Consider the following 72,089-nt stretch of genomic DNA (forward strand, 5'->3'; position numbering starts at 1 on the left):
CAGTTAAAGCCTCTCCTTCCTTCATTTCACATCTGAAATATATTTTCTTCAGAAACAGTTTATTAGCCAAAGTATCCCTCTCAAAATGGGCTTTCAGCGTGGTCCACGCCTCTTTGGGAGTTTGACAATTTGTTATCAGGTACAACTGGGGTGTACTTACATTTAGCACTAACATAGAGAACGCTTTCTCTCTCCGTCTTGTGAATTCCACCTGTGCTGCTGCGTTAGCATCTGCGGCTAGCGTCTCCGTTAGCATGCCCCATAGTCCTTTAGCCTTTAGCAAGTGTTCCATCTGAAACTTACATGTTGCCCAATTCTCTGGCCTGCTCAGTCTGTCAATAAACATCTTATCCTCCATTGTGAGTTCCCACAATACCGTTTATCTTCACACAAAGTCCGTGCACAACAGCTTTTTAGCGACGATCTGGGCCCATAACCTGTTCTTCGGCAGAGTTTTTATTAACTGGCAAACACACAGAGAGCAAGTGCATACAAAATGGAATGAAAATGATAAACAGTACAACAGTGCCATCTATTGGAAAAACTACTGCATTACAACACTCATGGGCTGGGTCATAGAGGGTGTAGTGTGAGCTGGGCGGCAGCCGAAGGCAGGGCACTTGGTGGTCCGATTATCGGCTACATAAGCTCGCTCTTGGGACGTGGAACGTAACCTCGCTGGGAGGGAAGTAGCCTGAGCGGGTGCATGAGGTGGAGAAGTTCCCGGCTAGATATAGTTGGACTCACAACAAGGGCTCTGGAACCTGTTCCATCAAGAGGGGCAGGACTGAGCTGAACTCTCATTACTTGCAACGCCAGAGTGGAATCTCTTCCACTCTGGCGTTGCAAGTAATGAGAGGCTGAGGTGGCAATTCTTGTTGCCCTCCGGCTCAAAGCCTGCACGTTGGACTTTAACCCAGTAGACGAGATGGTAGCTTCCCTCCGCCTTTGAGTTGGGTGTTGGGTCCTGACTGTTGTTTGTGTTTACGCACAAAACAGCAGCTCAGAGTACCCACTCTTTTTGGATTCCCCAGAGGGAGTACTGGAGAGTGCTCCCTCGGGTGATTCCCTTGTTCTGCTGGGGGACTTCAACGCTCATGCTGGCAACGACAGTGAAACCTGGAGAGTCGTGATTGGGAAAATTGGCCACCCGGGTCTGAACCCAAGTGGTGCTTTGTTATTGGACTTTTGTGCTTGTCACGAATTGGCCATAACAAACACAATGTTCAAACATAAGGGTGTCCATATGTGCACTTGGCACCAGGACACCCTCGGCCGCAGTTCCATGATTGACTTTGTAGTTGTGTCATGGGATTTGCGGCCTCATGTTTTGGACAAATGGGTGAAGAGAGGGGCAGAGCTTTCTACCAATCACAACCTGGTGGTGATCTGGCTCCGATGGCAGGGGAGGATGTCGGACAGACCTGGCAGGCCCAAACGTATTGTGAGGGTCTGCTGGGAACGCCTAGCAGAGTCTCCTGTCAGAGAGAGTTTCAATTTCCACCTCCGGAAGAACTTTGAACATGTCTCGAGGGAGGTGCTGGACATTGAGTCTGAATGGACAATGTTGCTTTCCTCTCTTGTCGAGCCGGCTGATTGGAGCTGTGGCCGCAAGGTGTTTGGTGCCTGTCGTGGCGGTAATCCACCAGCAGTGAGGGATGCCGTCAAGCTGAAGGAAGAGCCATCGGGTCCTTTTGGCTCATGGGACTCCAGAGGCAGCGGGCATACCGACAGGCCAAGCGAGACCTCCTCAATCCCACCAACACGTCTTCCTATGAGGAAGCAGTGCCTGGGGAATCTGTGGTGGGCTCTCCTATTTCTGGGGCTGAGGTTGCCAAGGTAGTTAAAAAGCTCCTCGGTGGCAAGGCCCCGGGGGTTGATGAGCTCCGTCCGGAGTTCCTTAAGGCTCTGGATGCTGTGGGGCTGTCTTGGTTGACAAGACTCTGCAACATTGCGTGGACATCGGGGGCGGTACCTCTGGATTGGCAGACCGGGGTGGTGGTTCCTCTCTTTAAGAAGGGGAACCGGAGGGTGTGTTCCAACTATCGTGGATCACACTCTTCAGCCTTCCCGGTATGGTCTATTCATGTGTACTGGAGAGGAGGAACCTCGGATCCAGGACGAACAGTGTGGTTTTTCGTCCTGGTCGTGGAACGGTAGACCAGCTCTAAACTCTCGGCAGGGTCCTTGAGTGTGCATGGGAGTTTGCCCAACCAGTCTACATGTGCTTTGTGGACTTGGAGAAGACATTCAACCGTGGCCCCCCCGGTAAATCCTGTGGGGAGTGCTCAGAGAGTATGGGGTATCGGCAGGTCTGATTGTGGCGGGTGTCTCCCTGTATGATCAGTGTCAGAGCTTGGTCCGCATTGCCGGCAGTATGTCGGACCCCTTTCCAGTGAGGGTTGGCAAGGCTGCCCTTTGTCACCGATTCTGTTCATAACTTTTATGGACAGAATTTGTAGGCACAGTCATGGCGTTGAGGATCCTCTCAACACCATGACTGCGCCTGGTTTGGTGGCTGCAGGATTAAGTCTCTGCTTTTTGCAGATGATGTGGTCCTGATGGCTTCAACTGGCCAATAATTGTCATATTGAACGTGGCAGTTATTAAAGTTAAAGTTAAAGTTAAAGTACCAATGATTGTCACACACACACTAGGTGTGGCGAAATTATTCTCTGCATTTGACCCATCACCCTTGATCACCCCCTGGGGGGGTGAGGGGAGCAGTGGGCAGCAGCAGTGGCCCCGCCCTGGAATAATTTCTGGTGATTTAACCCCCAATTCCAACCCTTGATGCTGAGTGCCAAGCAGGGATGTAATGGGTCCCATTTTTACAGTCTTTGGTATGACTCGGCCAGGGTTTGAACTCACAACCTACCGATGTCAGGGCGGACACTCTAACTACTAGTTCAGTTACACTGTCATTATGAGTAAAACCTAATTTTTGTATTTGTAAACCTTACAAAAACATCTGATTTAGTAAAAATCACATAGATACAATATTACAGGCATTTTTAGACATAATGCATGTTTGGTTTTGGAGTTATGTTTATATAACTTTCATATTTAGTATGACATATTGAGTAAAAAAACTAACTTGTGTCTTTGCAAACCTTACAAAATATTTATTTTTTCCAGTAAAACTCACAAAGATACATTACTTCAGGCATAATTAGCCATTGTGCATGTTTGGTTTAGGCCACCGGCCTTGATAATATTCCCTCCAGATTCCTCAGGGACTCTGCCTCCATCATTGCCCCGATCATCACGCACATAATAAACCTATCAATTACACAAGGCCAAGTACCAAAAGATTTTAAAATAGCAAGAGTAACTCCCCTCTTTAAAAAAGGAAGCAAATTGGAACCTGTCAACTACCGACCTGTTTCTATTCTCAGTTCCATTTCGAAAGTAATGGAGAAAATAGTTTATGAACAGGTCGATAGTTACCTTGCCACTAATAAACTCATGTACAAATTCCAATCCGGCTTCAGAACTAACCACTCCACTGACACATGCCTTCTCTATCTGACCGACCACATCAAACATGAGGTGGACGCGGGCAAATACTGCGGCATGGTCATGCTGGACCTTCAGAAGGCCTTTGACACTGTTAACCACGCTATACTGTTGGATAAGCTCAGAGCAATCGGATTTAACAAAACCTCATCGAGCTGGATGCAATCTTACTTGGAGGGGAGGGAGCAGGTGGGAGAGGTGAACGGCACCGTGTGTTCCCCCGCTCTCGGTGAGCTGTGGAGTCCCCCAAGGCAGTATATTGGGACCTTTACTGTTCCTAATATACATAAACGACATGTCATCGGCATGCGACTGTGAATTGGTTTTGTTTGCGGATGACTCTGCCCTGCTGGTATCCGACAAGGACAAGTCACAGGTGGAGAAAATCCTCAGTGCTGAGCTCTGTAGAACTTGCACCTGGCTCGCTGACAACAAGCTATCCATACACTTGGGTAAAATGGAATCCATCCTGTTTGGGTCCCACATCAACCTTAAGAAAGTCAATGAGTTCACTATAAAAGTGGGTGACATTGTTATCACCAGGAAAGATGAGGTCACCTACCTAGGTTCCATTCTAGAGGCTAACCTTTCCTGTGATAAAATGGCAACCAAGGTAATCAGAAAGGTTAACCAACGAACGAGATTTCTCTACAGAATCTCCTCTCTGGTCAACAAAAGCACCATGAGGATTCTGGCGGGAACTCTCGTTCAACCCTTTTTCGATTACGCATGCACCTCCTGGTACCCTAGCACCTCCAAAACCCTCAAATCTAAACTCCAAACATCTCAGAACAAGCTAGTCAGGTTACTTCTAGACCTCCACCCCAGATCCCACCTCACTCCTACCCACTTCTCCAAAGTGGGCTGGCTCAAGGTGGAGGACAGGGTTAAACAACTTGCACTGAGCCTAGTCTATAAAATCCACTACACCTCCCTGATACCGAAGTACATGTCAAACTACTTCCTTAACGTAAATGACCGCCATAACCACAACACCAGGGGGAGCTCCACTAACCACGTTAAACCCAGATTCCGAACTAACAAAGGTCTTAACTCATTCTCTTTCTATGCCACATCAATGTAGAATGCGCTCCCAACAGGTATAAAAGAAAGGGCATCTCTATCCTCCTTCAAAACCGCAATAAAAGTTCACCTCCAGGCAGCTACAACCCTTAACTAACACCCTCCCCGGATTGCTAACAATCAAATGCTAATAATCAAATGTAAACAATGAAATGCAGATACGTTTTCTTATGCCTTCTGATCTCTCTCTCTCTCTCTCTCTCTCTCTCTCTCTCTCTCTCTCTCTCTCTCTCTCTCTCTCTCTCTCTCTCTCTATGTTCACTACTTGCTGTCCATATCCTACCCCCCCCCCTCCACACCCCTGATTGTAAATAATGTAAATAATTCAATGTGATTATCTTGTGTGATGACTATATTATGATGATAGTATATGATAGACCCCGACTTAAACAAGTTGAAAAACTTATTCGGGTGTTACCATTTAGTGGTCAATTGTACGGAATATGTACTTCACTGTGCAACCTACTAATAAAAGTCTCAATCAATCAATCAATCAAGTTATGTTTAAATAACTGTCATATTGAATGTGGCAGTTATACTGTCATTAAGAGTAAAACCTATTTTTTGTATTTGTAAACCTTACAATATGTATGTAATCTGATTCTAGTAAAACTCACATAGATATAATATTAGAGGGATTTTTAGACGTAATGAATGTTTCAATTTGGAGTTATGTTTATATAATTTCCGATTTAGTTTGACAGTTTTTCTGTAATATTGAGTAAAAAAACTTACTTGTGTCTTTGCAAACCTTACAAAATATTTTTTTTTCCAGTAAAACTCACAAATATACATTACTCCAGGCATTATTAGCCATTTTGCATGTGTGGTAAGAAGTTATGTTTAAATAACTGTCATATTGAATGTGGCAGTTATACTGTCATTATGAGTAAAACCCAATTTTTGTATTTGTAAACCTTACAAAAACATCTGATTCTAGTAAAACTCACATAGATACATTATTACAGGCATTTTTAGACATAATGCATGTTTGGTTTTGGAGTTATGTTTATATAACTTTCATATTTAGTATGACAGTTATACTGTCATATTGAGTAAAAAACCTAACTTTTGTCTTTGCAAACCTTACAAGATCATTTTTTTCCCAGTAAAACTTCAGGCATTATTTGCCATTTTACATGTGTGGTTTAGGAGTTATGTTTAAATAACTGTCATATTGAATGTGACCGTATACTGTCATAGTGAGTAAAACCTAATTTTTGTATTTGTAAACCTTACAAAAACATCTGATTCTAATAAAACTCACATAGATACAATATTAGAGGCATTTTTAGATGTAATGAATGTTTCAATTTGGAGTTATGTTTATATAACTTTCATATTTAGTATGACAGTTATACTGTCATATTGAGTAAAAAAAACTAACTTTTGTCTTTGCAAACCTTACAAGATAATTTTTTCCCAGTAAAACTTCAGGCATTATTAGCTATTTTGCATGTGTGGTTTAGGAGTTATGTTTAAATAACTCTCATATTGAATGTGACCGTATACTGTCATAGTGAGTAAAACCCAATTTTTGTATTTGTAAACCTTACAAAAACATCTGATTCTAATAAAACTCACATAGACACAATATTAGAGGCATTTTTAGACGTAATGAATGTTTCAATTTGGAGTTATGTTTATATAACTTTCACATTTAGTATGACAGTTATTCTGTCATATTGTGTAAAAAAACTGACTTGTGTCTTTGCAAACCTTACAAAATATTTTTTTTTCCAGTAAAATTCACAAATATACATTACTTCAGGCATAATTAGCCATTTTGCATGTGTGGTAAGAAGTTATGTTTAAATAACTGTCATATTGAATGTGGCAGTTATACTGTCATTATGAGTAAAACCCCATTTTTGTATTTGTAAACCTTACAAAAACATCTGATTCTAGTAAAACTCACATATATACAATATTAAAGGCATTTTTAGACTTAATGCACAGATACTGTCATATTGAGTAAAAACTAACTTGTGTCTTTGCAAACCTTAGAAAATATGTTTTTCCCCCAGTAAAACTCACAAAGATACATTACTTCAGGCATTATTAGCCATTTTGCATGTGTGGTTTCGGAGTTATGTTTATATAACTGCCATATTGAACGTGGCAGTTATTAAAGTTAAAAATAAATTTAAAGTACCAATGATTGTCACACACACACTAGGTGTGGCGAAATTATTCTCTGCATTTGACCCATCACCCTTGATCACCCCCTGGGGGGGTGAGGGGAGCAGTGGACAGCAGCGGTGGCCGCGCCCTGGAATCATTTTTGGTGATTTTACCCCCAATTCCAACCCTTGATGCTGAGTAACAAGCAGGGAGGTAATGGTTCCCATTTTTTTAGTCTTTGGTATGACTCGGCCAGGGTTTGAACTCACAACCTACCAATCTCAGGGCGGACACTCTAACAACTAAGCCAGTTATACTGTCATTATGAGAAAAACCTAATTTTTGTATTTGTAAACCTTATAAAACATCTGATTCTAGTAAAACTCACATAGATACAATATTACAGGCATTTTTAGACATAATGCAAGTTTGGTTTTGGAGTTATGTTTATATAACTTTCATATTTAGTATGACATATTGAGTAAAAAAACTAACTTGTGTCTTTGCAACCTTACAATTTTTTTTTTTTTTCCAGTAAAACTCACAAAGATACATTACTCAGGCATAGTTAGCAATTTTGTATGTGTGGTTTAGGAGTTATGTTTAAATAAATGTCATATTTATTTATTTATCATTTATATTGAATGTGGCAGTTATACTGTCATTATGAGTAAAACCTAATTTTTGTATTTGTAAACCTTAAAAAAACATCTGATTCTAGTAAAACTCACATAGATTTAATATTACAAGCATTTTTAGATATAATGCATGTTTAGTTTTGCAGTTATGTTTATATAACTTTCATATTTAGTATGACAGATACTGTCATATTGAGTAAAAACTAACTTGTGTTTTTGCAAGCCTTTTGCAAGATATTTTTCTCAGTAAAACTTCAGGCATAATTAGCCATTTTGCATGTGTGGTTTAGGAGTTATGTTTAAATAACTGTTATATTGAATGTGGCAGTTATGCTGTCATTATGAGTAAAACCTAATTTTTGTATTTGTAAACCTTACAAAAACATCTGATTCTAGTAAAACTCACATAGATACAATATTAGAGGCATTTTTAGACGTAATGAATGTTTAAATTTGGAGTTATGTTTATACGGCGTGGCGAAGTTGGTAGAGTGGCTGTGCCAGCAATCGGAGTGTTGCTGGTTACTGGGGTTCAATTCCCACCTTCTACCTTCCTAGTCACGTCCGTTGTGTCCTTGGGCAAGACACTTCACCCTTTGCCTCTGATGGCTGCTGGTTAGCGCCTTGCATGGCAGCTCCCGCCATGTGTGTGTGAATGGGTGAATGTGGAAATACTGTCAAAGCGCTTTGAGTACCTTGAAGGTAGAAAAGCGCTATACAAGTATAACCCATTTATCATTATTTATTTATATTTAGTATGACAGTTATACTGTCATATTGAGTAAAAAAAACTAACTTGTGTCTTTGCAAACCTTACAAAATATTTTTTTCCCAGTAAAACTCAAAAAGATACATTACTTCAGGCATTATAAGCCATTTTGCATGTGTGGTTTAGGAGTTATGTTTAAATAACTGTTATATTGAACGTGGCAGTTATTAAAGTTATAGTTAAAGTTCCAATGATTGTCACACACACACTAGGTGTGGCGAAATTATTATCTGCATTTGACCCATCACCCTTGATCACCCCCTGGGAGGGTGATGGGAGCAGTGGGCAGCAGCGGTGGCCGCGCCCTGGAGTCATTTTTGGTGATTTTACCCCCAATTCCAACCCTTGATGCTGAGTGCATTACCTCCAAGCAGGGAGGTAATGGGTCCCATTTTTGCAGTCTTTGGTATGACTCGGCCAGGGTTTGAACTCACAACCTACCGATCTCAGGGCGGACACTCTAACTACTAGTTCAGTTATACTGTCATTATGAGTAAAACCTAATTTTTGTATTTGTAAACCTTACAAAAACATCTGATTTTAGTAAAACTCACAAAGATACATTACTTCAGGCATAATTAGCCATTTTGCATGTTTGGTTTAGAAGTTATGTTTAAATAACTGTCATATTGAATGTGGCAGTTATACTCTCATTATGAGTAAAACCCAATTTTTGTATTTGTAAACCTTACAAAAACATCTGATTCTAGTAAAACTCACATAGATACAATATTACAGGCATTATTAGCCATTTTGCATGTGTGGTTTAGGAGTTATGTTTAAATAACTGTCATATTGAATGTGACAGTATACTGTCATAGTGAATAAAACCCAATTTTTGTATTTGCAAACCTTACAATTTTATTTTTTTTCCAGTAAAACTTCAGGCATTATTAGCCGTTTTGCATGTGTGGTTTAGGAGTTATGTTTGAATAACTGTCATATTGAACGGGATAGTTAGACTGTCATTATGAGTAAAACCTAATTTTTGTATTTGTAAACCTTACAAAAACATCTGATTCTAGTAAAACTCACATAGATACAATATTACAGGCATTATTAGCCATTTTGCATGTGTGGTTTAGGAGTTATGTTTAAATAACTGTCATATTGAATGTGACAGTATACTGTCATAGTGAGTAAAACACAATTTTTGTATTTGCAAACCTTATATCTTTTTTTCCCAGTAAAACTTCAGGCTTTATTAGCCATTTTGCATGTGTGGTTTTAGAGTCATGTTTAAATAACTGTCATATTGAACGTGGCAGTTATTAAAGTTAAAATTAAAGTTAAAGTACCAATGATTGTCACACACACACTAGGTGTGGCGAAATTATTCTCTGCATTTGACCCATCACCCTTGATCAACCCCTGGGGGGTTAAGGGGAGCAGTGGGCAGCAGCGGTGGCCGCGCCCTGGAATCATTTTTAGTGATTTAACCCCCAATTCCAACCCTTGATGCTGAGTGCCAAGCAGGGAGGTAATGGGTCCCATTTTTATAGTCATTGGTATGACTCGGCCAGGGTTTGAACTCACAACCTACCGATCTCAGGGCGGACACTCTAACCACTAGGCCAGTTATACTGTCATTCTGAGTATAACCTAATTTTTTTATTTGTAAAACTTACAAAAACATCTGATTTTAGTAAATCCTCACATAGATACAATATTACAGGCATTTTTAGTCATAATGCATGTTTGGTTTTGGAGCTATGTTTATATAACTTTCATATTTAGTATGACAGTTATACTGTCATATTGAGTAAAAAAAACTAACTTGTGTTTTTGCAAACCTTACAAGATTTTATTTTTCCCCAGTAAAACTTCAGTTATGATTAGCCATTTTGCATGTGTGGTAAGAAGTTATGTTTAAATAACTGCATATTGAACGTGGCAGTTATACTGTCATTATGAGTAAAACCTCATTTTTGTATTTGTAAACCTTACAAAAACATCTGATTCTAGTAAAACTCACATAGATACAATATTACAGACATTTTTAGACATAATGCATGTTTAGTTTTGGAGTTATGTTTATATAACTTTCATATTTAGTATGACAGATACTGTCATATTGAGTAAAAACTAACTTGTGTCTTTGCAAACCTTATAAAATATTTTTTTCCCCCAGTAAAACTCACAAAGATACATTACTTCAGGCATTATTAGCCATTTTGCATGTGTGGTTTAGGAGTTATGTTTAAATAACTGTCATATTGAACGTGGCAGTTATTAAAGTTAAAGTTAAAGTTAAATTACCAATGATTGTCACACACACACTAGGTGTGGTGAAATTATTCCCTGCATTTGACCCATCACCATTGATCACCCCCTGGGGGGGTGAGGGGAGCAGTGGGCGGCAGTGGTGGCCGCGCCCTGGAATCATTTTTGGTGAATTAACCCCCAATTCCAACCCTTGATGCTGAGTGCCAAGCAGGGATGTAATGGGTCCCATTTTTTTAGTCTTTGGTATGACTCGGCCAGGGTTTGAACTCACAACTACCGATCACTCTAACCCAGGGGCGTCACTAGCTTTTAAGGACAGGGGGGGCTTAGCCCCCAGGAGATGTACAGGATGCGAGCGAACGTAGCGCACAAGCACAAAACTTCACAAACGGCTAACAAAGACTTACAAATTATTATTATATACAGTATATATAATATATATAATATATTATATTATTATATTATATATTATATTATATATTATATTATATATTATATTATATATTATATTATATATTATATTACATATTATATTATTATTACATATATTATATATTATAGAAATAATTATTATTTCAGTGAGTTTATTTTCAATCTGTGTTCAATACAACAACAAACATGGGTTTGCACAGTGACATTTTGTTTACATCATCAACAAGAAACAATTACTTGCATGATCCTTCAGGATACACTGAAACACAATGAAAGTCATGGCATTAGCCTCTATGTTATTCATTCACAACATAGAGGCTATGCCACGACTTTCGCTCACAATACAATAATTGTTTGTTCCCAAATATTTTTAATTGCACAGATTACATTTTGGGCACATATGTGACTAAAATTGTTGTAAATTTAAGCCCTGGAAATACTACTTAATTACTTGAATTAAAGTAATATCTGGATCGGGATAATTTGGCTTATATATAATATATTTATATATATATTATGGCAAGCCGTTAAGGAAATTAAATATATATGGAAGTCTGAATAGAAATGAGAAAGGTTTATATATACTGTAAATAAGGAAGACTTAGAGTCCGTCTGCTGATCTGAAAAAGAGCCAAAGCTGTCAAAGAGCTGAGGGACCATCTTCAAAGTGCAATGCTGAAACAAATAATGCAAACAATAAAATGTAACTTCCAGGGCTTGAGATTAACTAGTCCCGTCGTCCCAGGGACGGAAAAAAAATGCACGAGATGAAATTAAATGCCCCCCGGGACGATGGCTTTTAACCATTTTTTTTTCTTTTTCTTTTTATGTATTTATTCATTTTATATTAAATGTCTTGGTTTTTCCTCCCTCTGAAAATCCTATGAAATGTTTAACAAGCCATCCTATAATAATACAACAGCTATTAATGTAACAATACAATAAAACAAATTTATTTAATGATGTTTTTTTCATTATTTTAACAATAGGCTAATGTATATTACTTTATATAGATTCTACAAGAAACACGAAACTTAAAAACTAAATTATTTACAATTGCAGACACAAGGTTTCGTGCAGCTTCACTCATTGTAAAGGAAGACGGAAGTCCACGCAGGAGAAAAATGACTACAAATATGGTGTCTGGGTTTTTCTTATATATATATATATATATATATATATATATATATATATATATATATATATATATATATATATATATATATATATATATATATATATATATATATATATATATATATACATATTAAGTCTTTCATACATATATATATATATATATATATATATATATATATATATATATATATATATATATATATATATATATATATATATATATATATATATATATATATACACAGTATACTGTATATATATATATATATATATATATATATATATATACATCAGAATCAGAATCAGCTTTATTGTCATTACGCAGGGTAACGAGATTGAGGCCATTCCATACAGTGCGATAAAACAAGACAAACAAACAAAACAACAACAAACAAACAACATATATATGAAAGACTTAAAGGTATACTAGAGAATGTTGTGGATCATGTTGACTATTGGTCCTCCTAATTGTCAATCATTCTGGTGATGTTACGTAAGGACATATATATATATATATATCAAATAAAACAAATGGCTTATCGATAAGCTATTTTTTATTTATTTATTTATTACAACGCCAAAATAGGCCTAACAACGCCAATGGTTGTAATTCTGTAGCACTTTGAGATTTGGAATCAAATGTAAAGTAGATCACAAATACAATCTATTATATATATATATATATATATATATATATATATATATATATATATATATATATATATATATATATATATATATATATATATATATATATATATATATATATATATATATACATATATATATATATATATGTATATGTATATATATATATATATATATATATATATATATATATATATATATACATATATACATATATATATATATATATACGTATATATATATATATATATATATATATATATATATATATATATATATATATATATATATATATATATATATATATATATATATATATATATATATATATATATATATATATATATATATATATATATATATATATATATTGACAATTAGGAGGACCAATAGCCAATATGATCCACCCAGAAATAAATAAAACAAATAGCTTATCGATAAGCCATTTAAAAAAAAAAAAATTTTAATTTTTATTTATATGTATCATTATTCTCCCACTCACCTTTCCAGTAGAGGACTCTCTCCTCTCCCTTTCTGTGCTCCTCTGCCCTGACTCCTACAGGTCAAAAGGTGTTGTGGAGTGATTATTATTATTATTATCTACTGATGATAGTCATACGTGAATGAGCTCAGCTGCTGTTCTCCTCCATGTGTAAAGTGAGAAACACAGCTGATGCTGCAGAAGGAAGTAACCCCAAAGATAGCAAATGGTAAAAAAGAGTGCACATTTAACTTTATAAATAACCAGGACCTTTATGATGCATTTCAGGCTAACTAGCTAACTAAGTAGCAGCATTGTTTTAGAGCTGGTGTAAAGTGGAGCTAATACATTTTACTACACGCAGTGATGAATATTTACTTTCTTGAAAAAGTTTCTTATGTCCATTTTGCATCCGTTCACGTTCTTGTTCTGCAGTGCTGTGTGCTAATGTGCTTCGTACACCTGCAGGACCGCAACTCCGCAAGCAAGGTCGCTGAGAAAATGCGGACTGGATTTTGACTGATGTGGGCATTTTCTAATGAACAAGTGGAATGGATTGGATACCGACGCACTAAAGGGGCTCTCTACCTTACGCTATGAAGTGAGGGGAAACTGAGTGAATAATGACAGTTTATATGATTATTTATTTAAAGTCATATTCGGGCCACTTTATAATTAATATGTCGGCAAGTATTTGTAAAAAAATAAAAAATAAATTAAAAAAAGTTGTTGTTTTTTTTTTAACACTAAATTATTTAGGGGGGCTTAAGAATATTTTAGGGGGGCTTCAGCCCCCCTAAAATAGGCCTAACAACGCCAATTATATTTAGTATGACAGATACTGTCATAATGAGTAAAAACTAACTTGTGTTTTTGCAAGCCTTACAAGATATTTTTTTCCCCAGTAAAACTTCAGGCATAATTAGCCATTTTGCATGTGTGGTTTAGGAGTTATGTTTAAATAACTGTCATATTGAATGTGGCAGTTATACTGTCATTATGAATTAAACCTAATTTTTGTATTTGTAAACCTTACAAAAACATCTGATTCTAGTAAAACTCACATAGATACAATATTAGAGGCATTTTTAGACGTAATGAATGTTTGGTTTTGGAGTTATGTTTATATAACTTTCATATTTAGTATGACAGATACTGTCATATTGAGTAAAAAAAATGTTTGTCATTCTTGTTTGGTGTGGGTTCACAGTGTGGTGTATATTTCTAACAGTGTTAAAGTTTTTTATACTGGCACCCTCAGTGTAACCTGTATCGCTGTTGATGAAGTATGTGTTGCATTCACTCGTGTATGTGTACGGAATCCGCTCATATCTTGTGACTGGGTCTGAACGATGTTAGAATTGGGTGGACGAGATATAATGACTGTTGAACACCTTTGTTCGATAACGAAAGTTGCCTCAGCTCAAAGCCTGAGCCCCGACATTAATGAACTAGCATCCAAGAAAAGATGCCAGGTATCTGGCTTGGGCACATCAGATTGATCAGTGTGTTGCAAACTGAGCAGTTTAAAGTCCTGAATGGTTGTTTTATTCATTGTTATTTTATTTTCAAATGTATTAGCCAGTGGAAAAAGTTAATGTTGATATTTACCTCAGAAGGCTGTAAATAGTAAAGAGGCATTCAATTTTTATTTAAATTGTATTTGATATGCCATTGATATTTTTTAATTATTATTATTATTATTTGAAACTCGATTTTGCATGTCACTATAAAGTTATATAAGCCTTGCTTGTTCATTATTCAATGCAAAACCTGTTTGGGTCCCTATTAAAAGGTTAATTTGTTCAACCTTGGCCCGCGGCTTTGTTCAATTTTAAATTTTGGCCCACTCTGTATTTGAGTTTGACACTCCTGCTTTAGAGTTTTACTCGAAACATATGCTGTTTTAAATCTTGCAAACACAAAAAGTAGTTTTTTACTCAATATGACAGTAATGTTCTCAAAATCCTGAGATAATGCGAAAAAAGCAATAAAAATGTATTCCATCATAATTCCTAAACCAAACATGAAAAATGTCTAAAAATGCCTGTAATATTGAATCCATGTGAGTTAACTAGAATCAGTTGTTTTTGTTAGGTTTGCAAATACAAAAATTAGGTTTTTCTCTTAGACAGTGTCACACTCAATATGACAGTTATTTAAACATAACTCCTAAACTATACATGCAAAATGGCTAATGATGCCTGAAATAATGCATCCTTTAGAGTTTTACTCGAAACATATGCTGTTTTAAATCTTGCAAACATAAAAAGTAGGTTTTTTACCCAATATGTTAGTAATATTCTTAAAATCCTGAGATAATGTGAAAAAAGCAATAAAAAAGTTTTCCATCATAATTCCTAAACCAAATATGCAATATGTCTAAAAATGCCTGTAATATTGAATCCAAGTGAGTGTTACTAAAATCAGTTGTTTTTGAAAGGTTTGCCAATACAAAAATTAGGTTTTACTCACTATGACAGTATACTGTCACACTCAATATGACAGTTATTAAAAAATAACTACTAAACTATACATGCAAAATGGCTAATAATGCCTGAAATAATGCATCCTTTGGAGTTTTACTCGAAACATATGCTTTTTTTAAATCTTGCAAATACAAAAAGTGTTTTTTACTCAATATGACAGTAATGTTCTTAGAATCCTGAGATAATGCGAAAAAAGCAATAAAAATGCATTCCATCATGAGTTCTAAACCAAACATGCAAAATGTCTAAAAATGCCTGTAATATTGAATCCAAGTGAGTTTTACTAGAATCAGTTGGCTTTTTTTAGGTTTGCAAATACAAAAATTAGGTTTTTCTCATAAGACAGTGCACACTCAATATGACAGTTATTTAAACATAACTCCTAAACTATACATGCAAAATGGCTAATGATGCCTGAAATAATGCATCCTTTAGAGTTTTACTCGAAACATATGCTGTTTTAAATCTTGCAAACACAAAAAGTAGTTTTTTTACTCAATATGACAGTAATATTCTTAAAATCCTGAGATAATGTGAAAAAAGCAATAAAAAAGTTTTCCATCATAATTCCTAAACCAAATATGCAATATGTCTAAAAATGACTGTGATATTGAATCCAAGTGAGTGTTACTAAAATCAGTTGTTTTTGTAGGGTTTGCCAATACAAAAGTTAGGTTTTACTCACTATGACAGTATACTGTCACACTCAATATGACAGTTATTTAAAAATAACTACTAAACTACACATGCAAAATGGCTAATAATGCCTGAAATAATGCATCCTTAGGCGTTTTACTCGAAACATATGCTTTTTTTAAATCTTGCAAATACAAAAAGTGTTTTTTACTCAGTATGACAGTAATGTTCTTAGAATCCTGAGATAATGTGAAAAAAGCAATAACAATTTATTCCATCATAATTCCTAAACCAAACATGCAAAATGTGGAAAACTGCCTCTAATATTGAATCTATGTGACAATTACTGTAATCAGTTGTTTTTGTAAGGTTTGCAGATACAAAAATCAGGTTTTACACATAATGACACATGGATACAATATTACAGGCATTTTTAGACATAATGCATGTTTGGTTTTGGAGTTATGTTAAATAACTTTCACATTTCATATTTACTGCACACCCATTATGACAGTTTTTTAAACATAACTCCTCAACCACACATGCAAAATGGCTAATAATGCCTGGAAAAAAGTATCTTTGTGAGTTTTACTTTGTAAGGTTTGCATAGACACAAGTTAGTTTTTTTTACTCAATTTGACAGTATAAGGGTCATACTAAATATGAAAGTTGTATAAACATAACTCCAAAACCAAACATGAATCCTTCTAAAAATGCCTCTAATATTGAATCTATGTGAGTTTTACCAGAATCAGGTATTTTGGTAAGGTTTACAATTACACAAGTTAGGTTTTACTCATAATGATAGTATAACTGCCACATTCAATATGACAGTTATTTATTTGTTTTTTTTTTAGGTTTGCAAATACAAAAATTAGGTTTTTCTCATTAGACAGTGTCACACTAGATATGACAGTTATTTAAACATAACTCCTAAACCACACATGTAAAATTAATAATAATGCCTGGAAAAATGTCTGTGAGTTTTACTGGAAAAACATATTTTGTTAGTTTTCTTTACTCAATATGACAGTATAACTGTCATAACCAAATATGAAAGTTATATAAACATAACTCCAAAACCAAACATGCGTTATGTCTAAAAAATGCCTGTAATATTGTAACTTCAATCCGTTGTTTTTTAAGGTTTGCAAATACAAAAATGTGGTTTTACTCACTATGACAGTTATTTAAATATAACTCCTAAACAACAAATGCAAAATGGCTAATAATGCTTGGAGAAATGTATATTTGTTAGTTTTACTAGAATAATGATCTTTTGTAAGGTTTGCAAAGACACAAGTTAGTTGTTTTTTTTACTTATTATGACAGTAATACTGGCATACTAAATATGAAAGTTATTTAACATAACTCCAAAACCAAACATGCATTATGTCTAAAAATGCCTGTAATATTGTATCCATGTGAGTTTAACTAGAATCAGTTGTTTTTGTAATGTTTGCAAATACAAAATATGTTTTTTTTCTCTATGACAGTATACTGTTACACTCAATCTGACAGTAAGTTAAACATAACTCCTAAACCACACATGCAAAATGGCTAATAATGCCTGGAGATATGTATCTTTGTGAGTTTTACTGGAAAAACATATTTTTTAACGTTTGTAAAGACACAAGTTAGTTTTTTTACTCAATATGACAGTATAACTGTCATAACCAAATATGAAAGTTATATATACATAACTCCAAAACCAAACATCATTGTGTCTAAAAATGCCTGTAAAATTTTATCCATGTGAGTTATACTAGAATCAGTTGTTTTTGTACGTACTAAATCCATCCATTTTCTTCCGCTTAACCGAGGTTGGGGTGCGGGGGCAGCAGCCTAAGCAGAGAAGCCCAGACTTCCCTCTCCCCAGCCACTTCGTCCAGCTCTTCTCGGGGGATCCCGAGGCATTCCCAGGCCAGCCGGGAGACGTAGTCTTCCCAATGTGTCCTGGGTCTTCCCCGTGGCCTCTTGCCGGTCGGACTTGCCCTAAACACCTCCCTAGGGAGGCGTTCGGGTGGCATCCTGAGCAGATGCCCGAACCACCTCATCTGGCTCCTCTCAATGTGGAGGAGCAGCGGCTTTACACTGAGTTCCTCCCGGATGACAGAGCTTCCCACCCTATCTCCAAGGGAGAGACCCGCCACCCGGTGGAGGAAACTCATTTCTGCCGCTTGTACCCGTGATCTTGTCTTTTCGGTCATAACCATGACCATAGGTGAGGATGGGAATGTAGATCGATCAGTAAATTGAGAGCTTTTCCTCTGGCTCAGCTCCTTCTTCACCACAATGTAACGATATAGCGTCCTCATTACTGAAGACGCCGCACCGATCCGCCTGTGGATCTCACGATCCACTCTTCCCTCACTCGTGAACATTACTCCTAGGTACTTGAACTCCTCCACTTGGGGCCATCAAGTATGTGCCATCTCCTCCCCAACCTGGAGATGGCACTCCACCCTTTCCCGGGCGAGAACCATGGACTCGGACTTGGAGGTGCTGATTCTCATCCCAGTCGCTTCACACTCGGCTGCAAACCGATCCAATGAGAGCTGAAGATCCTGGCCAGTTGAAGCCATCAGGACCACATCATCTGCAAAAAGCAGAGACCTAATCCTGCAGCCACCAAACCGGATCCCCTCAACGCTGAGTGCGCCTAGAAATTCTGTCCATAAAAGTTATGAACAGAATCGGGCAGCCTTGGCGGAGTCCAACCCTCACTGGAAAAGGGTCCGACTTACTGCGGACCAAGCTCTGACACTGATCATACGGGGAGCGACCCGCCACAATCAGACAGTCCGATACCCCATACTCTCTGAGCACTCCCCACAGGATTTCCCGGGGGACACGGTCGAATGCCTTCTCTAAGTCCACAAAGCACATGTAGACTGGTTGGGCAAACTCCAATGCACACTCAAGGACCCTGCCGAGAGTATAGAGCTGGTCTACCGTTCCACGACCAGGACAAAAACCACACTGTTCTTCCTGGAGCCTAGGTTCGACTATCCGGCGTAGCCTCCTCTCCAGTACACATGAATAGACCTTACCGGGAAGGCTGAGGAGTGTGATCCACGATAGTTCGAAGACACCATACGGTTCCCCTTCTTAAAGAGAGGAACCACCACCCCGGTCTGCCAATCCAGAGGTACCGCCCCTGATGTCCACGCGATGTTGCAGAGTCTTGTCAACCAAGACAGCCCCACAGCATCCAGAGCCTTAAGGAACTCCGGACTGATCTCATCCACCCCCGGGGCGTTGCCACCAGGAGCTTTTTAACTACCTTGGCAACCTCAGCCCCAGAAATAGGAGAGCACACCAAAGATTCCACAGGCACTGCTTCCTCATAGGAAGACATGTTGGTGGGATTAAGGAGGTCTTCGAAGTATTCCCTCTACCGATCCACAACAGCCGCAGTAGAGGTCAGCAGCACACCATCCTCACCATACACGGTGTTACAGTGCACTGCTCCCCCCACCCGAGGCGGCGGATGGTGGTCCAGAATCGCTTCGCAGCCGTCCGGAAGGCGTTTTCCATGGCTTCCCAAACTCCTCCCGTGTCCAAACTTTTGCCTTTGCGACCGCTGAAGCCGCACTTCGCTTGGCCTGTCAGTACCTGTCCGCTGCCTCTGGAGTCCCATGAGCCAAAAGGACCCGATAGGCTCTTTCTTCAGCTTGACGGCATCCTTCACTGCCAGCGGGTTCTAAGATTACCGTCACGACAGGCACCAAACTCCTTGCGGCCACAGCTCCAATCAGCCGGCTCGACAAGAGAGGCACGGAACATGGTCCACTCAGACTCAATGTCCAGCACCTCCCTCGTGACATGATCAAAGTTCTTCCGGAGGTGGGAATTGAAACTCTCTCTGACAGGAGACTCTGCTAGGCGTTCGCAGCAGACCCTCACAATGCGTTTGGGCCTGCCAGGTCTGTCCGACATCCTCCCCCACCATCAGAGCCACCACCAGGTGGTATTCAGTAGAAAGCTCTGCCCCTCTCTTCACCCGAGTGTCCAAAACATGAGGCCGCAAATCCGATGACACAACTACAATCAATCATGGAACTGCGGCCGAGGGTGTCCTGGTGCCAAGTGCACTTATGGACACCCTTATGTTTCAACATTGTGTTTGTTATGGACAACCTGTGACAAGCACAAAAGTCCAATAACAAAGCACCACTTGGGTTCAGATCCGGGTGGCCATTTTTCCCAATCACGTCTCTCCAGGTTTCACTGTCGTTGCCAACATGAGCGTTGCAGTCCCCCAGCAGAACAAGGGAGTCACCCGAGGGAGCACTCTCCAGTACTCCCTCAAGGGAATTCAAAAAGAGTGGGTACTCTGAGCTGCTGTTTTGTGCGTAAATACAAACAGTCAGGACCCGGCCCCCAACCCGAAGGCGGAGGGAAGCTACCATCTCGTCAACTGGGTTGAAGTCCAACGTGCAGGCTTTGAGCCGGGGAACAGCAAGAATTGCCACCCCAGCCTTTCATTGCTTGCAACGCCAAAGTGGAAGAGAGTCCAGCCCCTCTCGAGAGAATAGGTTTCAGAGCCCTTGCTGTGCGCGAAGTGAGTCCAACTATATCTAGCCGGAACTTTTCCACCTCGCACACCAGCTCAGGCTCCTTCCCTCCCAGAGAGGTGACGTTCCACGTCCAAAGAGCTAGCTTATGTAGCCGATGATCGGACCGCCAAGTGCCCTGTCTTCGGCTGCCGCCCAGCTCACACTGCACCCGACCTCTATGACCCAGCCCATGAGTGGTGAGCCCATTGGAGAAGGGACCAACGTTGCCTCATCGAGCTGACCAACAGGCGCTTGCCATCGTGCCCCACCTCTGGGCCTGGCTCCACAGGGGAGCCACGGTGACCCGCGTCCGGGCGAGGAAAAATCTAGGACCTCGATTTGTACTTTTCATAAAGGTCTTTGAGCTGCTCTTTGTCTGATCCCTCACCTCGGACCTATTTGTCTTGGGAGAGCCTACCAGGGGGCATAGAAGCCCCCGGACAACATAGCTCCTAGGATCAGTGGGACATGCAAACTCCTCTACCACGATAATGTGGCGGCTCAGAAAGGAGTTTATATAAACATAACTCCAAAACCAAACATGCATTTTGTCTAAAAATGCCTGTAATATTGTATCTATGTGAGTTTTACTAGAATCGGTTGTTTTTGTAAGGTTTGCAAATACAAAAATTAGGTTTTACTCACTATGGTAAATGGGTTATACTTGTATAGCGCTTTTCTACCTTCAAGGAACTCAAAGCGCTTTGACCTATTTCCACATTCACCCATATACACACACATTCACACACTGATGGCGGGAGCTGCCATGAAAGGCCCTAACCACGACCCATCAGGAGCAAGGGTGAAGTGTCTTGCTCAAGGACACAACGGACGTGACGAGGTTGGTAAAAAGTGGGATCGAACCAAGAACCCTCAGGTTGCTGGCACGGCCACTCTCCCAACAGCGCCACGCCGTCCCCATGTATACTGTCACACTCAATATGAACAGGTTCGATGGTTACCTTGCCACCAATAAACTCATGTACAAATTCCAATCCGGCTACAGAACTAACCACTCCACTGACACATGCCTTGTCCATCTGACCGACCACATCAAACATGAGGTGGACGCGGGCAAATACTGCGGCATGGTCATGCTGGATCTTCAGAAGGCCTTTGACACCGTTGACCACGCTATACTGTTGGATAAGCTCAGAGCAATCGGATTTAACAAAACCTCATCGAGCTGGATGCAATCTTACTTGGAGGGGAGGGAACATGTGGTAGAGGTGAACGGCACCGTGTGTCCCCCCCCTCTCAGTGAGCTGTGGAGTCCCCCAAGGCAGTATATGGGGGCCTTTACGTTCCTAGTATACATAAACGACTTGTCACCCGGCATGCGACTGTGAATTGTTCTTGTTTGCGGATGACTCGGCCTTGCTGGTATCAGACAAGGACAAGTCACACGTGGAGAAAATCCTCAATGCTGAACTCTGTAGAACTTGCACCTGGCTCGCTGACAACAAGCTATCCATACACATGGGTAAAACGGAATCCATCCTGTTTGGGTCCCACATCAACCTTAAGAAAGTCAATAACTTCACTATAAAAGTGGGTGACATTGTCATCACCAGGAAAGATGAGGTCACCTACCTAGGTTCCATTCTTGAGGCTAATCTTTCCTGTGATAAAATGGCAACCAAGGAAATCTAAAAGGTCAACCAACGAACAAGATTTCTCTATAGAATCTCCTCTCTGGTCAACAAAAGCACCATGAGGATTCAGGCGGGAACTCTCGTTCAACCCTTTTCGATTACGCATAAACCTCCTGGTACCCTAGCACCTCCAAAACCCTCAAATCTAAACTCCAAACATCCTAGCAAGTCAGATTACTTCTAGACCTCCACCCCAGATCCCACCTCACTCGTACCCACTTCTCAAAAGTGGGCTGCTCAGGGTGTAGGACAGAGTAAAACAACTTGCACTGATCCTAGTCTATAAAATCCACTACACCTCCCTGATACCGAAGTACATGTCAAAACTACTTCCTTAACGTATATAACCGCCATAACCACAACACCAGGGGGAGCTTCACTAACCACGTTAAACCCAGATTCTGATCTAACAAAGGTCTTTACTCATTCTCTTTCTATGCCACATCAATGTGGAATGCGCTCGCAACAGGTATAAAATATAAAGGGCATCTTATCCTCCTTCAAAACCGCAATAAAAGTACACCTACAGCAACTACAACCCTAAACTAACACCCTCCCCGGATTGTTAATAATCAAATGTAAACAATCAAATGTAGATACTTTTTCCTATGCATTCTTCTCTCTCTCTCTCTCTCTCTCTCTCTCTCTCTCTCTCTCTCTCTCTCTCTCTCTCTCTCTCTCTCTCTGTCTCTCGCTCTCATCTCTCTCTCTTTGTCTCTCTCTCTCTCTCTCTCTCTCTCTGTCTCTCTCTCTCTCTCTCTCTCTCTCTCTCTCTCTCTCTCTCTCTCTCTCTCTCTCTCTGTCTCTCTCCTCGCTCTCTCAAGTCCACTACTTGCTGTACATATCTTACCAAGTCAGACTACACTGTTCCAATATCCATTTCTCTGTTCTCAATTGTTGATGACTGATGATATTTAAACATAACTCCTAAATTACACATGCAAAATGGTTAATGATGCCTGAAATAATGCATCCTTTGGAGTTTTACTCGAAACATTTTTTTTTTTAACCTTGCAAACACAAAAGTGTTTTTTACGCAATATGACAGTAATGTTCTTGCGAAAAAAGCAATAAAAATGTATTCCATCATAATTTTTAAACCAAACATGAAAAATGTCTAAAAATGCCTGTAATATTGAATCCATGTTAGTTTTACTAGAATCAGGTTTTTTTGTTAGGTTTGCAAATACAAAAATTTGTTTTTTCTCATAAGACAGTGTCACACTCAATATGACAGTTATTTAAACATAACTCCTAAACTATACATGCAAAATGGCTAATGATGCCTGAAATAATGCATCCTTTAGAGTTTTACTCGAAACATATGCTGTTTTAAATCTTGCAAACACAAAAAGTAGTTTTTTACTCAATATGACAGTAATGTTCTCAAAATCCTGAGATAATGCGAAAAAAGCAATAAAAATATATTCCATCATAATTCCTAAACCAAACATGAAAAATGTCTAAAAATGCCTGTAATATTGAATCCATGTGAGTTAACTAGAATCAGTTGTTTTTGTTAGGTTTGCAAATACAAAAATTAGGTTTTTCTCTTAGACAGTGTCACACTCAATATGACAGTTATTTAAACATAACTCCTAAACTATACATGCAAAATGGCTAATGATGCCTGAAATAATGCATCCTTTAGAGTTTTACTCGAAACATATGCTGTTTTAAATCTTGCAAACAGAAAAAGTAGTTTTTTTACTCAATATGACAGTAATATTCTTAAAATCCTGAGATAATGCAAAAAAAGCAATAAAAAAGTTTTCCATCATAATTCCAAAACCAAATATGCAATATGTCTAAAAATGCCTGTAATATTGAATCCAAGTGAGTGTTACTAAAATCAGTTGTTTTTGTAAGTTTGCCAATACAAAAATTTGGTTTTACTCATTATGACAGTATACTGTCACACTCAATATGACAGTTATTAAAAAATAACTACTAAACTATACATGCAAAATGGCTAATAATGCCTGAAATAATGCATCCTTTGGAGTTTTACTCGAAACATATTCTTTTTTTAAATCTTGCAAATACAAAAAGTGTTTTTTACTCAATATGACAGTAATGTTCTTAGAATCCTGAGATAACGCGAAAAAAGCAATAAAAATGTATTCCATCATAAGTTCTAAACCAAACATGCAAAATTTCTAAAAATGCCTGTAATATTGAATCCATGTGAGTTTTACTAGAATCAGTTGTTTTTTTAGGTTTGCAAATACAAAAATTAGGTTTTTCTCATAAGATAGTGCACACTCAATATGACAGTTATTTAAACATAACTCCTAAACTATACATGCAAAATGGCTAATGATGCCTGAAATAATGCATCCTCTAGAGCAGGGGTCACCAACGCGGTGCCCGCGGGCACCAGGTCGCCCGTAAGGACCAGATGAGTCGCCCGCGGGCCTGTTCTAAAAAAAAAAATTGAAAAAAAAAAAAATAATAAAAAAATAAATTCAATCTACATAGAAAAAAAACACAAGATACACTTTCAATCAGTGCATCAACCCAAACAACCTCCCCCATGCACACTCATCCACACCCACTCACACAAAAGGGGTTATTTCTTTCTGCTACCAATATTCTGGTTCCCACAACATAAACACATCTGCAAGGGACACAGTCCCTGAAGCACACATGATTGTATAGGCTGCTGGTCCACTAACATTTTTATATTGTTTTACTTTCTTTTTTATCCAAGAAAATGTTTTTTATTTATTTATCTTATTTTATTTTTTTAAAAAGGGCCTTATCTTCAACAGACCAGGTTGTCAATGAAATTAGATTTGTTTAAAGGTTTTTTTAAACCAGGCCCAGTCCAGATAATGTCCAAGTCGGACTCAGCAACACACACCTTCATTCATGTACACAGAAAAAAATTAGGGAACACAACAGATTGTATATAATTTATAAATTACATTTTCAAAATAAGCATTTATGTACAGTCCAGATTATGTCCAGGTCACTCAAATTAGGGAATACAACAACAGATATCATATAATCTATAAACGTAATTATACTTTCAAAATAAGCCTTTGAGGACTTCTCATCTTTTTTTTTTAATGTTTTTTGGCATCGTTATCGTTTTCAACCATGTAACTTTCTAAAGTTAGAAAATACTGAATAAATGTTTTAAAGAAAGCAATACTAAGTGAATATCTGTTTTTGGCCTTAAAAATAAACATTTTACCGAGTACTATAATTAAATTGACTAAATCATGATTGTCAATGAACTCTCCTAAAATAACAGAAACCACATTAAGCTTCATAAACAAACCAATCCTTAAACACATTTTTTCAACTTCCACCCAAAACAAAGACACAATATGACAATACCAAAACAAATGCAGGGTGGATTCAGGCTCCTGACAACAAAATCGGCAATCATCTGACTCTGTCATATTCCATAATTTTAACATTTTCCCTGTGGGTAAGAAGTTATAAATAATTTTAATTTGAAAATAACGATTTTGCACATTGATAGTGGTTTTATAGATTAGTTTGAATATGGCATCCCATGGCAACGGGCAGTCAAAAAGTTCCTCCCATTTTCCATATGTGTTGTATGACGCAGCCTTCAAAGATTTCTTTATTAAATAAAAATTATATATTTTTCTATTTATTTTAGTTCCTTTTTGCCAACTAGAATTTCTTATTAGAGGTTTACAAACTAATAATTTAGTAGTTCCATAATTAATTATTTGTTTCCATCTTTTCCCAATTACTCCAGTTAGTTGATAAAATGAAAAGCTTGAGCAAGCATCACCATACATAGCTCTAAATTCATCATACTTCATAATTTTACCTTTCTCATTGATAATATCATTGACAAAAATGATTCCTCTTTCAAACATATTTTTCCAAAAGAAAGGCTTTCCATCTATTACAATATTAGAGTTCATCCATATTAACTGCTGCAAAATATCGTCTCTTTTTTCTGGCACATAAAATTGAAAACACCACTATGAGTGGATTGTTTCCTTTATGAACCCCGCCATGTTTCCCAGCAGACTCTCTGGGAGGGGATCACTTGTAAAAAAGGATACAATTTATTTTGATACAGTACATGTTTTTTGTCCAACAGGACATTTGTGTACCACTCAATGTTTAAATACATATTTGGAACAATTGATGTTTTTAAAGACAGACACATAGCTTCAAGGTTGAGAAGTTTCAGGCCCCCATATTCATACTCTTTGTACAAAACCTTTCTTTTAATCTTTTCTGGTTTGCCGTTCCAGACAAAATCGAAGACCCTCCGCTCATAAATCTTAAAAAAGTTTTGTAATGGAGCTGGTAATGACAAAAACAAATAAATAAATTGAGGAATAATTAACGAGTTGGCAATAGACATTTTACCATACAAGGTTAGGGATTTCCCTTTCCATAATTGCATAATTTTGTCCAGCTTTCTTAGTCGATTATCATAATTTACTGAGCCTAGATCTTCCAGATTTTCTGGGACAACAACACCAAGTATGTTAACTGGTCCATCTGTCCACAAAACAGGCACTTTGCATTCCATTCGAAAGGACGTTCCCTTTAGATTTCCGATCCTTAACATTTTACATTTATCATAATTAAGCTTAAGGCCAGATTGCTGTGAAAATATGTCCAAAAGATTAAGAAGGTTCCGCAAACAATGAGGAAAAATCTTATCTTTGTGAATCAGCCTTTTCTGACATGAACTTCATCAAGAACAAACACAGAACACGCCTCACTGATGCACATCTGCAAGACTCACTCAGAGTTGCAGTGTCAAGTTACACACCAGAGTACAACACACTAGTTAACAGCATGCAATGCCAGGCTTCCCACTAACTGACAAAGAAACAGATAACAGATTTGGTGTCCAGTTCAAAGTGTGACATGATTTAAAAATTTGAGAGTTTACTTTTGTATTTTACATGAGTTATTATTTGTACAAACATGGTGCAAAGTAATTCATGATTTGTTCAAAAATGTTAGTGGCTAGCTAGTTAAAATGGGACTTTGCGATTTCACAAGACTGTCTTAGAAGTGATCATTTGAAAATGTTCAATTTGAAAAATGTGCACTTAGAGAAAATATAAAAATAAAGTGTTGCATATTGATATTTATCTGTTTCTATATATATTTATTGTGAGAAATCATTAAGATGATCAGTGTTTCCACAAAGATAAATATCATTAATTATTAATAATAACAGAGTTAAAGGTAAATTGAGCAAATTGGCTACTTCTGTCAATTTATTTAAGTGTGTATCTAACTGGTAGCCCTTCGCATTAATCAGTACCCAAGAAGTAGCCCTTGGTTTCAAAAAGGTTGGTGACCCCTGCACTAGGGTCTCAACAGATGTCTAAACAACAGCTAACTACTGACAGTAGGGAGCAGTGTAGGTCTGTTTCACCGTGGGAGTCTCCTCTATAATGACGCACTTCCGCCCAAACTCTACAATGCTGTGAAAGCGACAACACGTTTCCATTTGTGGTCCTTGTGTCCATATTTCAGGTTAGTAATTACCTTAAAGCAGCTATATTTGAAACACAAATAATTTCGTGGTAATGTGCAGTCACTGAGTTTTAGTTTGATGTAAAGATGATGGTGTTCTTGTGAGTGACACTTGGTGTTCATTTTGGGACATTGTAATGTAATGCAAAGTGAGCTGCTGCAGTTTATTTTCTATTTTTTTTTTCTAACCACTTCTGCAAAAGTGATAAGTGCAAAGAGCCTAAATGTGTACAATATGAGTTCGTTTTTGGTATAATAACTTTCTATCTTGTTTATTGGTCCAGTTCTGCCAATGTTGTTAGCATTAGCCACTGTCTGCTTTCAGTGTGCACTGTAGTGGTGCAGCTACTCACAAGTGGGCTTTGCCAAAGCTATGTAGTGACACAACAATGATGCGGACACTGTAGTAACAGTATTATGCTGGAAATGAAAATGAGAGATATTGATGAAGAGAACAAATGATGTAAAATGAGAATGGTGTTATGTGTTATGTAGTGTGAATTTGAATAATGACAGAATGATTGTTAGATTGATTATTACTGTGATAATACAAAAATGTGAACATTGAAAAGACAATGGAAAACAAAACAAAAGAAAGAGACAGAATATATTTTTTGTGGTTCAATAAAAACACAATCCTGTGGAATCTGTGAAAGCGACAACACTTTTCCATTTGTGATCCTTGTGTCCATATTTCAGGATAACTATAAGCTGTAACCAGCTACCCAAGCCGGGACCTGTAACAGATGCACAAAAAAAACTTGCTTAATTATGAGCAACACATTTCACTTTCATCCACCACTTTCTGAATTCAAACAATTGCACAAAGCATTGCCAAAACAAATCTTATTTCTGCTTAAAGATAGTTTGCCACACTGTCCATTATTACTTCCATAACTTAATCATTAATACAGTAACTATTTTATTAGATCATGTCTTAATATACATTTTAATCCAGGTAAACAAAACAATATATTTTTTTATTACATTTAATGAAGGCACAATTTTAAAAATACAAACATTATATTTATTTTTTCCATTACCAGCCAAGGTGAAAGAAACTCACTTTAAAACCACAAACAATATGTATCCATATTTTTGGTTAGGTAAACACATCCAAGTATTGACAAATGTCTTTTTACCTGCATGCTTAGTTTGGCATTCTTTAATTTAGTTTTCTATGTTTGTTTTCTGGGAGTCAATTTTTTTTATATAGGTTATATAAATCTTTCACCTCAGACTTAACAGGGACAGTGCAATTTTTTTATTCACACATCCATGGATAGGGCAACAATGGAATTGTTTTAAGTTCTGGGCAAAGTGCCTGATACATTAGAGAAGAAAATACTTAAGACATGGCACAAAGCACGGTGGCAGAGGGGTTAGTGCATCTGCCTGACAATACGAAGGTCCTGAGTAGTCCTGAGTTCTTTCTGTGTGGAGTTTGCATGTTCTCCCTGTGACTGCGTGAGTTCCCTCCGGGTACTCCGTCTTCCTCCCACCTCCAAAGACATGTACCTGGGGATAAGTTGATTGGCAACACTAAATTGGCCCTAGTGTGTGAATGTGAGTGTGAATGTTGTCTGTCTATCTGTGTTGGCCCTGCGATGAGGTGGCGACTTGTCCAGGGTGTACCCCGCCTACCGCCCGAATGAGGCTGAGATAGGCTCCAGCGACCCCAAAAAGGGACAAGCGGTAGAAAATGGATTGATGGATGGATGGCACAAAGTTTCAAGACGTATACAGAAATATCTACGCACATATCAACTAAAACTGAAACGCAAACCAAAATTGCCGGAAATATAGTGGATTTTAATGACAGGACCGCGGACTGGCCTGTAAGAAAATCTCTACTATGATGCACGATCGAATCCTTTTTTTATATCCACTTTCATATGATATGTACATATAGATATCTGTAAACGCCAGACCTCGATGTGTTATGTGTAAAATATTTTCTGTGTAGGGCTCCAAATACATTTAAGCCAGACACACAGGTCCTGTAGTATCCCCGCTTTTACTTTGAAAATAAAACTTGCGGTGTCAGGCAACGAAAAACCATCCGTTTTGGTCTGTTTTTCAGTTTTGTTTACTGGGGAACTTCATTTTTCTTTTCAAAACCAAAAAAGAAAAACGCTTTGTTTGTGGGTCAGGAGTCCGTGTACGATTCGTTTTTTGTTTGGAATAGAAAAACACTTTAACATAAAAATCCACTTTTTCCGATTTTTTGGTTCGATAATTAAAAAAACCTCTAAACGGATCTTTATCCATCATACAATTTTAATGTTTTTAAAAATCGAAACTGGGAATTAAAACAACGAGTGGAAAACTAATCTATTCCCTGTTAAAGGTCTGGACATATGCGCATATTGCACATGCGGAGTGTATCTTTTCAGCTCTTTAATGAGTCACCCGAAACAACAATAACAGAAGAAGAGCGAGAATGCAACCACACGTTAAAAATACACATTAAAAAACTATAATTTTCAAATAAATACTTTCAAATTGTGTGATTTGTGTTTTCTATTCGGAATCGGATAACTGTTTAAAAAAAAACGTTCACATATACGACGATCATATTGTTCTTTGAACACACCACCTCAGGCTTCCGGGCTCGTCAGAAGCAGCTCGGTCGTAGCATGTAAACAAAAATCCACGATGGCTTAAAACTGTAAGATCCATCTATGTTCTACCGCTCGTCCATTGCCAGTAATTGTAATTCACCCTAACGCGCTGCGGTTGGTTAACACACTTCACATCATTCGGGAAAGCCAACACTCGTAAAAGTGTGAAATGTTTGCCCCTAAAAATGCCCAGACACAGTATAGTTCGCTATGTGGTCACGTGAGGACGTCGCAACCGGTACGTAGAGAGTCCGCGACACAGTTAACGCCCCCAGCTGTCCTTGTAGCTCACGCTTGTTATCTGCTTCATGACCGCCATACCAAACATGGTTCAACTGAGTAGAGTTTGCCTCCGGAAAGTAAGTATTGCTGGGAAGACTTAATACTAAGATTCTATAGTTAGCAGCTTTCGCTAAACATGAGTAGAAGTGGTGGTCAGAGGCCGTTTGCTAGCTAGCTAGCAAACGGCATCAAGCTTGTGTAAAACAGTCAATGTAACTGCTGAATGAGTAAAGTGTTTTTGCAGGTTATTCGCCGTTTTGTATCTTTATTTTTTTAAAGAAGAAGAAACATCAGGCACTTAAAAACGTTAAATAGTCCACAGCACCACACGCGGAGTTTCAAAGTGTTGCACAGTGAGCCTCATATGGTCGCCACAGACAATGTAATTTGATACTCTAAAAAACAATGTTGTTTTCCTTTGCTAACTTAGGTTGCCTCTACACTAAGACGGCTAAGGTTATACAGGATATAACCCACCTAACCTTATCCCTGTACACACACACACAATGCTTTGGTTTAAGCCCCCCCCCCCTTCTCCTCCACCCGCCGGCACAACGCGACCTGGTAGGCATGCGCGGAAAATGTACGTTTGTATACAAATAAAATGCAGGAACTATAAAAGTACGGATTTTGAATTACTGTAATTTATTTTTCTCTATTTTTGTGTAGCTGATATGCCACACTTAATAAACCCCTGGGATAGATTGATTTACTAGTTTTGTGCTTTATTTGTTGCTATGTCCTCATCATAGAAAATACAATAGAAAAGGGTCTCTTGCAGATAAACAAATTGGATGCAATGGATTAGATTAATATAGAAACACTCATACATTTTCTAGACACTCATACCGCTTTACAGAGAACTGAGAACCCATCATACTTTCACTCCACCACAGCTGCCCAGGGGTAGACTGAAGAAAGTGTGGCTGTCCTCTGACCACCACCAAACATTTGTTCACATTCATGCACCCTTGTGAGCAGGACTGGGGGTAAGGTGGGTGAAGTGTCTGTCCAAGGCATGGAATGGGACCCTGAAGTTGCTGGCTCCGCCATGCCACCGTCTAAGCCACACTGTCTCATAACAAACTAAAAGTGTCTTGTCTGACTATTTTGCAGTATGGACATTTTGTGGACAACATCCGCCTGTATGTCCGCGCAGGCACAGGTGGTATGGGTTTGCCTCGCCTTGGGGGGTACGGAGGACAGGGTGGAAATGTCTTGTTGGTCGCCACAGAGAACATGACATTGAAGAGGATCAAAGACAAGCACCCTCATAAACGGTTTCTAGCTGGCGTAGGAGCGAACAGCAGGTTGGTTAGTGACGATAGGATCTGTTGTATCCCAAACATAATGGTTGTGTATTCTTTGAGTTGTTTTTGTGTTGACAGTGTGCGTTCCCTGAAAGGTGAAAGCGGAATGGACAAAGAGATTTTGGTTCCAGTGGGTGTCACAGTCACCACAGATAAAGGCAAGATAATTGGTAGGTGGATAACTATCACAGTCAATATTATCACATATATAGTTCTACATAGTTCTGCTTGATGTCAACTGCTTTTGTCGACATAAACCAGTCTGAGGGGCGTTGACATAAACAGGTTACACTGTAATCTGTTCCAGGGTCAAATTGTCAGTCATAAAAGTAAGATTTTAAAGGCCTACTGAAACCCACTACTACCGACCACGCAGTCTGATAGTTTATATATCAATGATGAAATCTTAACATTATAACACATGCCAATACGGCCGGGTTAACTTATAAAGTGACATTTTAAATTTGCCGCTAAACTTCCGGTTCGAAACGCCTCTGAGGATGACGTATGCGCGTGACGTAGACCGGCGAACACAGGTATGCCTTCCACATTGAAGCCAATACGAAAAAGCTCTGTTTTCATTTCATAATTCCACAGTATTCTGGACATCCGTGTTCGTGAATCTGTTTCAATCATGTTCATTGCATTATGGAGAAGGAAGCCGAGCAAGCAAAGAAGAAAGTTGTCGGTGCGAAATGGACGTATTTTTCGAACGTAGTCAGCCACAACAGTACACAGCCGGCGCTTCTTTGTTTACATTCCCGAAAGATGCAGTCAAGATGGAAGAGCTCGGATAACAGAGACTCTAACCAGGAGGACTTTTGACCTGGATACACAGACGCCTGTAGAGAACTGGGACAACACAGACTCTTACCAGGATTACTTTGATTTGGATGACAAAGACGCAGACGTGCTACTGTGAGTATGCAGCTTTGGCTTTTTTTTTGCGTATGTACGTAACTTTTTTAAAATATATAAGCTTTATGAACCTTGGGTTAGGTGAACGGTCTTTTGGGCTGAGTGATTGTGTGTGTTGATCAGGTGTTTGAATTGTATTGGCGTGTTCTATGGAGCTAGGAGCTAGCAGAGGAGCTAGGAGCTAGCATAACACGTACCGTACGTGCGCGTCACGTACGTAACTTTTTAAAAATATATAAGCTTTATGAACCTTGGGTTAGGTGAACGGTCTTTTGGGCTGAGTGATTGTGTGTGTTGATCAGGTGTTTGAATTGTATTGGCGTGTTCTATGGAGCTAGGAGCTAGCAGAGGAGCTAGGAGCTAGCATAACACGTACCGTACCGTACGTGCGCGTCACGTACGTAACTTTTTAAAAATATATAAGCTTTATGAACCTTGGGTTAGGTGAACGGTCTTTTGGGCTGAGTGATTGTGTGTGTTGATCAGGTGTTTGAATTGTATTGGCGTGTTCTATGGAGCTAGGAGCTAGCAGAGGAGCTAGGAGCTAGCATAACAAACACGCAGGTGTTATTATGCAGGATTAATTTGTGGCATATTAAATATAAGCCTGGTTGTGTTGTGGCTAATAGAGTATATATATGTCTTGTGTTTATTTACTGTTGTAGTCATTCCCAGCTGAATATCAGGTACCGTGAGTATGCAGCCTTGGCTGCTAAACATTCGATAACTTGACCGTATGTGCGCGTCACGTACGTAACTTTTTAAAAATATATAAGCTTTATGAACCTTGGGTTAGGTAAACGGTCTTTTGGGCTGAGTGATTGTGTGTGTTGATCAGGTGTTTGAATTGTATTGGCGTGTTCTATGGAGCTAGGAGCTAGCAGAGGAGCTAGCATAACAAACACGCAGGTGTTTTTATGCAGGATTAATTTGTGGCATATTAAATATAAGCCTGGTTGTGTTGTGGCTAATAGAGTATATATATGTCTTGTGTTTATTTACTGTTGTAGTCATTCCCAGCTGAATATCAGGTCACCCCCGGCTCTCACAGCATCTTCCCTATCTGAATAGCTTCAACTCCCCACTAGTCCTTCACTTGCACTTTACTCATCCACAAATCTTTCATCCTCGCTCAAATTAATGGGGAAATTGTCGCTTTCTCTGTCCGAATCTCTCTCACTTCATGCGGCCATCATTGTAAACAATAGGGAACTTTGCGTATATGTTCAACTGACTACGTCACGCTACTTCCGGTAGGTGCAAGCCTTTTTTTTATCAGATACCAAAAGTTGCAATCTTTATCGTCGTTGTTCTATACTAAATCCTTTCAGCAAAAATATGGCAATATCGCGAAATGATCAAGTATGACACATAGAATAGATCTGCTATCCCCGTTTAAATAAAAAAAATTCATTTCAGTAGGCCTTTAACATTTGTCAAGTCAAGTGTAAAAATAAGTTAACCACATTAAAGTAAATGTCTTACCCTTTAATGTTGTGTGACAGAGGTGTTGCGAGGGAGGAAGGGTAACATTAATGAGTTGACTTCATTGCACTTTTTTTACATTTTATTTACTGTCGTACGATTGTTAAAGTGTAAAAAGAAATAGGGTTAGTTTGTGTGCCCAAGAAGTGAGTCTCATCATATGAAGACAAAACACACTGTACTTTACACATTTTTCTTTTCTTTACTCAGCCATATTGAACTGAGCAGCCATGACTGTATATCGCTTTTCTACATAATGATAACTTCCCCTTCCTGTTCTATGATTATATGTCACCTTTCCGCTTTGCCATCACTGGTACCCTTCTCTGATGGCACAAAGAAAAAGCAAAAATCATGTGGAGGTAATCCTTCTGAGTCTCATGAGACATTTTAGAGGCAGATTTTTTTTCCCAAAAATTTGATGAGGTTGTACTGTATGTTGTCACATTGAGAGTTATTGTGATAACAAGTTATCCTGCTTTTCTTCTCGAAGGAGACCTTAATGCAAAGGGTGATCGTTTGATGGTGGCCAAAGGAGGACACGGAGGATCTTTGTCCTCTTCTTTTCTGCCCAGTAAAGGCCAGTCAAGGCAGATCAAATTAGACCTCAAACTCATCGCTGACATGGGCCTTGTTGGGTAAGTGTATGTAAGTGTGTGTGTGTCTGTGTGTGTGTGATGTAGTGAAGGAGCACTACTCAAATGTGGCTTATGAACCTTGCTTTGTCACCATCAGGTTCCCAAATGCGGGCAAGTCGTCCCTGCTGACAGTTTTGTCTAATGCCACCCCTCAGATAGCCAATTACCCTTGTAAGTGCCTGTTATATAAGTTATTAATGGATTACATTTATATAGCTGGGAGCAGGTGGGTAAAGTATATTTACTAATTTTTCTATTTTTTTTTACATTAAAGTTATTAGTTATTACATATTTTGGCTTCCTCCCACCTCCAAAGACATGCACCTGGGGATAGGCTGATTAGCAACACTAAATTGGCCCTAGTGTGTGAATGTGAGTGTGAATGTTGTCTGTCTATCTGTGTTGGCCCTGCGAGGAGGTGGCGACTTGTCCAGGGTGTACCCCGCCTTCCAGCCAAATGCAGCTAAAATAGGCTCCAGCACCCCCCGTCATCCCAAAAGGGACAAGCGGTAGAAAATGGATGGACATTCTATTTATTATTAGCTGAACTACTGTTACCTCCAAGGTGTCCGTGTCCTACGCGCACGGAAAATCTATGCAGTGCTTAAACTCCAAATCCCAAATTCAACCTAAACTCTATACAAAAAACACAAAACATTTTAATCCGTACCATTTTGCAATGCAACTCTGCTAGTGACAGGTGACAACAGGTGGTCACAACAGAGAAAATATTGGCAATGTCTGCCGAGACTTTTTAAGGAGGAGAAAGATCTGCATAAAAATAAAATTTATTGAGTAAAACTGATTGCTGTCGTCCTTAACCACACCAGCACAACGTCAGCAACAAAATTAATCTCTAGCAAAAGTAGTCACTTTCTGCCAAAATCACACCCAACAAACAAACTATATGTCATGTTGACAGCATCCGCTCTTTCACTTTTATTTGGGCCAAAAGACGCACACACTTGGCTCAGCTAGTGATACGTTCATGGCCACAAAAACAGCAGGCATTTACATTTTCCGCAGAAGTTCGCGTTTTTAAACATTTATTTTTGCGTCAAAATATCACTTGCATGTTTTTGTTAATGACATTTCTATAGAGCATGAAAGTGGGACGTGGAAACGCGATGCATTGTGGGCTTGCTGGCGTCTGAATTGCTTATTTAAAACATTGCAATGGTCTGTGATGATCGCTTCATGGACAAAAACGATTTTGTGAGATTTGTCTCATTTCCATTGTGAAAGCAAACCCAAGGAACTGAAGTTAGTGAGCTAATAAAGGGACGGCAAATATTCTGGATAGCAGCCATGATACGATCAAATATCACTTTTAACGCCATCACATGTTGGTGTGTTCACAGCATTTTCAGACTGCTATATTTGAATAAAAAACATGTTTTATTATGTTTCACATGAATCCAGATACCATTTTTTTATCTCATACCAGGAATAATTCTTTGTTATACAGACAAACAATGTAATGGAAACATTAAAGGCCTACTGAAACCCACTACTACCGACCACGCAGTCTGATAGTTTATATATTAATGATGAAATCTTAACATTGCAACACATGCCAATACGGCCGGGTTAACTTATAAAGTGCAATTTTAAACTTCCCAGGAAACTTCCGCTTGAAAACGTTGCGGTATGATGACGTATGCGCGTGACGTCACGAGGGCAAGGGAAGTGTTTGGACCCAATTCAAATACCTCTGTTTTCGTCGACAAAATTCCACAGTATTCTGGACATCTGTGTTGGTGAATCTTTTGCAATTTGTTTAATGGACAATGGAGACTGCAAATAAGAAAGTTGTAGGTGCGATCGGTGGAGCGGCGTACTACAGCAACAACAACACCAGGAGGTCGTGTTGTGTTTTGAGCAGGATAGCAGACGCACTACAGTGAGTAAGCCCGCCGCCACATCTAAGTTAGCTTCTGTTTTTTTAGCTTCGCCAAGCTGAATATTATTAATCGTGTATTTACATGTTCATGGTTTAATAGTATTTTTGATCTTCTGTCTATCCATCCAGTCAGGGTTTTTTTAAATTTAGTTTCTATCTGCATTTGACACTGATGCTATCACGTTGGCTACGTAGCTAGGTTAGCTTCTATTTTTTTAGCTTCGAAAAGCTGAATATTATTAATCGTGTATTTACATGTTCATGGTTTAATAGTATTTTTGATCTTCTGTCTATCCATCTAGTCAGGGTTTTTTTTAATTTAGTTTCTATCTGCATTTGAGACTGCTATGCTATCACGTTGGCTACGTAGCTAGGTTACCTTCTATTTTTTTAGCTTCGAAAAGCTGAATATTATTAATCGTGTATTTACATGTTCATGGTTTAATAGTATTTTTGATCTTCTGTCTATCCATCCAGTCAGGGTTTTTTTTTATTTAGTTTCTATCTGCATTTGAGACTGCTATGCTATCACGTTGGCTACGTAGCTAGGTTAGCTTCTATTTTTTTAGCTTCGAAAAGCTGAATATTATTAATCGTGTATTTACATGTTCATGGTTTAATAGTATTTTTGATCTTTTGTCTATCCATCCAGTCAGGGTTTTTTTTTATTTAGTTTCTATCTGCATTTGAGACTGCTATGCTATCACGTTGGCTACGTTGCTAGGTTAGCTTCTATTTTTTTAGCTTCGCAAAGCTGAATATTATTAATCGTGTATTTACATGTTCAGTCATGTAAATACACGATTAACATTCAATGGACATTGATGGACATTCACGACTGTGAAAGTCCATTTCGCGTTCTCGACTCTCATTTTCAAGAGGATATAGTATCTGAGGTGGTTTAAAATACAAATCTGTGATCCACAATAGAAAAAGGAGAGAGTGTGGAATCCAATGAGCCAGCTTGTACCTAAGTTACGGTCAGAGCGAAAAAAGATACGTCCATCACTGCCTCTCAAGTCCTTCACTGTAACGTTCCTCATCTACGAATCTTTCATCCTCGCTCAAATTAATGGGGTAATCGTCACTTTCTCGGTCCGAATCTCTCTCGCTCCATTGTAAACAATGGGGAATTGTGAAGAATACTAGCTCCTGTGACGTCACGCTACTTCCGGTACAGGCAAGGCTTTTTTTATCAGCGAGCAAAAGTTGCGAACTTTATCGTCGATTTTCTCTACTAAATCCTTTCAGCAAAAATATGGCAATATCGCGAAATGATCAAGTATGACACAGAATGGATCTGCTATTCCCGTTTAAATAAAAAAAATTAATTTCAGTAGGCCTTTAAAATCAACAGCAAACTGTGGATTATTCATTTAAACAGCAGAAGTTTGTATGCAAACTACTATAACGTGACATTTTTTTTGGAACAATTCAACGACTACTTCAATGTTATTGCTATTTTAGAAACATGGATGGATGCTAAAAAAGGAATGGATTTTGATCTGGAAGGATATGAACTAAATTATTTTAACAGTACCAACAAGAACGGAGGGGGAGTAGCTGTGTATGTGATTAATAAGTTAAACTACAAAGTGGTTAAAAAAAATATGTCATTACCTATTGATAAGATCTTAGAATGTACAGTATAACCATTGAAATATGTCATTAAAAAAGCAAAACATCCTGTTCAGTTTTGTATATATAGATCTCCAAAGTCAAATATTGATACGTTTAAAAACTGGATTAAGGTAACTTTTACTGAAATCAGTCAAAAAATACGTTTATTATGTGGAGACTTCAACATAGACCTCTTAAACCGTAACAGACAAAAGTCCATATATGACTGTATTGACACAAAATATAGCCTAAGTCAGGGGTCGGCAACCTTTACCACTAAAAGAGCCATTTTGACAAGTTTCACAAATTAAAGAAAACAATGGGAGCCACAAAACTCTATTGAAAATTTTAAATGAAATAACACTGCATGCAAAGCTTTTTTTGCTTTGTGCTATGTTTTAACCAGGGGTCTCAGACACACGCCCCGGCCCGCACCTTAATATGAAAATGTAATGTTAGTGCGGCCTGCGAGTTTTAAATGAATGGCGCTTGATAGCGTCATAATTGCCAACGCTCCCAATTTTTCCAACCCTCCCAATTTTTCTGGGAGATGCCCGAATTTCAGGGCGTGATGGCACTGCTTTCTGCTTGCACAAGTAAGTGACAGCAAGGCATACTTGGTCAACAGCCACACAGCTTACACTGACGGTGGACGTATAACACAACTTTAACACTGTTATGTTACAAATATGCGCCACACTGTGAACCCACACCAAAAAAGAATGACAAATACATTTCTGGAGAACATCCGCACTGTAACACAACATAAACACAACAAAACAAATACCCAGAATCCCATGCAGCCCTAACTCTTCCGGTCTACATTATACACCCCCGCTACCACCAAACCCCGCCCACCTCAACCGACGCACGGGGGGGGGCGTTGATGTGTCCTACGTGTGCAAGTAAAAGCTACATACAACATGTGGCCGGGCTGGCACGCTGTTTGTACAGGCTATAGAGGACAATAAATGCAGTGCCATTAAGGCACACCCTTAATTTAGTTGTTAGGGTGAAAATCAGAGAATATTTCTAAGAGAGGCACTGAGATCTGTAAGTCTCCTGGGAAAATCGGGAGGGTCGGCAAGTATGCAGCTGAGCCGCATCAGAGTGGTCAAAGAGCCGCATGCGGCTCCGGAGCCGCGGGTTGCCGACTCCTGGCCTAAGTTTATATCCTAAAATCACAAAGCAAAGCAAAAATTCAGGACATAATATTTTTACTAATGATTTTGATAATAATACCACAAGTGGTATGCTCGCACAACACTTAAAGGCCTACTGAAATGATTTTTTTTTATTTAAACGGGAATAGCAGATCCATTCTATGTGTCATACTTGATCATTTCGCGATATTGCCATATTTTTGCTGAAAGGATTTAGTAGACTCACCAACACAGATGTCCAGGATACTGTGGAATTTTGTCGAAGAAAACAAGAGGTTTTTATATCGGGTCAGATGGGGTACAACCACTTCCGTAGATTTTGTGACGTCACGCGCATGAATCATATCCAAAGGAGTTTTTCAACCGGAAGTGTGGCGGGAATTTTAAAATTGCACTTTATAAGTTAACTCGGCCGTATTGGCATGTGTTTCAATGTTAAGATTTCATCATTGATATATAAACTATCAGACTGCGTGGTCGGTAGTAGTGGGTTTCAGTAGGCCTTTAAAATCTTTATTACATCTGTATGTGGAATTAACATCAGTGATCATGTTGTCAGTTTTCATTTTCTATGACGGAAAGTACAAGAAGAGGAACATTGGAAAACAAAAAGACATTTTGAAAAATATGCACAGAAAAAACAAAGTTTTCAAGAATGATCTGAGAGATCAAAGTTCGGACAATGTATACAGGAAAATTATGTAGATGATGCGTATGGTATTTTTAAAAATACTTTCTGGATGCTTTATGACAACACTGTCCATTGAAACAACTTAGTAAGAAGCAAAAGAAAAACAATCAACCATGGAGGACAAAAGGACAGAAAAATGCTTGCAACAAGAAAAATATCTTATATAGAACATTTATAACACAAAGATCTACAGAGGCAGAAAACGAGTACAAAATGTATAAGAACAAGCTAACTGGCATACTACGAACATGGAAGAAAGAATATTAAAATTATTGGACCAGAACAAAAACAATATGAGAGGAACACAGGGCATCCTAAATAGCATTGTTAAAAATTGTGTGGAAATGTAAAAAATGACGAGATGAATAAAGTAGTTGAAAGCTTCAAAAAGTAGTTTGTGAACATTGGATCAATCCTGGAGGAAAACATTCCATATCCCGAGTCAGTTGAGGAATTTAATGACACTACAAACAGAAATCCCCACTCGATGTTCCTCGTAGGTGTGACAAAAGAGGAAATAATCAATATTGTGAAAAAATGTAAATCCAAGACCTCAATTGATTTGTAACGGAATTGATATGGAAACAATAAAAAAGGTTATTGAAAAGATTTCAGAACCTTTACTATATATCTGCAACCTATAATTTCAAACAGGCAAATTCCCAGATAAAATGAAAATAGCAAAAGTCGTACCAATTTGTAAGACTGGAGACAAACACCACTTTACAAACTACAGACCCGTTTAAAAAAATATTGAAAAACTGTTTAACGACAGATTGAACAATTCATAAATAAAAATGAAACACTCACAGACAACCAATACGGGTACAGAGCCAACATTTCAACATCAACGGCATTAATCAAAATAATGAAAGAGATTATCAATGCAATAGATAGCAAAAAATTTGCTGCTGTAGTGTTTATGGATTTAACAAAAACATTTGACACAATCAATCACAATATCTTAATAAACAAATTAGAACGGTATGGCATCAGAGGGTTGGTCTTGAACTACTTAACCGACAGGAAGCAATACGTGAAGATAGGTGAACACATGTCAACAAGAGCTGAAAATATAAATGATAATGATAAATGGGTTGTACTTGTATAGCGCTTTTCTACCTTCAAGGTACTCAAAGCGCTTTGACAGTATTTCCACATTTACCCATTCACACACACATTCACACACTGATGGCGGGAGCTGCCATGCAAGGCGCTAACCAGCAGCCATCAGAGGCAAAGGGTGAAGTGTCTTGCCCAAGGACACAACGGACGTGACTAGGAAGGTAGAAGGTGGGAATTGAACCCCAGTAACCAGCAACACTCCGATTGCTGGCACAGCCACTCTACCAACTTCGCCACGCCGTCCCCTTATATCTTGTGGCGTACCTCAGGGATCAACACTGTTGAATTGTTTAATCTTTATACAAACAATATTTATAAAGTTACAAAGGACTTAAAGTTAGTGTTATTTGCAGATGATAAAACTAAGTTTTGTTCAAGAGAGAATACAAATAAAAACAGAAGTAATTAACAAATTCAAAAAATGGTTTGACAAAAACAGACTATCTTGGAATCTCAGTAAATCTAAAATAATGCTATTCGGTAACACTAGAGGGGAAAGTCAAACACAAATACAAAAATAGACGGTATACACATTGAAAGGATAAAAAAAACAAAATTTTTGGGTGTGATAAACTGGAAACTTCATGTAAAAAATATACAACATAAAGTAGCAAGAAACATGTCAATAATGAATAACGCAAAATATGTTCTCGACAAAAAATCACTTCATATTCTCTACTGCTCTGTAGTGTTTCCATATGTGAGTTATTATGTAGAAATATAAGGAAAAAACTATAAATGTGTGCTTCATTCACTAACGGTGTTACAAAAAAGATCAATTAGAATAATACACAATGTTGGATATAGAGAACATACAAACCCCTTATTTATTGAATCAAAAATTTTGAAATTCAACGACTTCTTGCATTTGCAAACAGCTAAAATTATGTACAAAGCAAACCATAACTTGCTACCCAGGAATGTTCAACAATTCGTCTCAACAGAATAGGAGAAATATAACCTTAGAGGAGAATATAATTTTAAACATTTGTATGCACGCACAACACTTAAAATCTTTATTATATCTGTATGTGGAATTACATTATGGAATGGATTAAGCAAAGAAATCAAACAAAGCACCAATATGATTCCATTTGAGACTGTTCAAAATACTAGTGTTCACAAAGTACAAAGAAGAACAATTATAATGAAGATCTTGAAAAAAAATTTTTTTAGAAGATTATGTATTTAATATTTGTTTACTTAATTATGTTTTTTTATTTATTTATTCAGTGTTCTGTTACAAACAGAAAACAAGGAAATGGGATAAAATTGTTATGATAGGAAAAGGGGTATGATTAAATAAGATCTGCTTCTTCCTACTCCTTTTCGGACGAGCTGTAATGAAACAACTGGAAATATGTGATGCATCACATTGTATCTTATGCATGTTCGAAATAAACTGAAACATGTAACTTTTTGTAGGCTGTTAGCGCTAGCATTAGCTAGCTGCTGGTTACAACAACATGAAGTATTTTGGAAAAAATCATTGTCCCTATTTATAGATCAATCACTGAGAATACCTCAAACATTTCCCACGTTAATGCAGTGTATTACAGACTTAAAATATATTTAGTATGAAACAAATTTCTCCAGGAGACAAATGTGACTTTATGTGACAAGTCCTGTTTACTTACCTCTGAAATGACGAAATGTTTCTCCTTTAGAAAGAAAATTCACCCACTCAAAAATGGTTTGTCCGTAAGCCTTTACCCTCTTTGCATTGCTAAATTCCTCGCCTGTATACAAATGTACTCTGTTGACGAGATACAGGACTAGTTTGGCAACTTACATAAATCTCTTGTCGATTGGACGTGCTCACATGCATTAATTCCACCAATTTTACTAATATTTTCAAGTTAGCGAGCCTTTAAAACAGGGTCCAGTTTGTCTTGGTATACTTCCTTAACTCTTTTCTTCCACATAATAGCTTAAAGCTTCATAATATAACCTTAGGAATGTTATCTGAGTTCTTTGCATGCAGGTCATAGGATTTTGCATTACGTTTTCAATGTGCTAACTCGTGCTTACTCACATTTTGGCAAAACGAATGGGCACTGTACACCCTTACCCCCCAATCTGATGTGTGCTTATTTTAGTTGCATGTAACATTGTTAATTTATGGATATTGCTCATGAAATGTGGTTACAAGATAACAAAAATGATAATTAAATCTATGTAATTATATATTTTACAACACACATTCAAACGTTTAAATTGCACCGTATAATAATAATCAAAAACGCACCAGAGACAAGAACTTCGTTTATGCGGTCACACCACACAGCACTTAGGGCTGTGAGCGCACATGTTTTTATTAGCACACACAAATTGACACAGTCAACCACGGACGCATTTTAGCTGTGTATGTCAGCCTTCAATAATGAAAACAGGTGTTTAGGAAATAAAAGACAATCAGGCCAAACACAATAATTGAGGGAAAATCTTAACATGTGCAAAAATATGATTTACTCGATTAATCGATTGGGATATTCGATAGAATACTCGATTACTAAAAATTCGATAGCTGCAGCTCTAGTTATAACATATATTACGTATTATATATATATATAAATATTTATTTGTATTATTACATATTTTCTACATTACACTTTTTGTTACCTACTTTTTTATATTAAACTTGTTATATGTATGTTATTGAATATGTTTTCTTTATATTTATAAATTATTACATATTTTACATTTGTATTTTTCAGTTATTGCAAAAGTACCGTAATTTCCGGACTATAAGCCGCTACTTTTTCCCCTCGTTCTGGTCCCTGCGGCTTATACAAGGGTGCGGCTTATTTGCGGCCTGTTCTTCTCCGACACCAACGAAGAGGATTTCAGTGGTTTTAGTACGCAGGAGGAAGACGATGACACAATGATTAAAGACTGACTTTTCATATACCGGTAGGCTGGTTATTTTGATAACGTACAGGCGAGCACTTTGTATTACTTTGCACCGTTGTATTATTTGTACTCTGCACGAATGCTGTTCGCCATGTCAAAGATGTGAAAGTTTGATTGAATGATTGAAAGATTTATTGTTAATAAATGGGACGCTTTGCGTTCCCAAACAGTCATCTCTGTCCCGACAATCCCCTCCGTGGTAGCAGGAACCCCTATATACTACGGTAATTACACATCAAAACCCTGCGGCTTATAGTCGGGTGCGGCTTATATATGGAGCAATCTGTATTTTCCCCTGAATTTAGCTGGTGCGGCTTATAGTCAGGTGCGGCTTATAGTCCGGAAATTACGGTATTCATGAAATGTATTTTTAGTTATGACATATTTTTGACATTTCCTTGCTATTGCATATTTTTTGCATCACGTGGTCAACCACTTTTATTTTGAGAGCCACGAAAAATGGGTCCGTTTACCTTTGTGTGTCATCACTTTAATAAGCAGTGTGAAAAACAAAAATAACACAAGTACTGTTAAGTTGCAATGTATTAAAATGTACACAAAGTGACTTCCTGTTCACTGCAAAGTAAGCTTTAAAAATCACCATTGTGTTTCCGGTATGTCTCTTGACCAAGTCACAAGTAAATGAGAGGCAATGAATAGTTTTGTTTGTGTATATAACCGCTTAATAAACAGGTGCTACATATTAGTTGTTATGATTTACTGCATGTTTTGCTTCACAGTTGTGATAATTATTTTTATTTTGCAGTCACAACGTTGCAGCCTGAGATTGGTAAATTATTATATGATGACCACAAGCAGGTATGAAAATCTGAAAACTGTCTTAATTGGTGCACTTGTGTATTCATACTTGGGTTTGAGTGCATAAGGGCATTCATTTTTAGAAGTACACTGTCAGTACTGCATCATGTATTGGTGTGGTTATGCTTGCTTTTTCTTCATGTAGATCTCAGTCGCGGACCTCCCAGGTTTGATTGAAGGTGCACACATGAACAAAGGAATGGGACACAAGTTCCTTAAGCATGTGGAGAGAACCAAGCACCTTCTCTTTGTGGTTTGTATAACAACAACATTGATGATTCAACTTTTTAGTTTTGTTTACAAACACCTTTTAGTCCAATCATAGTCCATTCCAGGGTCAACCTTTTGATGATTGTGGAAACCTTTGTTAAATTTAAGGAACTTTTTGATATTGTGTAACTTATAAAAGGTGTAAATTAGTCTTTAATGATAAATGTATATAATTTTCCATCATTCTTGTCACATAATTGTAAAAAGAAAGAAGTTATCCACTGTAAAAAAAAATCTTGTCATTGTAAAAAGAAAGAAGTTATCCACTGTAAAAAAAAAAAAAAGTTTATCTTCCTTTTGTAATTATTTTCTTAAAGATGCTGTTTGCAACTTAACAAAATAACAAAAGCTTATGTCACCAATAGTGGTTTAACAGAACACATACCGTATTTTTCGGACTATAAGTCGCTCCGGAATATAAGTCGCACCGGCCGAAAATGCATAATAACGAAGGAAAAAAACATCTATAAGTCGTACTGGAGAAATTTATTTGATAAAACCCAAAACCAAGAATAGACATTTGAAAGGAAATTTAAAATAAAGTGTATGTTATATGACGGTTTCATAAATACACCTTACGGTGCAACCTGGACACATCATCAGTGATTCTCCCGGAGTCATAGGGTGTTTCGGGTCTTAATCAAACACCCTCTCCCGGGCGACCCAGCCGAGGGTGATCAGTCCCTCGACTTGTGTCCAGGTAGCGCTCCACGCCACGCGTCCCCCCTCCGACGGTCTGCCCCGGGGTTGCGCCGGTGGTGCTTGGAGGTTCCAGGCACTGTGGGGAGTGTCCGGGCCTGGGTCCTCCTCCGTCTCATCAGGGCCGTACAAGGTACTGGCCCTGTGCGTTGCACCACGGGTTTCCTCAGGCAGCCTATCTTGATCTTATGTGTCTTCAGGGTTTTTCGCAGCGTTATATGGGCGCTCCCTTGCGGGAGCTGCAACTTGGGATGCTACCCCTCCCTGCCCCGGTTGCCGTCTTTCCGAGCTGTCAACTGTCTCTCCAGTTGTCACCACTCTTTCGGGGTTGTCATCCAGCCTCTTCCTGGAAGTCAATGGCGATGCCATACTGGATCGGTTTCATAAATACACCTTACGGTGCAACCTGGACACATCATCAGTGATTCTCCCGGAGTCATAGGGTGTTTCGGGTCTTAATCAAACACCCTCTCCCGGGCGACCCAGCCGAGGGTGATCAGTCCCTCGACTTGTGTCCAGGTAGCGCTCCACGCCACGCGTCCCCCCTCCGACGGTCTGCCCCGGGGTTGCGCATAAATAACCAACTGAGAACGTGCCTGGTATGTTAACATAACATATTATGGTAAGAGTCATTCAAATAACTATAACATATAGAACATACTATACGTTTACCAAACAATCTGTCACTCCTAATCGCTAAATCCGACGAAATCTTATACGTCTAGTCTCTTACGTGAATGAGCTAAATAATATTATTTGATATTTTACGGTAATGTGTTAATAATTTCACACATAAGTCGCTCCTGAGTATAAGTCGCACCCCCGGCCAAACTATGACAACAACTGCGACTTATAGTCCGAAAAATACGGTATATATATATATATATATATATATATATATATATATATATATATATATATATATATATATATATATATATATATATATATATATATATATATGTATGTATGTATGTATGTATGTATGTATGTATGTATATCGTATGTATATATACAGTGGGGCAAAAAAGTATTTAGTCAGCCACCGATTGTGCAAGTTCTCCCACTTAAAATGATGACAGAGGTCTGTAATTTTCATCATAGGTACACTTCAACTGTGAGAGAAAGAATCCAGGAATTCACATTGTAGGAATTTTAATGAATTTATTTGTAAATTATGGTAGAAAATAAGTATTTGGTCACTTCAAACAAGGAAGATCTCTGGCTCTCACAGACCTGTAACTTCTTCTTTAAGAAGCTTTTCTGTCCTCCACTCGTTACCTGTATTAATGGCACCTGTTTGAACTCGTTATCTGTATAAAAGACACCTGTCCACAGCTCAAACAGTCAGACTCCAAATTCCACTATGGCCAAGACCAAAGAGCTGTCGAAGGACACCAGGAAAAGAATTGTAGACCTGCACCAGACTGGGAAGAGTGAATCTACAATAGGCAAGCAGCCTGGTGTGAAAAAATCAACTGTGGGAGCAATTATCAGAAAATGGAAGACATACAAGACCACTGATAATCTCCCTCGATCTGGGGCTCCACGCAAGATCTCATCACGTGGGGTCAAAATGATCATGAGAACGGTGAGCAAAAATCCCAGAACCACACGGGGGACCTGGTGAATGACCTGCAGAGAGCTGGGACCAAAGTAACAAAGGTTACCATCAGTAACACACTACGCCGACAGGGAATCAAATCCTGCAAGGCCAGACGTGTCCCCCTGCTTAAGCCAGTGCATGTCCAGGCCTGTCATGGATGATACAACAGAGGATTGGGAGAATGTCATGTGGTCAGATGAAACCAAAATAGAACTTTTTGGTATAAACTCATCTCGTCGTGTTTTGAGGAAGAAGAATACTGAGTTGCATCCCAAAAACACCATACCTACTGTGAAGCATGGGGGTGGAAACATCATGCTTTGGGGCTGTTTTTCTGCTAAGGGGACAGGACGACTGATCCGTGTTAAGGAAAGAATGAATGGGGCCATGTATCGTGAGATTTTGAGCCAAAACCTTCCATCAGTGAGAGCTTTGAAGATGAAACGTGGCTGGGTCTTCCAGCATGACAATGATCCCAAACACACCGCCCGGACAACGAAGGAGTGGCTCTGTAAGAAGCATTTGAAAGTCCTGGAGTGGCCTAGCCAGTCTCCAGACCTCAACCCCATAGAAAATCTGTGGAGGGAGTTGAAAGTCCGTGTTGCTCGGCGACAGCCCCAAAACATCACTGCTCTCGAGAAGATCTGCATGGAGGAATGGGCCAAAATACCAGCTACTGTGTGTGCAAACCTGGTAAAGACGTATAGTACTCGTTTGACCTCAGTTATTGCCAACAAAGGTTATATTAAATTATTGAGTATTGAATTTTTGTTATTGACCAAATACTTATTTCCCACCATAATTTACAAATAAATTCTTTAAAAATCCTACAATGTGAATTCCTGGATTTTTTTTCACATTCTGTCTCTCACAGTTGAAGTGTACCTATGATGAAAATTACAGACCGCTGTCATCTTAAGTGGGAGAACTTGCACAATCCGTGGCTGACTAAATACTTTTTTGCCCCACTGTATATATATGTATGTATGTGTATGTATATATATATATATATATATGTGTATGTATATATATGTGTATACAGTATATATATGTATATATATATATATATATATATACATTTTGGGTGTCATTTTATGGGGGGCGGGGGTTGGTGGTAGCGGGGGTGTATAATGTAGCCCGGCAGAGTTAGGGCTGCATGGGATTCTGGGTATTTGTTCTGTTGTGTTTATGTTGTGTTACGGTGCAGATGTTCTCCCGAAATGTGTTTGTCATTCTTGTTTGGTGTGGGTTCACAGTGTGGCGCATATTAGTAAGAGTGTTAAAGTTGTTTTATACGGCAACCGTCAGTGTAACCTGTATGGCTGTTGACCAAGTATGCCTTGCTGCCACTTACATGTACTATCAGAAGCTGCATACAACATGTGGCTGGGCTGGTAAGCTGTTTTGTACAGGTCGTAGATTGGGTTAAACGCTTTGCCTACACGGCACGCCCTTATTATTATTGTTTGGGTGAAAACCGGAGAATATTTGCCCCGGGAGATTTCTGGGAGAGGCACTACAATCCTGAAGTCTCCCGGAAAAATTGGGAGGGTCGGCAAGTATGAAGCTGAGCCACATCAGAGTGGTAAAAGAGCCGCGGGTTGCCGACCCCTGGTGTAGACAGATTTAACATGCTAATGCTAGCATGCCAGTTAGCAACACATGTTATGCCAAAGACATTTAGCATATCAGTTTGTGGCATTAAATTCTGGAATGCATTAAGCAAGGAAATCTAACAAAGCACTAATATGATTCAGTTTAAGAAGCTTTTCAAACTACAAGCGTTCTTAAAGTACAAAAAAAATAATTAGATAATGTCTTTCATCTCCTAGATGAACCATAAATGACTTAACTATATATTTATGAAAATGTTACTGTGTATATGTTTATATGTCTAATATTTATTTATGCCTTTAATAGTTGTTTACTTACTTATTGTATATTAATTTACTAATTTATATATTCACTGTTCTGTTACAAACAGAACATGTGATAAAACAGCTATGATATGAATAGGGGTAGGATTAAATAAGATCTGCTTCTTCCTCCTTTTCGGACTTGCTGAAATGACACAACTAAAAATATGTGATGCATTACAATGTAAGTGTATTTCATAGATGCTCGAAATAAACTGAAAATAACTAAACTAATTAACTAAAAAGGTGAGTGGAGTGTGTGGATGGTGCAACGGTTCCAATCGGATAAGAATTGTGGGGCATGCAGAATTTTGTATATTGCCCATTCATTCTCAATGGGTAGAAATTCTGAGAAAAACAAGAATTTGGGGAAAGGGAAAACATGTTTTGCCTTCGATATCTCGGAAGAGTAGTGTGTGTGGATAGTTGAAAGATCTGAATCAGGTTTAAAAAAAAAAAATGTTGCAAAATTTGGGGCATAGGAGAGTTGAATATGTGCTTTAATTTTAATGTAAATATCCTGGAAATATGGGAATTTCAGGAAAACTGCACGTTTTTGAAAATTTAGATCATACCACAATTGTCCTCGATTATATAAATGGGATGGTGTTGGAATTTTTCGAATTGGTTGAAAAATATTGGAATTCCTAAATTTTCAATAATTAATTCAATAATTTCAATAATAAAAATCAATAATTTGTACAAAAATAACCCCAAAAACTTGTCTCAACTAAGATAAATGTGTTGATGGTGGAATGGTTGGAATTGTTTGATAAATGTGGACTGTGAAAACTTTGGGACAAGATGTGAAAATAAGGCATTGGAAAACCAGAAATTCCGGGAATTCTTTTTTTAATTGGAAGATGGGGGAAATTCCTGGTACGGTAAATCCAGGTAATGCAGGAATTTGTGGCATCCACACAATAATACATTGATTAATTTTTGTTGTCGAACAACATATGTGTGTGCTTAGTTTTACTGTAACTTCATTGTAGAGACTATCAATCAATAACCTCAAGTTGTTTTTTTCATCTCTATGTAAAAATAAATTTGTTTTCCATATTTGGCAAGCTGGCACAGGGGTTAGTGCATGTGCCTCACAATACGAAAGTCCTGAGTAGTCCTGAGTTAAATCCCGGGCTCGGGATCTTTCTGTGTTTCAGTTTGCATGTTCTCCCAGTGACTGCGTGGGTTCTCTCCGGGTACTCCGGCTTCCTCCCACCTCCAAAGACATGCACCTGGGGATAGGTTGTTTGGCAACACTAAATTGGCCCTAGTGTGTGAATTTGAGTGTGAATGTTGTCTGGCTATCTGTGTTGGCCCTGTGATGAGGTGGCGACTTGTCCAGGGCGTACCCCGCCTTCCGCCCGAATGCAGCTGAGATAGGCTCCAGCACCCCCGCGACCCAAAAAAAAGGGACAAGCGGTAGAAAACGGAAGAATGGATGGAATTCTAACATTCGGGGAGGGCAGAACAATATATGTCATTAAACTAGGGGTTTACAAATTGCAGCCTGTGTTATAATGTAATATTAAAGTAGGCAGCATCAATTAAACATAAGATATAATAAGAAATACATTTATGTTAATACTAATTACCAATAACATATTTTTTAAATATATGTAAAAACATTTTGTTAGCCTTTTTAACGAAATATATGAATATATAAGAATTGTCACTGATTATGCAAATTATATGATGATTTCATAATGGCACTATCCGAGCCAGACCCCCACCCCTAAAAGTATATTGGCAATATGCTGTTCTACTAGATCAGGGGTCGGTAACCCAAAATGTTGAAAGAGCCATACTGGACCAGAACTACAAAAAATAAATCTGTCTGGAGCCGCAAAAAATTAAAAGCCTTCTATAAGTGATATAATGAAGTCAACACATGATATACGTGTCTATATTAGCTATATTAGCCTACTATCAAAATGACTTTGTCGCAGGCTGACACAAATCTTCGTTGACAGAAATGTTGACTTGTAATATTTATTCTACCCATTTTTACAGCATTGGAAAACATTAGTAAAACTGAGGCTTCTCGGGGTGAGATACCTCGTCGAAATTACTGGCTCAGAATGGCCAAAGGTATTGATGTGTGTGTCCATGTTAAAGGAACTGGCGGGCTGTCTTCTTCAAAATTGATTTACAACAGTCTATGCAAGCTGGGTTACGATTGCTGTGGTCTGGAACAACATTGCACACAAACAACTATCAGAAATGCAGCCAATATTACACACATACATTATGAGGAATGCAGATATAAATTAAATACACAGAGGATATAGGAAATTAAATGAGCTCAAATATACCTACAAGTGAGGCATAATGGTGCAATACGTACATAAAGCTAGCCCAAATAGCATCTTTGCATCGTTTAGCTTGCAGTCATGCACTGACAAAATATGCTTGATAAGCACTCCACACAAGTCAATAAGATCAACAAAGTTCACCTTTGTGCATGCGCACACAGCATAAAACGTTTGGTGGACAAAATAAGATAAAGGAGTGGCATAAAACACGTCTTTCTCTGACATCGTTGAAGAACATCTGTTGCAAGCAAACTACGGTGACCGCCAAAATTAGTAGGATAAAATGGCGCTCGCCAAATACTCATCAGTGAAGCATGTTTGATATAAACCGTGGCATTTCTAACAATTAGGGAGGTTTGTGTCATGTTGTCCTCTTACAGAAACCCTATTAAAACAAAAATATATTTTTCCCCCATCTTTTTAAATTTTCATGCATTTTTGAAAAAGCTCCAGAAAGCCACAAGGGCGGCGCTAAAGAGCCGCAGGTTGCAGATCCCAGACTAGATATATATGTCAACTGGGAGAGCATGTTAGCGCAATGATTTGATCTTTATTTTTTTAGGTTGATGTTTGCGGATTCCAGCTCGCGAGTCAAACAGCGTTCAGGTCGGCCTTTGAAGCGGTGCAGCTCCTCACTAAGGTGACATTCATCAAGTCACCTTTTCTGTTTGTCTTTAGAGTGTAAACTAAAAATGTCCACTTTCTGTCCTCTTTGTGGACTGCAGGAGCTAGAGTTGTACAAGGAGGAGCTTGTGAACAAACCAGCACTGCTGGTAGTCAACAAGATGGATCTGCCGTCTGCTGAAGAGAACCTGGAGCAGCTAAAAGAGCAGCTACTAAACCCAGAAGGTAAACAATTAAATTATCACGCACCATCACTATTAGAGGTGGGAATCTTTGGGCATCTCATGATTCGGTCACAATTCAAAAATTACGATTAGATTCAAAATAAATTAATGCATCCTTAATTTATGTATATTGTTGCAGTTTTAGATTTATATTTGTTTTCCTATATAAGCTTGCATTAATTGCAACTTTTAAAAACAGTGGATTAAAATTAATACCCATTACATTTATTAAATTACCGATAATTAATTAATTAAATGTGTGCAAAACTGGAACATAAGTGCCCTAAGATAAAAGAGCTGGTCAGATCTCTCGGTGAAGTGACTTGCTTTAGTGAGCCAAATTTTACAACTGTCTGCATTACTTTATTTACAATAAAACAATAATTGATTATGATTTTACAATGACCAATGTCCGAATGGCGATGCATCTAAAAATCGATGATTTCCCCCACCTCTAATCACTATATTCTGTAAATATTAATCATGTTTTAAATGAGCTCATCTTCCTGTAGATTACTGCAGGACATTGCTGCCCACTGACTTGATACCAAAGGGTCACATGACATTCAGGCACGTGGTTCCTGTCTCCACTACTACCGGGTTTGGTGTGGACCGATTGAAAGGTTTAATTCGGGAGTCGCTCCAGGAGGCAGACGCCATGGATACTGAGCCCTTCCGTCAGGAAAGACTGCAGCTGCTGAGGCGATCACTGTAGTTAGTGTTACTTTAAAAACATGGATTATGTTATTAGTCCTTTAAAGGGGTCAAATTCTAATTATTTTTCTACATTTAAAACACTTCTGTGTTGTCTTCATAATATTTAATGGTGTTGCTTGGATTAGTTTTATGGCTTATCTTCAAGCCGCTTTCTGACCATCTCTTAAGGATGCGCTGTTTTGTGGACGATCTTATTTATGTGACTTCACCTCGATTGCGTCTTCTCCCCATCTTTCATATATTTTTAGCGCTTCCATATGGAGTCTACTTACAGATATTACTTCAAACTATACACTACTTTGGAGGGATGGATGTATTAGAAATGGCAACAGCGGAGAAAGCATGTTCATGTACGAGACACCAATGAAGCAAATTCCAAACGTCTTGTTTCCCAAAAGTATGAAGAAAGGCAAGATGGTTTTATAAATATTTTTGCATGGCCACCATAGTTTGATTTTACATGTTCGGGACTTATGCGGATCCCAAATACACAAAAACAGGTACAAATGCAGGTTTATGAGCGTGGTCACCATGACGTCATTGACTCATTTGCATAATTTCCTAAACTATTTTCTTTAAAAAGCTCAAAAATGTGTACATACATGGTAAACATTTATAATGAATTAGTTTGTTGTTTTTAACGTTTTGCCCTATTTTCAATTGTTGCTGCTTTTTGTACAATGTACTGTTGAGATTTTTTTCAAGTGTTCCAGACTTTTGAGGGTTTTTTTTTAATTAAAAACAACTAGCAACAAATCTAGCATCTTGTGGTGTTATTATAAAATGTACTCGTGTTTAGAGACTATTTCTGTCCCTCGATGTCCCTGATGAAAGAAGAGAGCCGCAGTGACCATGACGTCACGCTTGCTTCGCGCTGTTGCTCTAGTTTCTTTTCTTAAAAGCCGCCACTGTCCTCTTAATATTTGCACATTTTGTAGATAGCTGTCCACTGGTATATCTGGAATGTATTAAAATTATGTCCACATTGCATGCATGCTGACAATGCTCGAGACAGTCACAATGGTATGCGTTTTGTTAACATCCGGATTCAGGAGCATGGATTTCGGTGATCAAAGTATTTTTTCGGTGGTCAAGTTTTCGGTACATCACTCAATAGTGCACATAAAGGGCTATGTACAGTATATCAATTTGTAGTGTAACAACCAGCTAATGTTAATGTTTTATGTTTGTGTTTGGATTTGATGTTAGTTTTTCCCATGTTTGCAAACACACTGTCCGTGCCTGAAAGATGATTGGCATAGAATGAGGAAGTGTTGTTGTGTGTCCGGCGGGGTAGCGCGGACTCACGGGTCGAAAGTGCGTACACAGAAGGTAAAACGTAAAATATTAAAATTTTATTTTTTTCTGGGGGCTACAATATATTACATTACTGTAATTTGTTCAGAGAAGTCCCGCAGGATTAGAGTGGCCATATTTTGTATCAGATCTACAACCAACCGATTCATGTCTTTTCAACCGGACATCAACCGATCCATACCACATATAGATCGATCCAGCGGCTCGCCAAACATGTATTCATACACATACAGTTGTGGTCAAAAGTTAACATACACTTGTAAAGAACATAATGTCATGGCTGTCTTGAGTTTCCAATAATTTCTACAACTCTTATTGCTGGGTATTGTGGCCAAACAGCTAATTTTTTGTTTCATCTGACCACATAACTTTTCTCAAGAAGGTCTTATCTTTGTCCATATGATGTCAGATGAAACAAAAATTGAGCTGTTTTGCCACAATACCCAGCAATTTGTTTTGGAGGAGAAAATGTGAGGCCTTTAATCCCAGGAACACCATTCCCACCGTCAAGCATGGTGGTGGTAGTATTATGCTCTGGGCCTGTTTTGCTGCCAATGGAACAATGAAAAAGGAGGCTCCAAATTCTTCAGGACAAGCTAAAATCATCAGCCCGGAGGTTGGGTCTTGGGCGCAGTTGGGTGTTCCAACAGGACAATGACCCCAAACACACGTCAATAGTGGTAAAGGGATGGCTAAATCAGGCTAAAATGAAGGTTTTAGAATGGCCTTCCCAAAGTCCTGACTTAAACGTGTGGACAATGCTGAAGAAACAAGTCCATTTCAGAAAACCAACAAATGTAGCTGAACTACACCAATTTTGTCAAGAGGAGTGGTCGAAAATTAAACCAGAAGCTTGTGGATGGCTACCAAAAGTGCCTTATTGCAGTGAAATTTGCCAAGGGACATGTAACCAAATATTAACATTGCTGTATGTATACTTTTGACCCAGCAGATTTGGCCACATTTTCAGTAGACCCATAATAAATTCATAAAAGAACCAAACTTCATGAATGTTTTTTGTGACCAACAAGTATGTGCTTCAATCACTCTATCACCAAATAATAAGAGTTGTAGAAATTATTGGAAACCCAAGACAGCCATGTTCTTTACAAGTGTATGTAAACTTTTGATCGCGATTGTGTGTGTGTGTGTATATATATATATATATATATATATATATATATATATATATATATATATGTATATATATATATACAGTCAAGAAAATAAGTATTTGAACACCCTGCTATTTTGCAAGTTCTCCCACTTAGAAATCATGGACGGATCTGAAATTTTCATGGTAGGTGCAGTCCACTGTATATGAGAGAACCTAAAAAGAAAAATCCAGAAATCACAATCTATGATTTTTTAACAATTTGTGTGATAAAGCTGAAAATACACTACTGTTCAAAAGTTTGGGATCATCCAAACAATTTTGTGGAATAGCCTTCATTTCTAAGAAGAATAGACTGTCGAGTTTCAGATGAAAGTTCTCTTTTTCTGGCCATTTTGAGCGTTTAATTGACCCCACAGATGTGATGCTCCAGAAACTCAATCTGCTCAAAGGAAGGTCAGTTTTGTAGCTTCTGTAACGAGCTAAACTGTTTTCAGATGTGTGAACATGATTGCACAAGGATTTTCTAATCATCAATTAGCCTTCTGAGCCAATGAGCAAACACATTGTACCATTAGAACACTGGAGTGATAGTTGCTGGAAATGGGCCTCTATACAGCTATGTAGATATTGCACCAAAAAACAGACATTTGCAGCTAGAATTAGCTGTATACATTGCTGTATACATTAGCAATGTATAAAGTGTATGTCTTTAAAGTTAAGACTAGTTTAAAGTTATCTTCATTGAAAAGTACAGTGCTTTTCCTTCAAAAATAAGGACATTTCAATGTGACCCCAAACTTTTGAATGGTAGTGTAAGTATTTGAACACCAACATTAATATTTGGTAGAGTAGCCTTTGTTTGAAATTACAGAGGTCAAACATTCCCTGTAGTTCTTCACCAGGTTTGCACAGACTGCAGGAGGGATTTTCGCCCACTCCTCCACACAGATCTCTAGATCAGTCAGGTTTCTGGGCTGTCGCTGAGTAACACAGACTTTCAGCTCCCTCCAAAGATTTTCAATTGGATTTAGGTCTGGAGACTGGCTAGGCCACTCCAGAACCTTGATATGGTTCTTACGAAGCCACTTATTGGTTTTCCTGGCTGTGTGCTTTGGGCATAGGTGGATTAATGACCGGGCCTACCGGGCCCAGGCCCAGGGGGCCAGAGGCCCCAAGGGGCCAGGCCAACTTGGCCCCGCGGCCGCGACCCAAGCAAAACTACTTTTGCAAAAATAATAATCTTAAGCCCCAAGGGGCCAGGCCAACTTGGCCCCGCGGCCATGATCCATAGAGGGTAAGAGGCCCCAAGGGGCCAGGTCAACTTGGCCCCGCGGCCGCGACCCACAGAGGGCCAGAGGCCCAAGGGGCCAGGCCAACATGGCCCCCGCGGCCATGATCCATAGACGGTCAGAGGCCCCAAGGGGCCAGGCCAACTTGGCCCCGCGGCCACGATCCATAGAGGGTCAGAGGCCCCAGGGGGCCAGGTCAACTTGGCCCCGCGGCCACGATCCATAGACGGTCAGAGGCCCCAAGGGGCCAGGCCAACTTGGCCCCGCGGCCACGACCCACAGAAGGCCAGAGGCCCCAAAGGGCCAGGCCAACTTGGCCCCGCGGCCGCGAGCCACAGAAGGCCAGAGGCCCCAAGGGGCCAGGTCAACTTGGCCCCGCGGCCACGATCCATAGAGGGTAAGAGGCCCCAAGGGGCCAGGTCAACTTGGCCCCGCGGCCGCGACCCACAGAGGGCCTGAGGTCCTAAGGGGTCAGGCCAACTTGGCCCCGCGGCCATGATCCATAGAGGGCCAGAGGCCCCGAGGGGTCAGGCCAACTTGGCCCCGATCCATAGAGGGTCAGAGGCCCCAAGGGGCCAGGCCAACTTGGCCCCGCGGCCACGACCCACAGAGGCCCCAAGGGGCCAGGCAAAATTGGCCCCGCGGCCATGATCCACAGAGGGCCAGAGGCTCTCAATCATTATTATCAAAGCTAATTCTCAAATTGGATGGATCACACAACCTCACTCACATATTCTTTATCAATTATTAAAGGTTGTTTCTGAATTTTGATCACAGAACTTAATGCAAATATTCTTGATTGATTGACAAAGCTCATTCTCAAATTTTGATTACACAACCTTACTCTGACAAATTATCATTATCAAAAAGCTCTATCTCGAATTTGGATCACAGAATCTCACTCAAGTATTCTTAGCTGTGCCCCTCCCCCATCAAGTCTTTCATAAACCGGTCTGTTCTTTTAGAATCTCCTCATTTGGTATTTTGAACTCGTGAGAGACTGCTCAAAATTTGGTTTCCTTTCCCTCAGTTCAGACTCAGAGATAATTTGAAATCATTCAACAAGAAGTTTAACGCGCGCACACACACACACACCACACACTTGAGTTGAGCATTACTTGGAAATTCTTATATTTTCCATTTTGCTGTTATTATCAGCATCTTCCCATTTTGTCCTTTTCTTTCGAGAAAGTTTACAGTCTGACATTTGTCACTGCTGTCAGTTAATAACTTTTTGGTCTTTGACCCATTTTGTCATTTTCTCGATTCGATCGTCACTGACCACTCTCTCCTGTCTGGCAGACATCGTTGCTGCCATCATAGCTAGCAAGCTGCCTGCAGCGGGTCATCCCTATGTTCCCCGTCCCTATGTTACCCGGGTCCTATGTTCCCCTCTACCGGGGAACTAAGGACCCTTTTTAAAAAAAAGGGTTCTATGTTCCCCGCTGCGGGGAACGTACAACACTTTTTCCAGAAAAGGGTTCTATGTTCCCCGCTGCTTCCAATGCGCGACTAAGTAAGACGCACGCAGACACGCATGACAGAGACGCGTTTAAGTTGTCGAAGGAAGGAAGTTCGCGTTTGAGTTGCTCTATCTGCTGCCGCACGCCCTGTGACAGGTTAGGTTTAGGGATGGTTTTGGTCAGGGCACAATTTCGCCAAAAAAGTGCTCCACAACGCCCTGTGACAGGTTAGGTTTAGGGATAGTTTTGGTCAGGGCACAATTTCGCCAAAAAAAAGTGCTCCACAACGCCCTGTGACAGGTTAGGTTTAGGGATGGTTTTGGTCAGGGCACAATTTCGCAATTTCGCCAGATACAATGCAGGGAACATAGGACCCTTTTTTACAAAAAGGGTCCTAAGTTCCCCGGTCGCATACAAAGACCCAGGAACAACCGGGGAACATAGGACCCGGGGAACATAGGACCCGGGGAACATAGGCACGCTCCCGCCTGCAGATAGCAACATTTTGGTGTCCTTTGGGAAAATATTTAGAAAGAAGACAAAAGTACACACAGTTGTACAACTATTATCTTTATGATCTTTTTTTTGTTAGTTTCTCTGTTACTGTGTGTGGCCAATTAAGCGACTTTTGGCCATACCTGGCTGGTGACATTTAGCGACTTTCTGGTTGATGTTAAGATTAATAATAGCAACAGTTCTCTTCATCTTAATGCAATTTATTGTGTCTGTCTCTCCACATTTTGCCATTAGGTACTTTGAGCTCTTGTTGGTCAGTCACTCTAAGGTACATTGTTGCTGCCATCATAGCTAGCAAGCTGCCTGCAGATAGCGACATTTTGGTGTCCTTTGAGAAATATTAAGAAAGAAGACAAAAGTACAAGACATTGTACGATTACTATCTTTTTAAAATTATTTGTTTCACTGTGTGATTGACCGACTTTGCCGCTAGATTTCGCGTCTTTTGGCCATACCTGGCTAGCGACTAAAAACATCATTTAGCGACTTTTTGGTTGTGAAGATAAGTGGTAAAAGCAGATCTTCCTGTTGGTCTTCCCACATTTTGCCATTTGGTACTTTGCACTCTTCTTGGTCACTCCAAGGCATTTGTCCCTGCCTTCAGCTAGTCACTTGGCTCTTTTGGAATATATTTCACTGTAATTGGCTCTCTCTCTCTCTTTCTCCTCAGTACAAATCAGCCTGTTCCCTTGCCATTCATCACTGACCACTCTGCTCTCCTGTCTGTCAGACATTATTGCTGCTTGCAGATAGCTTGGGGTCCTTAGAGAAAATATCAGAAGAGAAAAGTACACAATTATCTTAATTATCTTTTTTATTCAGTCAGTCCTTCAGTGAGTCCCAGTGTGTTGGCGATTAAGCAACGTTGGCATTCAATTAGCGACTTTTGGCCATACATGGCTGGCGACTCAAAAAACTAGAAAAAAAAGTACAAAAAGTTGTACAATTAATATCTTTATTATCCTTAATTCCCCTGAATCCTAGAGTGTGTTGCAATTAAGCAACTTTGCTGCTAGGTTTAGCGACTCTTGTTTTGGGCATACCTGGCTAGCGACTACAAACATTATTCAGCAACTTTTTGGCTGTTAAGATTAACGTTAATAAATTAAATCCTAATACAATTTATTGTGTTGGTCTCGCCATCTTGCTATTAGGTACTTTGAATTCTTGTTGGTCTCTGCTAAGGTATCTGGCTGTTGTCTTTGCCTTCAGTTAGTCACTTGGCTCTGGAATATATTTAACTGTACTTGGCTCTCTCTTTCTCCTCAGTACAAATCAGTCTGTTCCCTTGCCATTTAGACATTTTCTTGATTGGATCATCACTGACCACTCTGCTCTCCTGCTGTCTATCAGACATTGTTGCTCCCATCATAGCTAGCAAGCTGCCTTGGTGTCCTTTGTGAAAATATTTAGATAGAAGACTAAAGTGCACAAAGGTGTACAATTATTATCTTTTCAAAATATTTGTTTCACTGTCAGTGTGATTGACCGACTTTGCCGCTAGATTTCGCGTCTTTTGGCCATACCTGGCTAGCGACTGAAAACATCATTTAGCAACTTTTTGGTTGTGAAGATAAGAGGTAAAAGCAGATCTGCCTGTTGGTCTTTCCACATTTTGCCATTTGGTACTTTGCACTCTTATTGGTCACTCCAAGGCATTTGTCCCTGCCTTCAGCTAGTCACTTGGCTCTTTTGGAATATATTTCACTGTAATTGGCTCTCTCTCTCTTTCTCCTCAGTACAAATCAGTCTGTTCCCTTGCCATTTAGACATTTTCTTGATTCGATCATCACTGACCACTCTGCTCTCCTGCTGTCTATCAGACGAATCAGTTGATTCTCTGCTCTCAATTGTCTATGCTAGTAAGCTGTTATTCTCTGCTTTGGAGTGTTGATGCTGGGTTGCTAGTTTTCTAAATCACCTCACACACTTGAAGGAAGCAGCACCGATCATAAACACACAAACAAACTCACACACACACACACACACACACACACACACACACACACACACACACACATAGTTGGTTTATCTGTTGTGATAGGCAAAGAGCCAATGTGCAAAGAAAGAAGGGAAATATGGATCATAAACGTTTAAGTGGAGGAGCTAGAAAAAAAATTCAGCAAGAAAAGAAAAAAAAGGAATCAGTTTTACTTGAGAGTGTTCCAAATATCTCCAGCTTCTTCAGTACAAAGACATCTGCTGAAAGCAATTCTATAAATGCTACTGCAAATTCAGTTAAGGTTAGCAATGCACCTGAGCTAGCATGTAGCTCCCAAGATCCTGAGACCACTACAAGTGTAGACACTGAACCAAATGCTTCTGATGCTTATGATTCAACCAATTCAGCAGTAGCCAGTTGCTCGGATGAATGTGAGGTCACTGCACCTCTGGACAGCATAGAAAATGAGCTGAATCTTTCTTCAACACCATCTACAGTGACAACTCTACCTAGTGATCCCGCTAAATGGGCTGAGACCCTCACTGAGTCAATGAAGGAAGTTCTTATTCAAAGAGGTGCAAAATCATTTCACAACCGTCACAGCCATTATCCAGCTTCTGTGAGGAACAGTGGGCTAGGAGGCAAAACCCGATGCCTAAACAATGAACATTTTACTTCACACTTGCCCAATGGACAACGAGTACAAAGAGAGTGGCTGATGTACTCTCCCTCTACTGGTAATGTTTACTGCTTTGCATGCAAACTGTTTTCCCCAAAAACGCATTCTTTTGTGACAGGCTATTGTGATTGGAAACACTCAGAAAGATTTGGTGAACATGAGCGAAGTGCTGAGCACATAACCTGCATGCAAGCAGTCTTGAACCGCGCCAAAGGTGCCACAGTTGATGCAGACCTGTTCAAACAGTTTCAGGCAGAGAGCAGCTATTGGAGGCAGGTGTTACAAAGAGTTGTTGCAGTCATTAAATTCCTTGCAGAAAGGGGCCTTGCATTTAGGGGTAAAAATGAATCGTTAGGGTCTCCTCTCAATGGGAACTACCTTGGTATTCTGAAGGTCCTGGCTGAATTTGATCCCTTTCTAAAGGATCACATCAGAAAGTTTGGGCAGATGGGTCGAGGTAATACCTCATATCTGTCCTCCACCATTTGTGAGGAATTCATTGAATTGATGGGTGCAAAAACCAAACAGGCTATAGCAGATGAACTGCAAGCAAGCAAATACTACTCTATCATTGTGGATTCAACCCCAGATTTATCTCATGTGGACCAATTGACATTCATATTCCGTTTTGTTAGCAAAGAGGGCAGTGTTGTTGAACGCTTTGTGGGTTTTGAGCCCATTACTAGCCATACAGGTGAAAGTTTGGCTAACTGTGTCATGTCTGTGTTGGAAAATCTAGGGTTAGAGCTGTCAAATTGCAGGGGGCAGGCTTATGATAATGCCAGCAACATGTCAGGGAGGTATAATGGGTTGCAGGCTCACTTAAAGAAAAGCAACCCATTAATACACTATATTCCATGTGCAGCTCACTCTTTGAATTTGGTGGGAGTCAACAGCATTGACAGATGTGGAAATGAAGTCTCTAAGTATTTTGACTTGATTCAGTCTATTTACAACTTCACAACTGCATCCACACACCGATGGGACAGGGTATTTGGCAATTCCAACATAGATCTCACACTTAAAGCTTTATCCAACACGCGTTGGAGTTGCCGTGCAGAATCTACCAAAGCACTGTGGCAGAACTACAGTAAAATAAAAGCAGCACTACAGGTTATTTCCACTGATGACACAGAGAAACGAGACACACGAACTGAAGCTGACAGTCTAGTGCGGAAGCTGGATTCACTTGAGATGGCCTTCATGGCAGGCTTTTGGGACACTGTTCTGTCCAGATTTCAGGCCACAAGTCTGCAACTTCAAAAAGCAGACATGGACCTTGGTACAGCAGTTAGATTGCTGGAATCTCTGCGCACCTTTGTTCTCTCCCAAAGAGATCTATTTGATCATTTTGAGCAGAAAGCCTTAAACATGTTGGGTGGCACCCCATCTTACAGGGCTGAACGGACGAGGAAACGTAAAAAGTTTGCTGATGAATCAGCATCCCCAGATGTTGTGCTTGAGGGAAGGCAACTGTTTCAAATAGAGACATTTATTGCCTCTATTGATCAACTGAGTTCAAGCCTTAATCACCGTCTGGAGGCCTACAAACATCTGAACAATTTGTTCAGTGTCCTTTTCTCTTTGGATACAGAGTCCAATGCTTCAGTCCTTCACAAGGCCAAGATTCTCACTGAATCATACCCATCTGACCTCAATGAAAGTCTTGGACAGGAGCTTATACAGTTCAAATCTTTTATACAGCTCAACAACACTGATGAGGAGAGGACCCCTTCAGGACTGCTCAAAACAATAATACATTTTGGACTACAGCCTACGTTTCCTAATACATACATTGCGCTACAGATTTTTCTCACTCTACCGGTCAGTAACTGTGAGGGAGAACGCTCATTCTCTCTTTTGTCAAGAGTAAAAAATGAGCTGCGCACAAGAATGACTCAGAAAAGATTAAATGCGTTATCTCTAATGGCAATTGAGAGTGAGCTGACAAGAGAGTTGGACTTCAATGATGTGGTGGATGATTTTGCAAAATTGAAAGCACGAAAGAAACCCCTTGCTTAAAGGTGCACTGTGTAAGATTTTTAGGTTATTTCCAGAATTCACCCATTCACTAATGTTAGGCTACCTGTTTTCATGAATACTTACCACCACCATAAAATTCTAAGTATCCATTATGACTTGGAGAATTGCACTTTTGCCATTTCTGGGAAGTGTCACCTGGATTGTGAAGATAGGATTGACTTTAGGCAGAAGCTTGGTGCTTTCTCTGGCAAACTGAACCTCAGGCTTCATTCTCTGCAGCTTTGCATTCTTGTGCAGACTTTCATCCACAAGGAACTTTTCAACTTCCCCACTATCGTGAAGGGGCCATCAAAAGATTTCAGTGTGTCCAGCATGTCTAGTCTCTTACTCTCCTTTCTTTGAGCCATCTCTTGTTTCTCATCTGCCCTACTCTCGAATTTTGCCTTCATGAATTTACTCCAGTTGAGTTCAACCTCCCTTTTTGCTTGTGCTGCTGCCTTGAAACCTCTGAAGCTCCTGGCTCTTCTGTAAAATTATTGACCTATTGACTGCGTTCAGTGTGCCCAACTTCTTCAGTTTGTAGTCCACCTTGCCACATTGTCTCTCCATCCCAATGTTGTGCACAGGGGTGCCATCAATGTTACTAGCCTGTTCACTGACAGGGTCCATTGGGAAGGTCTCCTCATCCATCCTCTGCCTGGCCAGGACAGTCTTCAGATGGGGCAGCATGAGATCTGTCAGCTGCTTCACTTCATCCAAGTATTCGGCAGCCACGTCTGACACTGAGTTCAGGACATGTCCAGTGCCTGTCCAGCCACTATAGCATTCTTGGAAATGGGCTATCTTGACCTGCATGCAGCCCTTGTACCATGAACTGGCCTACACCTTTCTTTGTGGTGCTCTCCGATGCATGTTATCATTTTACCTTTCTCCTTCTCCTCAAGCTTAACCACAAATAGATACAGACTTTGAGCCTCAATTTGCTGCACAGCTGCCGTTATGCCAATGTGTTTTCCTAAGATATTATTTTATTTTTAATGATAGAAGGGAGGAAAAGGGGGCAAAAATCATGTCCGATTTAGTTTTTTGGGTGGGTTGGGGGGTTTATTTCATGATAGCTACCAACTTCCAATACATAATATCTCTCAAATGACCCAATGCACCATCACTGAAGTGGGCGTAATCATTTTCAAAAATGTTTATTTTTAGGCCATTTATCCCCTCCCCCTGTGTCTGTGTGAAACCTGTGCTTGTCAGTGTCTGTGTGGTATACCTAATAGTGTGTGTGCAGTATGTGCACTCTTCTGTACAGTACAGTGTGCATGTCTGTTCACAGTATACAGTATTTCTTGCATAGTGCGTGCGTGTGTGTGCGCCCACACGCGCGGGGGGTTGAGGGGCCAAGACCATGTCAGGCCCAGGGGGCCAACATTTCTTAATCCGCCCCTGGCTTTGGGTCATTGTCATGTTGGAAGATCCAGCCACAACTCATCTTCAATGATCTGACTGAGGGAAGGAGGTTTTTGGCCAAAATCTCACAATACATGGCTGCAGTCATCCTCTCTTTAATACAGTACAGTCGTCCCATCCCATGAGCAGAAAAACACCCCCAAAGCATGATGCTACCAACCCCATGCTTCACAGTAGGGCTGGTGTTCTTGGGATGGTACGCATCATTCTTCTTCCTCCAAACACGCATAGTGGAATTATGACCAAAAAGGTCAATTTTGGTCTCATCTGTCCACAAAACTTTCTCCCATGACTCCTCTGGATCATCCAAATGGTCATTGGCAAACTTAAGACGGGCCTTAACATGTGCTGGTTTAAGCAGGGGAACTTTCCGTGCCATGCATGATTTTAAACCATGACGTCTTAGTGTATTACCAATAGTGACCATGGAAACAGTGGTCCCAGCTCTTTTCAGGTCATTGACCAAGTCCTGCCGTGTAGTCCTGGGCTGATTCCTCACCTTTCTTAGCATCATTGAGACCCCACGTGGTGATATCTTGCATGGGGCTCCACTCCGATTGAGATTGACCGTCATGTTTAGTTTCTTCCATTTTCTAATGATTGCGCCATCAGTGAACCTTTTTTCACCAAGCTGCTTGGCAATTTCTCCGTAGTCCTTTCCATCCTTGTGGAGTTGTACAATTTTGTCTCTGGTGTCTTTGGACAGCTCTTTGCTCTTAGCCATGCTGAATGTTTGGGTCTTACTGATTGTATGGGGTGGACAGGTGTCTTTATGCAGCTAACGACCTCACACAGGTGCATCTGATTCAGGATAATACAGTGGAGTGAAGGAGGACTTTTAAAGGTGGACTAACAGGTCTTTGAGGGTCAGAATTCTAGCTGATAGACAGGTATTTAAATACTTATTTTCAGCTGTATCACACGAATAAATTGTTAAAAAATCATAGATTGTGATTTCTGTTTTTTTTTTTTAGGTTATCTCTCATACAGTGGACATGCACCTACCGTGAACATTTCAGACCCCTCCATAATTTCTAAGTGGGAGAACTTGCAAAATAGCAGAGTGTTCAAATACTTATTTTCTTGACTGTATATATATATATATATATATATATATATATATATATATATATATATATATATATATATATATATATATATATATATATATATATATATTAGGGGTGTGGGAAAAAAATTGATTCGAATTCGAATCGCGATTCTCACTTCGTGCGATTCAGAATCGATTATCATTTTTAAAAAATCGATTTTTGTTTTGTTTTTTATTATTTATCAAAAATTATTTTATTTTTTTAATCAATCCAACAAAACAATACACAGCAATACCATAACAATGCAATCCAATTCCAAAACCAAACCCAACCCAGCAACACTCAGAACGGCAATAAACAGAGTAATTGAGAGGAGACACAAACACGACACAATAATGAAACCCAAAGTAGTGAAACAAAAATTAATATTATCAACAACAGTATCAATATTAGTTACAATTTCAACGTAGCAGTGATTAAAAATCCCTCATTGACATTATCATTAGACATTTATAAAAAAAAAAAGAACAATAGTGTCACAGTGGCTTACACTTGCATCGCATCTCATAAGCTTGACAATACACTGTGTCCAATATTTTCACAAAGATAAAATAAGTCATATTTTTGGTTCATTTAATAGTTAAAACAAATTTACATTATTGCAATCAGTTGATAAAACATTGTCCTTTACAATTATAAAATCTTTTTACAAAAATCTACTACTCTGTTTGCATGTCAGCAGACTGGGGTAGATCCTGCTGAAATCCTAAGTATTGAATGAATAGAGAATCCTTTTGAATCTTGGCAAAAATCTTAGCCACACGATTATCAAATGTAATAGGAAAATTTCAGAATCCAAAATGGAACGCTGGTCACGTCTCCAAATATCACTTTGGGGTCGGGTGAACATAGTACAAATGAGTATACTGCCAGCAGTTAATTATATACTGAAAATGATGCCTGTCCTAATTAATAAAAGTTGGTTTAAGAAAATACATACAATGATATCACATTTTATATGGTGTGGAAAGAAGGCCAGTTGTTCATACTTAAGGTTGTCTTGTACACAAGATAAAGGAGGACTACAATTACCAAACTTATTACATTATTATATCTCCTTCGGTTGTGAACAAGCAAGCCACTTATTTCATTCTTCTGCAGATAAGGACTGGATCAACATAGACAAAAATATGTTAATAAGTTTGGACATTGATGTGGGGAGTTTATATTATATTAAAAAAATACCTAATGAATTGAGGCAGAGCCCAATAGAAGCCACCTTTAACATTCTAAAACTGTGTCAGAAAATACTAGGAATCAAGTCAATGACATCTGTAAATCAACCGCTTTGGTACAATCCTAATATCATAATTAATAAAAATGTGGTTAAATGGACAACATGGAAAGACAGAGGTATTACTAAACCTCATCATATTATTAATACAAACTCTTTTAAACCGTTCAATGATTTAGTTGATCAATAATGTACCCAGAAATCATTTTTTAAATGTTATCTCTTTAAAACACGCTGTAAATAAATGCATATCCTCTGAAAGTATGTCTTTAAATAGCCATGAACTAGAAGATGCACTTTTTAATCAAGATACATTTAAGAAATTAATTAAACTATTTTATGGAAAAATAAATGAACACCACACTAGAAATGCTGTGTTGCATGTGTTGGGAAATGGATGATGGACTTAAACATTTTAGATGAAAGAGACATATCATGGAATGATATTTTGAAAAATGCCAATAAGCCCTTTAGAAGCATTAAAGATAAACAGACTCAATTTAAGATATTGAATAGATTGTATTTTACATCTTCTCAGCTGTTTAAAATTGGTGTAGTAGATAGCAAGTTATGTATGAAGTGTCGGGCAGCCGAGGCAACTCTTGTTCATTTATTGTGGGAATGTCAGAGAATAAAAGAGTTATGGTTGAAAACAACAAAAGAAGCAATCACAGTCCTTAATATAAATATCCCAATGACACTGGAAACTCGTATTCTTGGGGATCTCCATCAATTTAGTAACGTGTCATCAAAGAGTAAAAATGCATTTCTTTCAATATGCATAATAACAAAAAGGGTAAAATTAAAAAAATGGATAGATGCTGATAGTCCAACTCATACTGACTGGTACACACAAGCTATGGAGATGATCCATCCATCCATCCATTTTCTACCGCTTATTCCCTTCAGGGTGGCGGGGGGCGCTGGAGCCTATCTCAGCTACAATCGGGCGGAAGGCGGGGTACATCCTGGACAAGTCGCCACCTCATCGCACAGATAGACAACATTCACACTCACATTCACACACTAGGGCCAATCAACCTATCCCCAGTGCATGTCTTTGGAGGCGGGAGGAAGCCGGACTACCCGGAGGGAACCCACGCAGTCACGGGGAGGACATGCAAACTCTACACAGAAAGAGCCCGAGGCCGGGATTGAACTCACGACTACTCAGTACCTTCGTATTGTGAGGCAGACGCACTAACCCCCTACCACCGTGCTGCCCCTATGGAGATGATATCAGTAGAAAAAACTGCATTTAGTTTAGATAATAATGAGTCATATATTGGAATATGGGATCCATTTTTTAAATTTGTTTAACTATTAAATGAACCAAAATATGACTTATTATATCATTGTGGAAAATATTGGACACAATGTGTTGTAAAGTTTATGAGATGCGATGCAAGTGTAAGCCACTGACACTATTGTTCATTTTTTGTACTTTTTTTTTAAATTAATGTTTGTAATGATAATATCAATGATGGATTTTTAATCACTGCTATGTTCAAATTGTTACTAATATTGATACTGTTGTTGATAACATTCATTTTTGTCTCACTACTTTTAGATTGTTCCCTGTCATGTTTGTGTGTCCTCAATTGCTCTCAATTGCTCTGTTTATTGCTATTCCCAATGTTGCTGGGTCGGGTTTGGTTTTGAAATTGTATTGCATTATTATGGTATTGTTGTGCATTGTTTTCATTAAAAAAAAAAATAAATAATTGTTTTTGAATCGAGAATCGTGTTGAGTTGAAAAAAAATCGATTTTGAATCGAATCGTGACCCCAAGAATCGATTTTGAATCGAATCGTGGGACACCCAAAGATTCACAGCCCTAATATATATATATATACATATATATATATATATATATATATATATACACACACACAGTGTTGGGTTAGTTACTGAAAACCAGTAACTAGTTACAGTTACTAGTTACTTTATTTCAAAAGTAACTCAGTTACTAACTCAGTTACTTACACCAAAAAGTAATGCGTTACTGTGAAAAGTAACTATTTAGTTACTTATTTTTTTCTTCTTTTTTTTTTAAAGCTCCCATTAATGCCCTTTTAGCCTTCATTTCAGTACTGTTATTGCACTGCAGAATAATACAATCTGTTGATCAACTTGACATGCATTTGCATCACTGAACTCCGCTAAGCAATGTGGTCTACATACAACACACAAAAACAAAGATATGTTTCAAAGGGCCAACTTATTTCAGGCCAGAACAAATTGACAAAACTATTTTAAATAGCTGCAACATAACATACATAAGTAACAAACAGCATAATAACAACATAGCTGTAAACCAAATAAGTACTTTAACTTTACTTTTACATACCAAAGCCTAACCAGGCGTTTTTTCGCTCAAGGAATTCTGAAATAAAATCATGTCTGAAGCCCAGAACACTCTACACATTTCCCCAGTTTTAGTTTAGAGATAAGGAAATATTGGCCTGGCCCACTAGGATCCCTCTTTAATTCACTTCACTTTATGTTTGTGAACTTTATATTATATACATTTAGAGTGATGTGACAATCAAGCACTCTAGAAGTCTAGAATGAAAGAGTATATAAGAGAATTGACAGAGTGTGTGTACTATAATTCATAATAATATTGATTTTGATTCAATATTATGTTTTGAGCAATGACAGTTTGAAAGAAAAAAAAACAGCTTTGTTTTATTAGTCAACATTGCAACTTTTTCTAAATTACATTTCACCTTTAAGCTTTTTTATTTCACTTTTGTTATGTTTTTGTTTATTTTAATAGTATTTTTAGAAAGTGCTGTGGGCTTTTAAAACATTAGCTGTGGGCCGCAAATGGCCTCCGTGGCACACTTTTGACACCCCTGCTATAGATAATAAAAAATGTAATCTGATAAATCTATCGATAAAAAGCTGAGCCTGGCGACGCATGCGTGTTAACAACTCTCTCGCTCTCTCTGTCTCCGCCCCTCCCTCACGAATGCTGCTGCGTGCACCCCTCGCCTCCCTCCTTCCCACACTCAGACACACCCAGCGCGGCTCCTCCGTGTGACACAAGAGATTCAGAAGGACGGCGCTGCAATAAAACACACTCAGATTTTCTGTTTCTAGCCGATACTACATAAAAAAATAACGTAAAATAACGCAGTAACGCATCATGTAGTAACGGTAACTGAGTTACTCAATATAAAAAATAACGCGTTAGATTACTAGTTACCGCCGAAACTAACTTTGTAACGCGTTAGTCCCAACACTGCACACACATGTGTATATATATATATATTAGGGGTGTAACGGTACGCCTATTTGTATTGAACCGTTTCGGTACGGGTGTTTTGGTTCGGTTCGGAGGTGTACCGAACGAGTTTCCACACGAACATATTAAGTAGCCGCCGAAGCTAAAGTCTTAACAAGCTGCTCCGCTTTCTGCCTCTGTGTCTGTCAGTACTCTACACAGCACCCAGCATTGTCCCACCCACACAACCATCTGATTGGTTACACGCAGAGCGGTAACAGCCAATCAGCAGTGCATATTCAGAGCGGTAACAGCCAATCAGCATTGCATATTCAGAGCGGTAACAGCCAATCAGCAGTGCGTATTCAGAGCGCATGTCGTCAGTGCTCCAGCGTTGTGATGAGCAGGTAGGTGTTAAGCAGGTGAGTATCAGGCAGCGGACTCTCCCCAAATTATAATAAACACCTCCCAGTCAACTACTAGTAACATCACTATGAGCCCGTTGACGTTCTAGAAACCTAAACGGCAGCTCAGCTCGCTCGCAGTCCTGGCTTGAGGTGAAGACTAATTAGCTTTTAGCTATAGTTACATTAATCAATAGTAATGGAGCAGCCTAGTTTTGAATGGCAGGGTCCCTGCTATCACATGTTGATACAAATATAACATTTACATAATAAAAATCAACTACAGGCTTCCCAAATGCTGTAATAAATTAAGCATGATGAGTTAACTTGAAACTGTTTAATGTTGCACTTTTTATAAGTAGAAGAAAAGGTTTGTCATTGTATTTAATCTGAGCAACAACTTGAGGCAGTTTAGTGTTGATTAACGTGGGCAGAATTATTATAGTGTTCCCAATGTTAAAAGGATAAAGCCATTGTTTACAAATTTGGTAAATAAATATCCAAAAAATTTATATTTTGTTGTTTTCTTACTGTACCGAAAATGAACTTTTTGTGTACCGTTACA

At 38.8% G+C, this 72,089-nt stretch overlaps 1 protein-coding gene across 3 annotated transcripts; it reads left to right on the plus strand.

Annotated features, from left to right (window-relative positions):
- The first annotated feature begins 27,790 nt into the window (after positions 1-27,790).
- LOC133659907 (GTP-binding protein 10-like) lies at positions 27,791-54,522 on the plus strand. 3 transcript variants are annotated; one of them, XM_062062755.1, is made up of 10 exons: positions 27,791-27,901; positions 31,924-32,117; positions 32,196-32,287; positions 35,014-35,158; positions 35,256-35,329; positions 45,340-45,392; positions 45,538-45,645; positions 52,764-52,841; positions 52,927-53,050; positions 53,562-54,522. In XM_062062755.1, exons 2-10 carry the CDS (start codon positions 31,978-31,980, stop codon positions 53,762-53,764), a joined length of 1,017 nt encoding a protein of 338 aa, XP_061918739.1. In that variant the 5' UTR covers positions 27,791-27,901; positions 31,924-31,977; the 3' UTR covers positions 53,765-54,522. The 3 variants fall into 3 exon arrangements, with proteins under 3 accessions (XP_061918739.1, XP_061918740.1, XP_061918738.1); XM_062062756.1 differs by lacking the exon at positions 27,791-27,901 and adding an exon at positions 30,511-30,884 and having other exon boundaries at positions 32,213-32,287; XM_062062754.1 differs by lacking the exon at positions 27,791-27,901 and adding an exon at positions 30,512-30,884.
- Positions 54,523-72,089: the final 17,567 nt, after the last annotated feature.

The sequence above is a fragment of the Entelurus aequoreus genome, linkage group LG11 (assembly GCF_033978785.1).
Source record: "Entelurus aequoreus isolate RoL-2023_Sb linkage group LG11, RoL_Eaeq_v1.1, whole genome shotgun sequence".
NCBI lineage: Eukaryota > Metazoa > Chordata > Actinopteri > Syngnathiformes > Syngnathidae > Entelurus > Entelurus aequoreus.

What these genes read in the sequence shown, in the direction of transcription:
- LOC133659907 (XM_062062754.1), top strand. Translation starts at nt 30,834, where the DNA reads ATGACCGCCATACCAAACATGGTTCAACTGAGTAGAGTTTGCCTCCGG. An exon ending in GGCGTAGGAGCGAACAGCAG is followed by an intron (nt 32,118 to 32,195) that starts GTTGGTTAGTGA and finishes TTGTGTTGACAG; the next exon opens with TGTGCGTTCCCTGAAAGGTG. An exon ending in GCTGACATGGGCCTTGTTGG is followed by an intron (nt 35,159 to 35,255) that starts GTAAGTGTATGT and finishes TGTCACCATCAG; the next exon opens with GTTCCCAAATGCGGGCAAGT.